The sequence below is a fragment of the Lygodium microphyllum genome, chromosome 19 (assembly GCF_053477565.2).
Source record: "Lygodium microphyllum isolate KBCC chromosome 19, Lygodium_microphyllum_v1.1.10, whole genome shotgun sequence".
Lineage (NCBI taxonomy): Eukaryota > Viridiplantae > Streptophyta > Polypodiopsida > Schizaeales > Lygodiaceae > Lygodium > Lygodium microphyllum.
The window spans coordinates 133,419,902-133,491,990 of record NC_141153.1 but is presented as its reverse complement, the minus strand read 5'-3'; the positions used below and the strand labels follow the sequence as shown (position 1 = coordinate 133,491,990).

The 72,089-nt window shown below is 40.5% G+C and overlaps 1 protein-coding gene across 5 annotated transcripts; it reads left to right on the top strand.

The window, feature by feature from the left end:
- The first annotated feature begins 31,585 nt into the window (after window positions 1-31,585).
- On the top strand, window positions 31,586-43,460 carry LOC148020403 (uncharacterized). 5 transcript variants are annotated; one of them, XM_087700699.1, is made up of 23 exons: window positions 31,586-32,297; window positions 32,451-32,607; window positions 32,701-33,269; window positions 35,979-36,241; window positions 36,457-36,546; window positions 37,217-37,351; window positions 37,457-37,575; window positions 37,675-37,947; window positions 38,206-38,293; window positions 38,388-38,493; window positions 38,586-38,699; window positions 38,984-39,147; window positions 39,229-39,346; window positions 39,462-39,686; window positions 40,657-40,847; window positions 40,959-41,126; window positions 41,481-41,586; window positions 41,661-41,798; window positions 41,871-42,035; window positions 42,127-42,333; window positions 42,429-42,623; window positions 42,716-42,787; window positions 42,866-43,460. In XM_087700699.1, exons 1-23 carry the CDS (start codon window positions 32,250-32,252, stop codon window positions 43,019-43,021), a joined length of 3,867 nt encoding a protein of 1,288 aa, XP_087556825.1. In that variant the 5' UTR covers window positions 31,586-32,249; the 3' UTR covers window positions 43,022-43,460. The 5 variants fall into 5 exon arrangements, with proteins under 5 accessions (XP_087556825.1, XP_087556823.1, XP_087556824.1 ...); XM_087700697.1 differs by having other exon boundaries at window positions 32,451-33,269; XM_087700698.1 differs by having other exon boundaries at window positions 32,451-33,269; window positions 38,987-39,147; window positions 42,866-43,459.
- Window positions 43,461-72,089: the final 28,629 nt, after the last annotated feature.

Below are 72,089 nucleotides of genomic sequence, written 5' to 3'. Positions count from 1 at the left end.
TTGATTAGGAAAGGATTATCAAAGGCATCAACGGTCTGCACCTGAACAGAGCCATTAGGATTGACAACAAGTACCTTGTATGGGCCCATCCACCGTTGTTGAAGCTTGCCAAGAAACTTGCCAAATCTCGAATCATAGGCGAGGACAAGATCACCTTCTTTGAGCTCCTTGTGCTTGATAAAACTGTCATGATAGGCCTTGTGTCGCGCTTGAGTGGTTTCCATGCATTGTAGGGCCATCCGTCGTATCTCATCCAAACATTCCAAGTGCAGGAGACAGTGTTGTAGTGACTCATCATCTCCCAAGTGTTCTTTAACTGCCACTCGTAAAGAGGGCAATTCCAGTTCAACAGGGAAGACGGCTTCTGTCCCATACACTAGCTAGAAAGGGGTCTGTCCTGTAGCTGCCTTATGGGAAGTTCTGTATACCCAGAGGGCCTTTGTAAGTCAATCATCCCAATTGCAACGATGTGCGGCAATCGTTCTTGTCAAGATCGAGCAGATGATGCGATTGGTGACTTCAACTTGGCCGTTGGCTCTAGGATAATAAGGAGTGGATTTGCGATGTGGATCTTATACAACTCTGTCAGCTCCTCCATGATTTTGTTAAGAAAATGAGTACCTCGATCACTTACCAACTCGAGGGGATTGCCAAAATGAGTGATAATGCTCTCGTACATGAATAGGGCTACGCTGTTACCATCGTCTCGCTTCGGGGCTTTAGCTTCACACCACTTTGTGACATAATCCGTACATACTAGGATGTATCTGTTCTACTTCCGTCTGGTAGGTGGATCAATGGGACCCACAAAATCAATCCCCCACTTCTCGAACGGCTTTAGGAGAAGAATGGGTTGTAGTGGCATGGCACTTGTTTTGGTGGGCTTCCCCATTCGCTGACAAGCATCACATCTCTTGCAGTAGTCATATGCATCCTTGTGGAGGGTCGGCCACCAATATCCTACTAACAGAGCCTTCCTAGCTGTCGCTTCTCCTGCGAAGTGTCCACCACATGGTTCGTCATGGCATGCTTTCAATACTATGCCGATTTCATCCCCTGCAACGCATCTTTGCAATACTTCATCTTTGCCTCTCTTATACAGTGCACCGTCTAGCAAAGTGTAGGGGGCTGATTCTAACAGAAGCTTCTTCTTCTCACGGCTTGAGATGCCAGGAGGATACTGTTGAGTTGCCAGGAGATTGGCTATGTCTGCATACCAGGGAGTATTTGTTTCAACTAGAAACAAGGAAGCATCAGGAAGGTCTAGATCATCCTGTTCCTCTACTTCTATTTGAGGGATCCTGACAGATGATTGGCTAGGACATGGGAACGACCAGGCTTAGTGACCACTTTAAAATTGAACTCCTAGAATAGGAGCAACCATCTCATCAATCATCCTTTAACATCTGCTTTGTTCATCAGGAAGGACAGGGCTTCATGATCCACCTAGAACTTGAAATGCGTTGATAATAGATAGTGTCGAAACTTCTCCAGTACAAACACCATTTCCAAGCACTCAAGCTCTGTCACTGTGTAGTTCCATTCCCTATCAATGACCTTTCGGCTTGCATAATAAATGGGTTGATCTAATTTAGAAGGGCCCTTTTGACATAGGACAGCACCTAGCCCTTCAACTGACGCATCTGTGTGCACATGGAACTTTTTCGTCCAGTCAGGAAGCTGCAAAATAGGTGCTTGGATAAGACACTGTTTTAGGGTATTAAAGGCCTCTTCACAGTCATCAGTCCAAAGGAAATCCGCATCTTTCCTTAGGAGCTTATGCAAAGGGGCTACCTTGGTTGCAAAATGTGCAATAAATCTTCTGTAGTAGGCCACATGGCCAAGAAATCCTCTCAATTACTTGAGGTTTGTTGGTGCTGTTAAGGCCGCAATCTTCTCAATCTTCACCAAGTCTGTTGCAATCCCTTGTGTGGAGACAATATGGCCCAAAAGAACTCCTGATGAGACACCAAAGACACATTTATCAGGGTTGAGAGAAACCTTATACTCTCGGCATCTGTCAAAACATTGCTCTAGGTGTCCCCAGTGCTCTCAGATCAAACTATAGACACAAAAGTCATCAAGATACACATTGGAAGGTAGCCATCATTACTCATTGGAAGGTAGCAGGAGCATTACAGAGCCCGAATGGCATCACTCTATAGGCATAGGTCCCCCATTCTGTGGTGAAGGTTGTTTTAGATTGGTCCTCTTCTGCAATTTGGACTTGGTTATATCCGCTGAATCCATCCAAGAGGGAATACAGCTCATGGCCTGCCATTGTGTCCAATAGTTAGTCTATAAAAGGTATAGGGAAATGATCATTCTTTGTCTTCGAATTGAGCTTTCAAAAGTCGACACAAATTCAAAGTTTCACGTTCTTCTTGGGTACTACCACAATGGGCGAAACCCATTCACTATTAGCCACGGAATAAATGAACTCTGCTTCAAGAAGTTTCAATAATTCAGCCTTCACCAGAGTAGAGTAATTAGGATTCATACGTCTTTGTCTTTGCCTTACAGGTTTGGCATCAGCCTCCAGGTCAATGTGATGCTGACATACTGTGAGATCAATCCCCTTTAGATCTTTATATAACCAAGCAAACACGTCTAAGTTCTCTTTGAGTAGGTCTCGCAGGACTACTAGTTCTTCTTCTGGAAGATTGAGACCCACTTTTAGGTGACATTCAGTATCGTCAGTATCTAGGAATGTTACTTGTCTTTCACCTTCCACTTCGCAGATAAATGTCCCACGGATTGCTTTTGGATAAATGTCTAACTCTTTCAAGGGAGTAGTATCCTCGTCTGATGTTTCGCTAGAACCAGTGTCCTCCTTCTGAACAGATGACTCATTTGTCGATTGAGGTTGTTGGAAGGGTATCAAAGCTTTGTTTGCTTCTGTGTGAGTGGTGACCTCTTCAGGACTCAAGGATTCATCTTCAGAGGATGTGTCCAGGAATGTCACATAGCACGGACCTTCTAGAAGCCGAGACTTTGATGGCTCTAGCTTCTGTTGGCAGGGGGCATCATCATCATCTTTTCTATGGGCTGAACAGTTAGGGCGATACAAGCCACTGGTGAACTTAATTTTTATACCTTTAATCCATTGCTTATACAAATTCTGCATACTTTATGGTCCATTGGCCAACCCAAATGGAACCATGGTCATTCTGTACAGCACCCTGAGATCTTCCTCTAAGGTCTCTGTAGAGACATCAACAAGATCATTCTCTATCAGAGGAAATTCCATTAACAGCCTCTTCATCTCCTGATGTACCATTTGTTACCTCATTGGAGGAGCCAGTTATGACTTCGATGGATGTGGATCCATTGCCTTTTTGCGATCCACACAACTTCAACACCACTTTGTTGGGTCCTCTGCCTAGGGTTAGGGTTCCTTTGAACCAGTCCGTCCTGGCTCTTGCTTCAAAAAGCCAAGGTCTTCCCAACAGCAGAGGGTATGAGCTCCCATAAGAATTTGGTTTGACCACCAGATATGTCAGCCAATGATCTCTTCCTGCAAGGGTTGTTTTTACGTATGGAAGGATGTCCAAAGGTTTAATTCTGCTTTGGTCTGCCAATTTGATAAGCCATTGTGTAGGTTGAATTCCTTGCAACCCTAAGACCTTCATTGTCACATCTGTCATTATGTTTACTGATGAGCCTTCATTAATCAATGCATCTGAAATAAAGCATCCTTCAATCCATACACTAATCTGCGGGGTTCTAGGATCTAGGAAGGCATTAGCCACATCTACTTCCTTTATAGGCTCTGGGGCCTTATTGATCTTGGTCGCTGTTGAACGAGCGATCCTTAGTCCATGTCTTCTTGTCAAGATGCTTTTAAATTTCTTTCGGCAGCTGGGAGATAGCATCAGCAATTGTCAGAATATTAAATTAGGTTTAAAAGTGTCTAAGTCTTTGACCAAGTCATAATCTTTGATAGGATCCACAGGCTTCTCCAACCGGTTGGGGAATGGGGCTACACCCATTTTCATCTTTCCTTTTTCTTCTAATAATTGCAGCATCGGCACTTCCTCTGTTTCTAGAGGTGCTTCTATATCATCTATTTCCTAGATCTCTGGTTCTGTTTCTGGGACTGTCTCTGTAACTCTCTATGGCACTACAGTGCTCTATACTGCTCTGTCCCTCTGTTGGCAAGTTGAACTTCACAGTCTTGGCAGGAGAATTATTTTTGTTCTGAACAATTGGTTCCTTCTTCTTGGTGCGCGTGACAGTGACAACTTCTAACTCTACCAAATTGGAGGCAGGCTCTTGTACCTTCTCTTGGCTATCAGTGCCATTGGCCTTTACAGGGGCTGGACTCGGACACTCCTTTGTAGTGTGGCCTTCTCCTTTGCATCGGCTGCATAAGGGCTTGTAATCCATAGATCGTCTAGTGTTTGGATAATCTGGGGAGATATGACCCTTTTCTCCACACCTGTAACATTCCACCTCTGATCTCTGACCACTGCCAAACTGTCGTCCTCTGTAACTTTGAGAGGGAAATCTCCTTGGATTGAAATTAGGACCAAACTCCCTAGGCTTTGGTCCAATATCATGTGTTGTCATTTTGGATTCCAGCAAGTTGAATCTTGCATTTTCATCCTTCTGTCTTTGTTCATGCATCTCTTTCAGAGAGCAAATATCCTCTGTATGGTTCTTTCACAAACAATATGAACAGAAGGCCCCAAGAATGGTTGGTTTTCATGTGCATTCAGTGGCTAAATGTCCCGCTTGATGACACTTTCCGCACCATGTATTAGAGTGCATCACATCTCTTTCAGCTCCCACAGGAGTGGATATATTGGCGGTATTCACCTTCAGCATCTGTAGCTGCTCTGTAATCACATCCAGAAGCTCTTTCTTGATACTTGCAACTGAGTTGGATAAGTGGTCCTTCAGATTTTCACCTCCTGAAGTACTTGTAGTAGGGTTTTGGGAAGCTTCTGTAATTACTGCATACACTGGTTGGGTTGATCTAGAAGGTCCTCTATTCTGGTTCTGATTCAGAGCTCCTGCTAAGACTTGGGGTTGTTGATTCCAGTTGTAGGGTTCCATTGTTGTTGAGTCGCCATTGGAGGAATTGTTTGAGGCCACTGTTATTGTGGTTGAACCATCATTTGAGGTACTGTCATCTGAGGCGACCACCGTAGATTAGATGTATTATGTTGCGGCATTGTTTGCATCTGGGGATAGGGGTAGGGAACTGTCACTGGGACTGCATTTTGTGGGTATACCATTCCTAGCATGGGAGGAGGTAAGACTCCTCTTCCTAGAGTCATAGGCAGCCTTGCTTCAACTTCGTCATACAATCTTGCACCTTCCACTGCAGCTTGCAGATTGACTGGTCTTCTCAATTCCATGAACTTGCGAACTTCTGGTTGTAGGCCTCTGAGAAACACTCCTTTCTAGATTCCTTCGTCCAAATGATGTTTAGTCCATCTCTTCAAGATGGATTCCATTTGTGAGACATAAGCTTCTACTCTTTCTCCAGAGGACTGACTTAGGTTCATGAACTCCTATCGCATCCGCTCTTCAAAACCTTCACGCCTGAATTTAGTGAGGAAGGCCAACTTCAGGTCGTCCCAGGTGCCAAAAGTTCGTGTTGCCCATCTCTCATACCACTGAAACGCTGCGCCCTTGAAAGTGGTGGGGAATATTGCTAACCAATGCTCAAGGGTTCTGGCATTGTTAGCCACACATACTACCATAAATTCTGTTGCATGAAGATCAGGGTCTTCATCGTACTCTCTCTTAAAAACTGACAATGGGACTACATTTGTTGGCCGGTCATCAATATTTCTAGGACGAATCTGACTAGGAAGGGGACCTTGAGTTGCCATGGGGACTTCTGTAAAGAGTGCTTTTAGGGCGTCAAAGGAGGCTTCTGCTGCAAGCTCGTTCTCAGCTTTGATTTTTGCCTTCTCTCTTCTCACGTACCTCTAGAACCATTCTAACGCTTGCCTCTTGATTGCGTCATTCATCAAGGGGTTGGCTCCAACCAATTGGTTTGTACTCAACAGGATAGTATCAGAGAGGGCTTCAGACTCTGAGGGATTCTCTGGCCAATATCTCTTCTACTTCCTTATTTTCAACATCTTTGAATTCGGCTTTCAAACCACTATAGAAGGGGAGATATTCTGTTCTGAAAGTATCAAAACTCATTCTTCTTAGGATTGTTGTTGTGTCATCATAATAATGCCAGCTTCTGAGGGTTTCAATAGTGTATGTTGTGAAAAACACTCTATCTACCAACTTCCAATGGGTTGCTAATTGGACAAACAGAAGATTGTCAGTGCACCAAGCATCTCATGTATCTTGCTATTAAGCATCCACAAACAAATTCCAACAAATTCCTTCTTGTTTTCATAAACCTCCACAGACCACGACTCCTGAAGCTTCTTTACGATCTCCCACTTAATGATGTCTGGAAACTTCTCAATGAATGCTAAATCTTCCATGGATAGTCATTCTCTCTGCTTTTGTTCTTCAGTTTGTTCCCAAACATTTTGCCACCAAGATGCAAGTTTCTGCTGCTTCAACAAGAAGAGGAAACAGTCCACCACATAGAGCATGCATCATGATAGTGATATGTTTCCGCCATCGTGGGATGAAATTCTTGTGGAAAGTGGCTTTGATAATGAAAATCTCTAACTTTTCAATGGAGGAAGGAACTTTGCAAGCATCCATTGAATTCTCCACTTCTTGACAATGCCATTTCCTTCATTTTCAGCCTCTTATGATGCTTGTTGATGGCAAGTTTCCGCGGCTACACACCAAAAACATGGAGCCCCAAAGGGAACACTAAGGAAAAGAGGATTCTAGTGCAAGAAAATATATCTTGTAACATCAACAAGCTTTTATTTCATTCTTTTCATGACCAAAACAAAGAAAACAGCAAATCTTCACGCAGCATCATAGTAGATATCTTCCACGGATTTGATAGAATCAACCATAATCTTCAACTTCTTCATAGAATCCTTCAATATAACAATGAACACAAAAGAATACACCATTTTTTAATGGAAATAAATCACATAGTATTCATCTTCAATGTCTTCATAGTTTTCTCTCTCAATCTCTCATATACAGTTACATTGTTTTGATACAATTGGCCATCTCTGGTGTGCAGATCGGATGCTGTATGCTCGCGTAGTGAATGCCGGAAGGTCCCCAAGAACAATAGAACTCTACTTTTTGCACAAATTACAAGGTAAAAAGCATAAACGACAAGAGCAAGAGACCAATTGGGTGCAATCTCCCCCCATGCCTTGTGTGAGAGCTCCACAAAGCATGTATTTTATGTATTAATCATCTTCAAGCTCAAATAATAGCCCAAATTACAAAATAGCAAGCTTTTAGCTTTTGAGTTTGCTTTAGCACAAAATAGAAATAAAGCTAATGGGCGGTGCCCAAAGAGTCAGGCGTACCCAATACAATGTCCAAGTACAAATAACATAATCGTGTGCCCATACGCATACAAAATAATAATAAATATCTGACACCTCAATAAATAGGCGTGACAAAATATAGGTGTGGCGCCTATCAAAATATAATCCATAAATCGAATACTCGCTATTCTCCAATGCTTTCCTCCACCACTGCTGCTATCTCTACACATCAACTGAAGCATTCACAATCGTTAGTAAAATAATACAATTAAACCGACAAAAGTGAATACCTAGCAGTCTTCAGCTACATAAATAAATCAACTGTTTAGAAATAAATCCTAACCTTAATTTATTACGAGTGTGCACTCTAAACTCATAAACGTTTATTAATTTAATATGCATTTTGCGGAATCACCCGCTATGGAATCACCCATGTACACACTAAATTAATGAAACGCCCGAAAAGGACAGGCGTCCCCATCAACTTCTCGCACAAAGAATCCACTTTGTGTATGAGCCCCGGTCATCAAAGTTTACGGAATCCACCGCGGCACGGAATCCACCGTGAAATATGCCTCCTGGCATCATACCCCCGGGGTGGGATAGCAATTGACCTCAATTGCTATTAGCTCAATGTGGAGCTAACAGAGTGGGGAAAGCATTTAAGTCTCTAGCGTGCATCCATTGTGCTTCCTCTACAGGATGGTTCTTAAATTTAACTAAATATCTAGAATATCTTCGGCCAGTTCTAATGGTCATAAAGTCAGTGTCTATGATAGCTTCTGGTTCAAGTATTTCAATCTCTTCCTCTAACAAAGGTGGGTTTTCATAAACAGGGTGTACAGGTAATTGGCCTCTAAATGGTCTTAGTAAATTAATGTGAAATGTGTTGTGAATTTTCCAATGAGGTGGTAATTCTAACTTGAATGCATTGTCGTTAATTTTATGAATGATCCTAAATGGTCCATAGAACCTAGGAGCTAATTTGACAACTGGGTGTCTATCTACACTTTGTAGTCTACGTTTTTCTATTCTCAACCAAACATAGTCATCAACTTTGAAATTCATTGCTTGTCTTTTCTTATTCGCTTGTTTGGTATATGATTGCTGGGCTTTAGCAATCATGTCTTTAACCTCATCAAAAATAGTATTATGCATAGTAGCAATATCATCAGCACTTTGAATTCTATTTGATAAAGATGCAACAGGTGTAGATAATCTATAACCATAAATCACTTCAAACAGTGCTTTCTTTGTGGATGTGTGTGGTGTATTGTTATATGCAAACTGTAATAAATGCAAATGTGTGTCCCATGTCTGAGGTTTAGAAATAGTATATGCACATAAGAGATCTAAAATAGTGCTATTAGTGGCTTCTATTTGTCCATTAGTTTCAAGATGAAATGCAGATGAGAAATCAATCTTTGTGCCTAGGTTAGCAAACAGAGTAATCCAAAAGTTGTTACAAAATCTAGAATCACGGTCTAAAATAATAACTTTTGGCAAACCATGGTTAGTGAAAACAGTTTTCAAAAACAATTGTGCTGCTTGTGATGCTGTTAAAGTTTTCTTACATGGAATTAAATATGCTTGTTTACTAAATCTATCTATGACTGTGCAAATCATATCATGGTTAGATTTAGTATTAGGTAAACCAGTAATGAAATCCATAAAAAATTGTTCCTAAGGTTTAGATGGAATAGACAAAGGCATAAATAATCCATACTATTTACCATGATGTCTCTTAACTCTTTGACAAATCAAACATTCAGAAACAAAGTTAGATACATCAGTGTCCATATGCGGCCAATAAAAATCTTCAGTTAATATGCGTAAAGTAGATATGATACCTCTATGACCTTGATATGGGAGACAATGAATCTCATTCAAAACAAAAGATCGGAATGGAATTGTAACACACAATCTCTTTTCATAAAACATAAATCCATCATTATATGACAATGAATCAATAGGAATGAAGTTATTTTGAACTAATTTATTCCAATCAGTATGAAAAGTAATATCCTGATGATAAGTATCTTTCATAGCAATCAAAGAATCAAAAGATATAACAGAAATATTATGAATGGCAAGTCTTCTACTTAATGCATCAGCCACTACATTTTCTTTTCCGGGTTGATATTGAATGATAGGATGAAAACTTTGAATAAAGGATGCCCATTTGATATGTCGTTCAGAGATTTGGGGTTGGCTAAGTAAATGTCTAATACTTTGCTGATCGGTCTTAATCATAAATTTTGAACCCATTAAGTAGTGTTTCCACTGTCTAAATGCTTGTACAACTGCTAATAGTTCTTTGTCATATGTGGAATATTTCAGTTCAGAGGGTTTCAGCTTACAACTAGAATAGGCTATGGGATGATTGTCTTGCATAAGTACAGCTCCTATTCCTGATCCACTAGCATGGGTCACTACTAGAAAGAATGGTCTATTAAAATCAGGCAACTGTAGGACAGGGGCATGGGTTAATGCATATTTCAATAAGTCAAAGGATTTCTGTTGATTTTCGGACCAATGATAGACAATACCTTTCTTGAGAAGTTTGGTTAATGGTAATGCAAGTAATGAAAAATTACGTACAAACTTCCTATAGAAACTAGCAAGACCAAGGAATGAGCGTAACTCATGCACGTTTTTAGGTACAGGCCAATTCAATATTGCATCTATTTTCTTAGGATCAACTTTAATTCCATCAGATGATACAATATGACCTAAATACTCAATTTCTGTTTTAAAGAATTCACTCTTTTCAGGGTTTGCATATAATTGATTATCTTTTAATAACTGAAAAACCAATGACAAATGCTCATAATGTTCCTTCTCATTTTGACTAAAGACCAAAATATCATCAAAGAAGACAATTACACAATACTGATATTTCAAAAATATACGATTAATCATTCTACTAAAGGTAGCATGTGCATTAGTCAATCCAAATGGCATTACTAAAAATTCGTAATGACCAAACTGTGTCCTAAATCCAGTCTTGAATATGTCAGACTTATCTAGTCTCACCTAATGATAACTAGACTTAAGGTCTATTTTACTAAATATAGCAGATCCTTGCAGTTTGTCCATAAGGTCATTAACTCTAGGAATGGGATACCTATTCTTTACAGTGATCTTATTTAAAGCTCGATAGTCAATGCACATACGATAGGTATTATTCTTTTTCTTAACTAACAGAACAGGTGCACCAAATGGAGAACTACTAGGTCTAATCAATCCTCTATTTAGTAATTCCTCAACTTAACTCTGAATTTCTTTTTGCTCTATCTGGTTATGCCTATACGGTGCTTTGCAAGGTGGTTGTGTACCAGGAATCAAATCTATCTTATGGTCTTCTGGACGTAAAGGAGGTAAACCAGGTGGTAGGTCTTTGGCAAAACAGTCCTTAAAATATGCAAGAAATTCTTTATGCCTAGGATGCATATGATTTTCTTTTACTTGCAGTTCATTCACCCAAATGAGATAGGATTTACTACTCTTGCGTAATGCACGTTTAGCTTGAGTATGCGAAAGCAGTGGAAAAACATTAGATGCATGCATACCATATAATGTAATAGATTTTTCTTGAAAATTAATATTCATTGAGTGTGTGGAATAATCTATATTTGGGTTATGCTGGTGACGCCAAGACATACCTAAAATAATGTCACTCGACTGTAATGGAATAACTAGGAAATTTCTTCTTTCAGTGTATTGACAAATTTGAATCTCTAAGTCATGCACTTCCTTGTTGAGATATCGAGCTCCGCTCGTGATATGCCAGGGTGACCGTTGTGCATTCATGTCACCGACTTGTCAGTTGTAGATGCGGTTGGTACACCGCCCATGAATAATAGCTAGATGACAGCTATCCTTATCTACTCTAGTTCGTGGCTCAGTTAGTATGCCACCTTAGTTAGTTGAGTTTGGTTTGAGACCCATATATAGGGTTCTTCTATTTCTTTGTAAGAGACTTCTTTTTGGCTTACACAACTAAGAAGAGGAAAACAGTTTTCAGCCTCCACCTTTGTGTGTATTCCCCCATTGTGCAACCAAGAAAGCTACAAGTGAGACTCCTTCCTTCTCTCCCACAATCTTGACATAGTATCAGAGCCTTGTTCGTGGTAAGGAGCTCAAGAAAGCAAGCCAAGCTCGCGGTGTTCTGGTAAGAGGAGCAGTGTTGCTTTTATTTTCTGTTTTGGGAGCAGATCTTTGCAGGTAGCACAGCCGGAAATTGCAAGAGTGCATTGTCTCAGGTTGAGACGCCCTTCGCGGTGAAGCAAGAGGGCAGTATATGCTGCGGGAGAGATCTTTAGCTCTTGGTGACCCTATTTTTTTGATTTGAGGCCATTTCGGGGCCTGTTTTGGAGGCGGAAGTTTTCTGCACGCACTCAAGAAAAGGCCCAGTTTTATGCTGTGCGACCATTGTTCTACAGGTCGGTGAAAAGTTACTGTAGAAATTGCATCATATGCTTGTTGAGATATCGAGCTCCACTCGTGATACGCCAGGGTGACCGTTGTGTATTTATGTCACCGACTTGTCAGTTGCAGATGCGGTTGGTACACCGCCCCTGAATAATAGCTACATGATAGCTATCCTTATCTACTCTAGTTCGTGGCTCAGTTAGTATGCCACCTTAGTTAGTTGAGTTTGGTTTGAGACCCATATCTAGGGTTCTTCTATTTCTTTGTACTTGAGTTCTTTTGGCTTACACAACTAAGAAGAGGAAAATTGTTTTCAGCCTCCACCCTTGTGTGTCTTCCCCCATTGTGCAAGCAAGAAAGCTTCAAGCGAGACTCCTTCCTTCTCTCCCACAATCTTGACATGGTATCAGAGCCTTGTTCGTGGTAAGGAGCTCAAGAAAGCAAGCCAAGCTCGCGGTGTTCTGGTAAGAGGAGCAGTGTTGCTTTCATTCTCTGTTTTGGGAGCAGATCTCTGCAGGTAGCACAGCCGAAAATTGCAAGAGTGCATTGTCTCAGGTTGAGACGCCCTTCGCGGTGAAGCAAGAGGGCAGTATATGCTGCGGGAGAGATCTTTAGCTCTTGGCGACCCTATTTTTTTTATTTGAGGCTATTTCGGGGCCTGTTTTGGAGGCGGAAGTTTTCTGCACGCACTCAGGAAAAAGCCCTGTTTTATGCTGTGCAGCCACTGTTCTACAGGTCGGTGAATAGTTACTGTAAAAATTGCATTGTATGCTTGTGCGCAGAGACATTGGGAGTTACAGAATCATCCCTGTTGCCTGTTGATGCAAAATCGTCACTAGGAAGTGACTGTGTGGTCAAATACCACTTTCGCCAGTTTTGCAGATTTTCCCTTGTGAGGGTGAAGCTGTGGTTTTTGCAGTGACAGAATTTTTTGCAGTCTTCTGTAATGGCATCTGATTCTCTTTCACAGATTGTCACTGAAAAGCTTGACAAGAACAACTTCCAAGCATGGAAGTTTAGAATGACGAATTTCCTTATGGGAAAAGGATATTGGGAATTTGTTGCAGGAAATGAAGAAGAACCAGTTCTTCCTGATGTTCCCAATCAACAGCAAATGCAGGCATTTAAAGAATGGCATGAGAGAGCCAGGAAAGTTATGTACTGGCTGTCTATCAGTATTTCAGACTCTATGATTGTGCATATTCAGGATGCAAGTACGCCAAAGGAGGCATGGGATACTTTGTCAAAAATGTATAGTACAAATACTCAAGCCAGGAAAATGCAGCTCAAGCAAGAGTTGCATAATGTGCAAAGAGAAAATATGAGCATCAATGACTACCACATGAAGGTGAAGAAGATTGCAGATGCACTTGCTTCCATTGGGTCGCCAGTGGAAGATGATGATTTAGTTTTTGTGACCTTGAATGGTCTAGGAAAGGATTATGCACAGTTTCGAACATCCATTTCTGTCCGTGAAAGATTTCCTGATTTTGAGTTGATTGCTCTTCTAATTTCTGAGGAGCAGAGAAATGGTGGTGCATCTTCTTCAGGAGGAACTTCAAAAGAAGCTGTCTTCTACTCAAATGCTGGAAGAGGTAGAGGCAGAGGTAGAGGAGGCCGATTTGGAGGCCGTGGTAGAAATCAGAATATGCAGCAAACTCAAGAAAACCAGTCCTATGGAGGAGGACGTGGTAACTCTAGAGGCAGGGGGAGCCAAAGAGGTCGTGGTGGATGGCAAAGAGGTCAAAATGCAAACAGTAATGTTGAATGCTACTACTGTGGTAAGATGGGTCATATGGCTAAAGACTGCTATAAAAAGCAGAATGACATCATGAATGGAAAACTGCAACAAGGAAATTATGCATCTTCTAGTAGACAAGGTGATGACAGAAATGAGCATTTGTTCAGGGTGCAGCACATGAACAATTCTGTGACAAGTGCAGAAGAAAGCAACAATGTATGGTATGTTGACTCAGGTGCATCAAACCACATGACAGGTCATGCAGAATGGATGGAGGATGCAAGGAAAATGGAAAAACCAGGATTTGTGGAGACTGGTGATGATACTGCACATCCGATTATGCAGATTGGAAAAATTCATTTGTCTATGCAGGATGGGAAAAAGAAATACCTGTCCGATGTATTTCATGTCCCGAATATCACCAAGAATCTGGTTTCTGTTGGTCAAATGGTTGAACAGGGCTTGCAGGTCAGATTTAATCCTCATGGATGCTTTGTTGAGGATATGAAAAATAAAGGTCGCTTGATAGCAAAAGGAAAGAAGAAGGGCAGAATGTTTACATTGGATGCAAACATGCCTGAATTGAGTACAGCAATGTTTGCACATGGGACCGGTGTAGTTGCAGATATTGATATCTGGCATAAACGCATTGGTCATGTTAATGTACAGCGACTTAAATCAATGCAGGCCCAAAACATTGTTGCAGGATTGCCTAAATTCAAGGTTGCAGAAATGCATAAGGTATGTGAAGCCTGTCAGTTTGGAAAACAGGCAAGGAAACCATTTCCTAGACATGTTCAAGAGAGTAAGAAGCCATTGGAATTAATCCACTCTGATGTGTGGACCACTAAAGCTGCATCTCTTGGAGGCTGTCATTATTTTGTCAGTTTTATTGATGACTATAGCAGAAAAGTTTGGGTGTATTTTATGAAAAAGAAAAGTGAAGTTTTTGGGCATTTCAAAACTCTTAAAGCGATGGTTGAAAAAGAAATAGGCCTGCAGATAAAATGCCTAAGGTCAGATGGAGGGGGAGAGTACCTCTCAAATGAGTTTGCAAGGTTCCTGCAGGAGCATGGCATAAAGCAGCAATATTCATGCAGTCATACCCCACAACAAAATGGAATTGCAGAAAGAAAAAACAGGCATATTGGAGAGGTATCTCGTGCCATGCTCAATGAAAAAGACTTGCCAGATTTTTATTGGGCTGAAGCAGTTGCTACAGCAGTCTACATAATGAACAGGACTCCCACTGCAGCAATACATGGAATGACTCCAGAGGAGAGGTATGCTGGTAGGAAACCAGATATTTCTCATTTGAAAATTTTTGGTTGCATTGCCTATGTACATGTGCCAGATGAGCTGAGATCCAAGTTGGATCCAAAAGCTGAGAAGTGCATCTTTATTGGTTACTCTCTGCAGCAAAAAGGGTATAGATGCTATAACCCTTCTACTCGTAAGTTTACAGTGAGCAGAGATGTTGTTTTTGATGAGATGAGTAGCTGGTATAAACCAATAAATGTGATTGATGATGTAGATGCACAAAATGGTAATGCTGCACAGAATTCACAGCAGCAGTCACAAAATATTAGTGGACCTGGAGCGTCCTCTAGCAGTGATTCACATTCTTCGCCATGGACAGGCAGATTGAGATCAGGAGAATCTTCTCAAAGCAATGCAGATAGTGGTATGCAGGTATCACGAAAAGGAAAAGAGAAGGTTGATCAGCCCATGTTTGATGTGAATGCAGGTCACTCTTATGTGGATGGTGAATCCAGTGGCTCAGAACAGAGCATTGATGATGAGTTGGGTATTCCTTCTATTGTTACACCTGGAGTAAGGAAGACAAGGGATGTTTTGAGAGCACCTGGGAGTGAACCTACTTTGCGCAGGTCTACGAGAGCTAGGTATCCTGTGGATAGACTAAAATATGATGGATTTACAGCCATTCACTATGCATATATGGTCAAAGTGATACAGGAACCAGAACCCACATCTTTTGAGCAAGCCATGGAAAAAGAAAAATGGGAGAAAGCCATGGATGAAGAAATGGATGCCTTGGAAGCAAATGCTACATGGGAGTTAGTACCTTTGCCTAAAGATAAGAATGCAATTGGCTGTAAGTGGGTTTATAAGGTGAAGCACAATGCAGATGGTTCTGTGAACAGATACAAGGCAAGATTAGTAGTCAAGGGGTATGCACAAACATATGGCATTGACTATGAAGAAACATTCAGTCCGGTTGCAAGGATGGCAACCGTAAGAGCAGTCATTGCTATGGCTGCATCAAAGGGATGGTCTTTACATCAGATGGATGTAAAGAATGCCTTCTTGCATGGTGATTTGCAAGAAGAGGTCTATATGGAGCAGCCACCAGGTTATGTGCATGCTGTTCATCCTGAGTTTGTTTGCAGGTTGAAGAAAGCCTTGTATGGCTTAAAGCAAGCACCTAGAGCATGGTCTGACAAGATAGGACAGTATCTTGTCACTATTGGCTTTCAGATTTCCAAGGCAGATTTCTCACTTTATGTGAGAAAAACAGAGAAATGTATTATGCTACTTGTCATTTATGTTGATGATTTGATTATGACAGGTGACAGTGATGACGATATCCTTCATGTGAAAATGCTATTGAAGCAGAAGTTTAAGATGAAGGATTTGGGAGAGCTGCGTTATTTCTTGGGCATTGAGGTGATTAGATCACCAAGTGGGATACAGCTCTTGCAGAGGCAGTATGGATTGGACATGCTGTCCAAATATGGGATGATAGGCTGTAAGCCTATTTCAGTTCCTTTGGAGCAGAATGTGAAGTTGAGCACAGATGCAGGTGAGCTTCTAGAAGACCCTACTAGGTACAGACGCATAGTAGGAAGTTTGATTTATATGACTATTACCAGGCCAGATTTGAGCTATGCTGTTGGATTGGTAAGTCAGTTTATGCAGGCTCCAAGGAAACCACATTTGGATGCGGCTAGACGCATACTCAGGTATGTGAAGTCCACATTGCAGTATGGACTATTTTATGAGACTGGGGTTCAGATACAGTTGCATGGATACACTGATGCTGATTGGGCTGGTAGTATTTCTGATAGACGATCTACCAGTGGATATGTGTTCTCTTTTGGGAGTGCTGCAGTCACTTGGAGCAGCAAGAAACAGCCTACAGTTGCCTTGTCGAGCACAGAGGCTGAGTACAGGGGTGCAGCAATGGCTGCATGTGAGGTAGCTTGGTTGCATAAGCTACTTTATGATATGCATCAGTCTACAGATGGGCTAGTTGTCATTTATTGTGACAACATGAGTAGTATACACTTGGCAAATAACCCAGTCTATCATGCTAGAACAAAGCACATTGAGGTGCATTATCACTATGTGCGGGAGAGGATTTTACTAGGTCTTATTGATCTAGTTTATGTCAGCACAGAGGATCAGGTAGCTGACATATTTACAAAGGCATTGGGCGTAGAGAAGCTGCGCAAGTTCAGAGACCTGCTTGGTGTGCAGGAATTGGGATTGAGCTCGAGGGGGAGTGTTGAGATATCGAGCTCCACTTGTGATACGCCTGGGTGACCGTTGTGTATTTATGTCACCGACTTGTCAGTTGCAGATGCGGTTGGTACACCGCCCCTGAATAATAGCTACATGATAGCTATCCTTATCTACTCTAGTTCGTGGCTCAGTTAGTATGCCACCTTAGTTAGTTGAGTTTGGTTTGAGACCCATATCTAGGGTTCTTCTATTTCTTTGTACTTGAGTTCTTTTGGCTTACACAACTAAGAAGAGGAAAACTGTTTTCAGCCTCCACCCTTGTGTGTCTTCCCCCATTGTGCAAGCAAGAAAGCTTCAAGCGAGACTCCTTCCTTCTCTCCCACAATCTTGACAATGCTTGCGTGCAGAGACATTGGGAGTTACAGAATCATCCTTGTTGCCTGTTGATGCAAAATCGTCACTAGGAAGTGACTGTGTGGTCAAATACCACTTTCGTCAGTTTTGCAGATTAGCCGGTGTGAGGCTGAAGCTGTGTTCTTTGCAGTGACAGAACTTTTTGCAGTGTTCTGTAATGGCGTCTGATTCTCTCTCACAGATTGTCATTGAAAAGCTTGACAAGAACAACTTCCAAGCATGGAAGTTTAGAATGACGAATTTCCTTATGGAAAAAGGATATTGGGAATTTGTTGCAGGAAATGAAGAAGAACCAGTTCTTCCTGATGTTCCCAATCAACAGCAAATGCAGGCATTTAAAGCATGGCATGAGAGAGCCAGGAAAGTTATGTACTCGCTGTCTATCAGTATTTCACACTCTATGATTGTGCATATTCAGGATGCAAGTATGCCAAAGGAGGCATGGGATACTTTGTCAAAAATGTATAGCACAAATACGCAAGCTAGGAAAATGCAGCTCAAGCAAGAGTTGCATAATGTGCAAAGAGAAAATATGGGCATCAATGACTACCACATGAAGGTGAAGAAGATTGCAGATGCACTTCCTTCCATTGGGTCGCCAGTGGAAGATGATGATTTAGTTTCTGTGACCTTGAATGGTCTAGGAAAGGATTATGCACAATTTCGGACATCCATTTCAATTCGTGAAAGATTTCCTGATTTTGAGGAGTTGATTGCTCTTCTAATTTCTGAGGAGCAGAGAAATGGTGGTGCATCTTCTTCAGGAGGAACTTCAAAAGAAGCTGTCTTCTACTCAAATGCTGGAAGAGGTAGAGGCAGAGGTAGAGGAGGCCGATTTGGAGGCTGTGGTAGAAATCAGAATATGCAGCAAACTCAAGAAAACCAGTCCTATGGAGGAGGACGTGGTAACTTAGGAGGCAGGGGGAGCCAAAGAGATCGTGGTGGATGGCAAAGATGTCATATGGCTAAAGACTGCTATAAAAAGCAGAATGACATCATGAATGGAAAACTGCAACAAGGAAATTATGCATCTTCTAGTAGACAAGGTGATGACAGAAATGAGCATTTGTTCAGGGTGCAGCACATGAACAATTCTGTGACAAGTGCAGAAGAAAGCAACAATGTATGGTATGTTGACTCAGGTGCATCAAACCACATGACAGGTCATGCAGAATGGATGGAGGATGCAAGGAAAATGGAAAAACCAGGATTTGTGGAGACTGGTGATGATACTGCACATCCGATTATGCAGATTGGAAAAATTCATTTGTCTATGCAGGATGGGAAAAAGAAATACCTGTCCGATGTATTTCATGTCCCGAATATCACCAAGAATCTGGTTTCTGTTGGTCAAATGGTTGAACAGGGCTTGCAGGTCAGATTTAATCCTCATGGATGCTTTGTTGAGGATATGAAAAATAAAGGTCGCTTGATAGCAAAAGGAAAGAAAAAGGGCAGAATGTTTACATTGGATGCAGACATGCCTGAATTGAGTGCAGCAATGTTTGCACATGGGACCGGTGTAGTTGCAGATATTGATATTTGGCATAAACGCATTGGTCATGTTAATGTACAGTGACTTAAATCAATACAGGCCCAAAACATTGTTGCAGGATTACCTAAATTCAAGGTTGCAGAAATGCATAAGGTATGTGAAGCCTGTCAGTTTGGAAAACAGGCAAGGAAACCATTTCCTAGACATGTTCAAGAGAGCAAGAAGCCATTGGAATTAATCCACTCTGATGTGTGGACCACTAAAGCTGCATCTCTTGGAGGCTGCCATTATTTTGTTACTTTTATTGATGACTATAGCAGAAAAGTTTGGGTGTATTTTATGAAAAAGAAAAGTGAGGTTTTTGGGCATTTCAAAACTCTTAAAGCTATGGTTGAAAAAGAAATAGGCCTGCAAATAAAATGCCTAAGGTCAGATGGAGGGGGAGAGTACCTCTCAAATGAGTTTGCAAGATTCTTGTAGGAGTATGGCATAAAGCAGCAATATTCATGCAGTCATACCCCACAACAAAATGGAATTGCAGAAAGAAAAAACAGGCATATTGGAGAGGTATCTCGTGCCATGCTCAATGAAAAAGACCTCCCAGATTTTTATTGGGCTGAAGCAGTTGCTACAGCAGTCTACATAATGAACAGGACTCCCACTGCAGCAATACATGGGATGACTCCAGAGGAGAGGTATACTGGTAGGAAACCAGATATTTCTCATTTGAAAATTTTTGGTTGCATTGCCTATGTACATGTGCCAGATGAGTTGAGATCCAAGTTGGATCCAAAAGCTGAGAAGTGCATCTTTATTGGTTACTCTCTGCAGCAGAAAGGGTATAGATGCTATAACCCTTCTACTCGTAAGTTTACAGTGAGCAGAGATGTTGTTTTTGACGAGATGAGTAGCTAGTATAAACCAGTAAATGTGATTGATGATGTAGATGCACAAAATGGTAATGCTACACAGAATTCACAGCAGCAGTCACAAAATATTAGTGGACCTGGAACGTCCTCTAGCAGTGGTTCACATTCTTCGCCATGGACAGGCAGATTGAGATCAGGGGAATCTTCTGAAGGTAGTGCAAATAGTGGTATGCAGGTATCACGAAAAGGAAAAGAGAAGGTAGATCAGCCCATGCTTAATGTAAATGCAGGTCACTCTTATGTGGATGGTGAATCCAGTGGCTCAGAACAGAGCATTGATGATGAGTTGGGTATTCCTTCTATTGTTACACCTGGAGTAAGGAAACCAGGGATGTTTTGAGAGCACCTGGGAGTGAACCTACTTTGCGCAGGTCTACGAGAGCTAGGTATCCTGTGGATAGGCTGAAATATGATGGATTTACAGCCATTCACTATGCATATATGGTCAAAGTGATACAGGAACTAGAACCCACTTCTTTTGAGCAAGCCATGGGAAAAGAAAAATGGGAGAAAGCCATGGATGAAGAAATAGATGCCTTGGAAGCAAATGCTACATGGGAATTGGTACCTTTGCCTAAAGGTAAGAATGCAATTGGCTGTAAGTGGGTTTATAAGGTGAAGCACAATGCAGATGGTTCTGTGAACAGATACAAGGCAAGATTAGTAGTCAAGGGGTATGCACAAACATATGGCATTGACTATGAAGAAACATTCAGTCCGGTTGCAAGGATGGCAACCGTAAGAGCAGTCATTGCTATGGCTGCATCAAAGGGATGGTCTTTACATCAGATGGATGTAAAGAATGCCTTCTTGCATGGTGATTTGCAAGAAGAGGTCTATATGGAGCAGCCACTAGGTTATGTGCATGCTGTTCATCCTGAGTTTGTTTGTAGGTTGAAGAAAGCCTTGTATGGATTGAAGCAATCACCTAGAGCATGGTCTGACAAGATAGGACAGTATCTTGTCACTATTGGCTTTCAGATTTCCAAGGCAGATTTCTCACTTTATGTGAGAAAAACAGAGAAAGGTATTATGCTACTTGTCATTTATGTTGATGATTTGATTATGACAGGTGACAGTGATGAAGATATCCTTCATGTGAAAATGCTATTGAAGCAAAAGTTTGATATGAAGGATTTGGGAGAGCTGCGTTATTTCTTGGGCATTGAGGTGATTAGATCACCAAGTGGGATATAGCTCTTGCAGAGGCAGTATGGATTGGACATGCTGTCCAAATATAGGATGACAGGCTGTAAGCCTATTTCAGTTCCTTTGGAGCAGAATGTAAAGCTGAGCGCAGATGCAGGTGAGCTTCTGGAAGACCCTACTATGTACAGACACATAGTAGGAAGCTTGATTTATATGACTATTACTAGGCCAGATCTGAGTATGCTGTTGGACTGGTAAGTCAGTTTATGCAGGCTCCAAGGAAACCGCATTTGGATGCGGCTAGACGCATACTCAGGTATGTGAAGTCCACATTGCAGTATGGACTATTTTATGAGACTGGGGTTCAGATACAGCTGAATGGATACAATGATGCTGCTTGGGCTGGTAGTATTTCTGATAGACGATCTACCAGTGGATATGTGTTCTCTTTTGGGAGTGCTGCAGTCACTTGGAGCAGCAAGAAACAACCTACAGTTGCCTTGTCGAGCACAGAGGCTGAGTACAAGGGTGCAGCAATGGCTGCATGTGAGGTAGCTTGGTTGCATAAGCTACTTTATGATATGCATCAGCCTACAGATGGGCCAGTTGTCATTTATTGTGACAACATGAGCAGTATACACTTGGCAAATAACCCAGTCTATCATGCTAGAACAAAGCACATTGAGGTGCATTATCACTATGTGCGAGAGAGGGTTTTACTAGGTCTTATTGATCTAGTTTATGTCAGCACAGAGGATCAGGTAGCTGACATATTTACAAAGGCATTGGGCGCAGAGAAGCTACACAAGTTCAGAGACCTGCTTGGTGTGCAGGAATTGGGATTGAGCTCGAGGGGGAGTGTTGAGATATCGAGCTCCACTCGTGATATGCCAGGGTGACCGTTGTGCATTCATGTCACCGACTTGTCAGTTGTAGATGTGGTTGGTACACCGCCCATGAATAATAGCTAGATGATAGCTATCCTTATCTACTCTAGTTCGTGGCTCAGTTAGTATGCCACCTTAGTTAGTTGAGTTTGGTTTGAGACCCATATATAGGGTTCTTCTATTTCTTTGTAAGAGACTTCTTTTTTGCTTACACAACTAAGAAGAGGAAAACAGTTTTCAGCCTCCACCTTTGTGTGTATTCCCCCATTGTGCAAGCAAGAAAGCTACAAGTGAGACTCCTTCCTTCTCTCCCACAATCTTGACATTCCTATGTACCATTATACCTAGTGCCTAAGAATGCTGCTTTGATGTGATAATGCATAGGTACAGTCTGTAACTTCAATTCTTTTACTAATTTTGCTGAAATAAAATCATGAGTACTACCGTCATCATGCAAAATAATCTTTTCCTTTCCATACACTAAACATTTCATAGTCAATAAAGAATGTGGAGTTCGCATACCTGGTAAAGTATCCGAAGGAGTAGGAATATCATCGTCATCTTCTGTGAAATCAGGCATATCTTCATGTTCGTCATCGTCCATTGCTCCAAGGTAGTTGATATGGGCAGGTGGCTTCTTCGAATGGCAATTTGCTGCTAGATGTCCAGGCTGGTAGCTTTTATAGCATACTATTGGCTTGGCTTTAGTTACATTGTTTGCAATGGCAGGAAGTCTAGGGACATTAGGGTTTGGTTGTGGAATAGGCTTAGGGTTTTGATTGACATTGGATGGTAATGCAGGTGGTTTTGCCCAATTTTTACAGAAAGATGATGAAGAGAAACGACCTGGATTAAATCTTCTAAAGTTGGAATTGAATTGCTTAGATCCATAGTTACCATTGGCTTGGAATTGCTATGGACGTCTGTCTCTACCTCGTAGCTTGTCTTCAGTGTCGTGAGCTAGTGAAATGGCGTCTTCAAGGGTAGCAGGCTTGAATATGTTAACTTCAGCGTAGTAATGCCCAAGGAGTCCAGACATATACTTGTGCTTGTGTGTCGCTTCAGGCACGTCTTCAAGCATACGTAGCTGGAGTAGTGCATTCCAAAAACGCTCTATATACTGAGGAATAGGCTCACGATCCCGTTGCTGAAGAAGATCCCATTGCTTAATAGCTTTCTCATGAAATTGTGGAGGAAGGAAATTCTGCATTAACTTCTTCTTAAAATTCTCCCAAGTAGCGGGACAATCTATACTCTTGCATACTACAGTCCACCAAAGAGATGCTCTGTCCACTAAATGATTAGTGACACACTTGATTTTATCTTTTTCTGCATAGGTTTCCTCATGGAAATAGTCGTCAAACTAACTATTGAATGCTAGAACAGTTTTTCCTTCTCGTATGCCATTGAAAGTGCGAAATTTGAAACTTCTTTTACTTATCTTTGATTCCTTGCAGATGGTTTGAGCTTCGAGAGTTGCGTCGATGGTACGTCGGATAAGATCTTCAGCTTGAGGTTCTTCTTTGTCGGTAGATGCTCTTTGTAAATTTGCCAGTTGAACTTGCAATGCTTGCCTAGCCCTTCGTTCTTCTTCCAATTGCATCATGATTAAGTCCAGCTTTTGCTCCATCGTAGGTTCAGGTAGGTCGCCTTCAGCCATAAGATCATCCATATGTGGTTCCGTCATCCTGCAAAACTCAAAAGACCTTTCTCACTCAAAATCAAGTTAGCGGGATGAGCGTAGCTCAAGTTCGGGAATACAAGGCTTATGTGTTTTTGGGTATAGCTTTCACAATCTTCGGAAAATCTACGTTTTATCCTTCTTCGTATGCTGAAAATGCTTCAACAAACCTGCATATGGGTAGAGTACCTTCCAATGAACAACTTTGCAGTTCGGAGTTTCTGCGCAGGAACAGCCCTTCTAGGAGTTTTAAACACAAGTTAGTTCTGACTCTAGTTGACTTGTCTGACTTGTAGAGTTGCAGACTTATGTGACTTGCAGAGTTGCAGAACTTAATCGATTTATCTGACTTGCAGAATTTAGACTTGAGAGACTTGCTGAATCTGAACTTTGCAGACTTGCAGTACTTGCTAAATCTGAGAGGCTTATATGACCTGTGACTTAGGTAACTAAGCTTTTAAGCTTAGTTAATAAAATCGTGAAATCGTAGGGGGGGCCGTTTTCTGACGCCGCCGAAAAATCCGTGACGTCCTTTGATATCTCGCGTGATGATTTTGAAGCTTTGAAGCTTCTTAAAGCTTATAAGCTTTAATACTAAGCTTATTAAATGGAAAAGCTTTTAAGCTTGTTAGCTATGGAGTTTATCTCACTAGTTTTTTTTTTACGACTTGTATGTGAGGATGTAGGAGTGGTCCTCCGCCTCTATAGACCGGTCCTTCGCGATCCAATGATGGAAATAGGGGTTCTTGATCGCCAGAAGTCTGCCTGTATCGACGGTTCGTGACGAGATTGACCATAGAGCCCGATCGTTCCAGGAGCTCCACCTTCGCACGAGATGGGTAGCGATTGGAAGCTCTTGATCTCAGCTTCGCTCTGATACCACTGGTGCGCAGATCGGATGCTGTACGCTCGCGTAGTGAATGCCGGAAGGTCCCCAAGAACAATAGAACTCTACTTTTTGCACAAATTATAAGGTAAAAAGCATGAACGACAAGAGCAAGAGACCAATTGGGTGCAATCTCCCCCCATGCCTTGTGTGAGTGCTCCACAAAGCATGTATTTTATGTATTAATCATCTTCAAGCTCAAATAATAGCCCAAATTACAAAATAGCAAGCTTTTAGCTTTTGAGTTTGCTTTAGCACAAAATAGAAATAAAGCTAACGGGCGGTGCCCAAAGAGTCAGGTGTACCCAATACAATGTCCAAGTACAAATAACATAATCGTGCGCCCATGCGCATACAAAATAATAATAAATATCCGATACCTCAATAAATAGGCGTGACAAAATATAAGCGTGGCGCCTATCAAAATATAATCCATAAATCGAATACTCGCTATCCTCCAATGCTTTCCTCCGCCACTACTACTATCTCTACACATCAACTGAAGCATTCACAATCGTTAGTAAAATAATACAATTAAACCGACAAAAGTGAATACCTAGCAGTCTTCAGCTACATAAATAAATCAACTGGTTAGAAATAAATCCTAACCTTAATTTATTACGAGTGCGCACTCTAAACTCATAAACGTTTATTAATTTAATATGCATTTTGCGGAATCACCCGCTATGGAATCACCCATGTACACACTAAATTAATGAAACGCCCGAAAAGGACAGGCGTCCCCATCAACTTCTCGCACAAAGAATCCACTTTGTGTATGAGCCCCGGTCATCAAAGTTTACGGAATCCACCGCGGCACGGAATCCACCGTAAAATATGCCTCCTGGCATCAATCTCTGGCTCTCTCTCTTTCTCTTTCTCTCTCTTTCTCTCTCAATAATACATCATCTCCTCACTACAATACTCTCATAATAACTTTCAATAATCCTTCTTAGGTCGTGGATGCACCTCCCAAGAGGTATGTCTAATATGAAGAGGCACTAGAGCCACTACAGTGTCTCTTCACAACTCACTACTATCACTGTCACTTCAGTCTTCTCTTCAGTCTTCAGCATCTACTTCTTCCATTTGTTTTAGCTCTTTTGAACTTAGATTCATCCTTTTCAAAATGTAGAAAATTTTCTCAAAGTCACACATACATTCTACAGAACACTTACAGAAGATCTACAGAACAGTACAGTACAATACTAGAACAATTACAGAGCAGATACAGAGCAGAGACAGAGTAGAGACAGAGGCTCTACAGAAGGTTTACAGAGGGTTACAGAAAGTCATCAAAACCTCATAACTCATACTCAAACCATTCCAAACTATCAAAAACTATTCAATAGGCTTCCAAAAGACCTCAATCTTCATCAATCATTAATCCATGCTTTATACAGAAGAAAATTAGAACAAAACAGAAGCTATACAGAAGGTATACATAACCAATTAGAACCTCAACATAACCTATCAGAACATCACAGAGCTTCATATCTCTACTGAGAATCATCATGAACTTCCAAAACATAATCAATATCATCCAAAACACTCTCAAACACTTCCATTATCAACCATACATCATTCTAAATCCATCAAAAATCAATCATTCAGTCCTCAAAAACAACAAAAATCAGTCAAAAATTTAGTCTTTTTCCACTCTCAACACTTAGATGCATAACCCAATGTCTGAGTTGTCAAAGGGTCAAGGCTAAAAGGGTCAAGCTCCTTGGTGAATTACACCCCCTTGATATTCCTCAAATAAAATGAGAATATATTAGCATGGGTTGTACAATAGACCTACCCAAAGTTCAAGAAGTGTGTAATTCCATCCTAGTAATTGTGGATATCCTTGCTAAGATAGCTCATACTATTCGATAGAATCAATCCATAAAGCTTCCAATATTACTAGAATCTTCATCAAGGAGATAATTCAACCACACGGGCTCCCAAAAACAATCATCATTAATCTTGACATTCTCTTTACCTCCAAAATTTGGACTAGTCTCTTTCAAGCCATCGGAACCCATTTCAACATAATATATCACCCTCCTATCGATGGACAGGCTAAAATAGTAAATCAAGTTTTGGAAGACATTTAAGAGCTTACTGTAGCAACGAACCAAAAAGATAAATTGAGTACCTCCCATTGGTAGAACACACCTATAATGCTTTATTCCAACAAAGTATTGGGATGACTCCATTCCACGCATTTTCAAGTAGAAATGCTTATCTTCCTTAAATTTCTTAGATCCTACGATAAAGGTCGAAGGCTCTAAAAGGATGTTACATGATATGCAAGAACATGTCAAGGCAATCCAACAAGACATAAATACATTGCAGGATCTGCAAAAAAGGCCTACATGGACCCAAAGAGGCTTGATTGAATCTTCAAAGAAGGAGACATGGTCTTTTTAAGGATTTGACTCAAGAAAAGTTCCTTATCTATTGGAAAATTCTAGAAGCTTAGTCCTAGGTATTGTGGACCCTACAAAAGCATAAAATACCTATGAACATATGCATATAAACTAGCCCTACCTTCTCATCTAAAGATCCACAATATATTCCATATAGGCTTGTTAAAATCTTGTGTTCCCAATCTGAAGAATATCCTCGACAATGAGTAGTTGGTAAGTTCCACAACATATTCCACATAAGCTTATTGAAATCTTATGTTCCAATATGGAATATATCCTTGATGATGAGCAAGTGGTAATACAAAACTAAGAGATCCTTGAAGTCCAACTTGAGATTAGAATCCTAGAAATTAGGAAAAAATCTTTGAGAAATTGTATCACATGAGAATACCTAATCTAATTGAAGAACTTCCCAGAAGAAGATACAACCTAGATTGAGAAATCCATTTCCCAAAAAGAACACATTGAGTTTCTCTTGAGATGAGGACATCTCAATTTCCATAAAGGGAAGAGAATATAATATACCTACTTTTCTCAATTAAGTATTTGCAATTTGGTCCTGACGGTATATCTATTTTTTCTCATAATAACTCAAACTAAGCAAATTAGTAGCTCACCCAAACTAAAATAAATTTTTACATTTTGACTATATTTTTATAAATTAAAATAATTTAATTAGTATTTTAAATATTTAGCTTAAAATTTTAAGGATCTAATATTAAAATTTTAAATTATTTTATTATCCATTGACTTTTTCAAATTATGATCAAGTTTTTAAGGATTATTCTCAACTTTTCTTAATTAATTTTTAGATTATTGAAAAACATTTCAAATTTCTTAATTTTCTACCAATAATCTCCCTTAACATTTCAAATATTATCATAATTAATTTTTAACTACAAAATTTCAACTTTTTTAACTTCAAAATATGAATCATTTATTTATATATATGTGCAAGCAGAATGAATTACATTAGCAAATGATACTACCTGATGGAATACCTAATTCTATTAGGATGAATATTTCTAATAGGGGCCCATTTGATAGGGCATGGTAATGTGCATAGTCTTGTAGTGGGCGATCCTATGCTCGGCGAGTTTCAGTAGGTCCTTCTCATGTTTATAGGAGAAAAGCTACTCAACGATCGATTTGGGATACCTATTAGTCTAGAAAATGATGGTTTGCTCTTTCTTACATGAGAAGTGATCCCCCCTCTCCCCTTTTAAGAAAAAAATTTATATACACTTATGTATGTAAATTGTAAACCTTAGAAAACTCCTCCCCTCTCCCTCTCCCCCTTCGCTTTTTTTAATTATAAAAAGACAAGCTTTCCCTCCTTTCTTTCTAATAAAAAGAAAAATTAAGAAAAGAAATTTACACTAAATTAATTGACATTTTTCTTTCTTCTAAAAGTGAACTAAAAAACAAAAACCCCTCTTTGATAATAAAACAAAAATAATATTCCACTACTAAATCCTCATAAAAAGACGAACCCTCCCTTCTCCCCGTAGAAACTATTTAAAGGAGTGCCCTCCCCTTCTCATTTTCAACTCATGACAATGAGAAGCCTATTCTTGAGAGAGAGAGAGAGAGAGAGAGAGAGAGAGAGAGAGAGTCAATGCAAATCTTCTTTTGAGAGTCGAGGGAATTTTAAAAATTTTAAAAAGGAGTTAGTGGCAGTTCACACATTAGCGCCATATTGAAATTCTTTTCTTTCCTATCACTCTTTCCATCCACTATGGCCCCATGTAAGTATATCAATGTAGTGGGACCATCAACTAGATATGATGTCAAGAACACAATCGACGGTCGTAAATATGGTTGAGGTATACTATTTTATTTTATGTTATTTTCATAAAAACTCTCTTAAATAATTAAAATAATACATATTGGATTTCTTTTAAACTTATAAATTAGAAGTATAATTGAAATAATATTGAAATTTTTAGAAGTTAATATACTAAAGATAAAAATATAGTAAATTAGCTTTTAAAAATTTTATAATTAATATTTAAATGTGGCTTAAAATTATTATATTTTATACTAATATTTATGTAAGAATTTATGATTAAAAACTTTATTAAAAATAAAAATATTTTTATATAAAAATATGACAAAATTCTAAAAAATCACATTAAACTTTCAAATAGTTTTTATTTATCTAATATAAAAAATAAGATAATCTTTTTATTGTAGCATAAAGAGTATATTTTGAATAGTGATATTAGTTGTAAATGATGATATTTATCTTTTTTTTAAAAAAGTAAAAAGAAAAAATGTGCAAAAATCATTCTTCGTAGTTCTTTTTGTAAGAATTTAACTTAATTTCATGTTACCCTATTTAAATGTATTCTGGTATGCAGAATACTAAAGTAAGTTTTTGTGTACAAAAATAGGATATTAGAGGGCATTCACAAGTATGAAATGTTAAAGCGCATTCATATGTGTGAAGTTAGAAACTTTGTTTTCAATTAGAATCATAGTGATAAATTGAAGAATCATATAAAAATTTCCATTAGACGATTTTGATTTATGAAAAATTTAAGTTAGTCTTTGCTTTGAAAGAAATGACTGATAGAAAATTATGAACTAATTATGGTTGCATTAAGTATGGAGAATAATATTAATTATGATCGTGGCTCTAGTAGCTGGACATAAATGAGATGTGATGCCATCCTTAGGGCTGCCTTAGATACTCTTTACTCGAGGTATATATATACTACTAAAGACAATCGACAGCCGCTTATGTACATTTGGTAGAAAGATTCTTCCTTGTTACAAATAAGAACTAACAAGGCTCTAGTTTGAGATTGTAATCTTGATCTCGATCTTGAGATAGGGAAGGAAACCTATACGAGCACAATGCGATTAAGCATTGGAAGGCTCGAGAGAACAAGACACATGTGGTAATTCCAAAATTTTTGGGGTTAGTTCACTCTTCGAAGTGGGTTGTATATATGAGAATAGATTTAAATAGCTATATTTTCAAAAAGAGGATTGCTTTGTGTCCAGGTTAAAAAGACGAACCAATTAACCTTGTGCAATACTACTTAAGGAAGTTGTTTTTATGTGTCATCAAAATATGGTAGCATGCTGGTTTAAATCACTAAAGTACGCCATGACATTTATGGGAAATGGATAGAAGGCCTCTTGATAAACTGTTCTACGAATGGGTGGACCTAGTTAGTCGGGTGGCTTTTCCCAAATTATAGAGAAGAGTCAATAAGTGTGACCTCCTAGGGTTAGAATGTTAAGTAAAGTTTTAGGGGGCTGATATGAGACTATGCCTTATAGGCAGAGGGGTTGATGCTCGGCTCCCCCTCATTTCTCATACCATAGAATCATGCAATAGAAATGATAAAAAATAATTTTATATTTATTTATTCATGAATTTTTATTATCTATTTGCTACATAATCATGACTTGTTACATATAAGCACTGTGTGTGACATTGGTCACATTGTGCTTAGTAGATATGATATTTAGTGTTATGATAAGTAAATTATTAGGTAAAATTAGGTAACTTGAAGAATTATTGAGTATAAATAATATTTAGGTGAATCTATATAGTAAATGTAATGTATAATAATATGTAGTTACATGATAATATGTATTACTAGAATTATTAATTTATTTGTAAATTATAAGTTTAAGCCTATTTAGTGATAATTTTAACTAAATCATTGATTTTTAAAAGTATTAATTTATTAATTTAAATAATATTAAAGTATTAGATTTGATATAAGCTTTTATTAAAATAAGCTTTCTTTATAGAATGCTTTGCTATTTTCTTTATGTGATTCACTTTTAGAAAGCTTTTCTAGCTTTCTATATAAAAGTAATGTGATCGTGTGCAAAACATGAGAACAAGGTAAAAACTTAGGCTTATTGTTTCTTCCTCATTTGGGATTGGAATTAAGGGTTTTTAGAGTTGTTTTGGGAGGTTTGGCATGGTCAGGATGTGATGATGTCAAAATATCATAATTCGACAGATAGAATTCTCTATAGTGATTGCAACAAGTTATAGGAAATCTCTTGACACACATAAGACTTTGTATTTTGATTTATTTTTGTATTTTTCTTTGCAACAAGATGTATGATATGTATGTAAATAACTGTACAAATTAATATTCCATAATGAAGAATGGCAACCATAACTTTTGTCACATAAGGGAGGTTAGCCCTATCCCATGTTTCTCTTTTTCTTTCTAAAAATTTTAGCTTATTCAATTTCTTTTATGTTTTAATAAAGTTCTCTATATTACTCATGACCCATCATATCATATCTTTAAAGCTTTTCTTACATGAAGCGTACCATGCTTGTCCTCTAATTTTGGGATTTCTATTTGTTGGCGCTTACCATTTCATCTACTACTTTTCCTCTTAAATAGCAGATGTGTTTGATTATATATAATGTGAATAAGGATGATATAAAGCAACTTGTAGAACTTATTAATACCACGAACTATTTATTGATATGCTTAATCCTTGCTTGTGTTGATCACACACACACATGCTCACTCTCTTGTATTGGAGAATGTGGTGGACCTGCATGATGTTATGCCAATTTGTTTGTCAGTGTGTGTACATGACTTTGATAATAGTCACATAATAGTCTCTTCACTCAGTATAAGACTTATCATCTCTCTTTTATTGTGAACATGCTGTGATTACATGGACTCTTGTTTGTTCTCTCGTGCTTGGCCTAAGCCTCAAGGGTTGATGCGATGCAAATAGTGAAGCGGATGTCACACCATGTGTGACCAACTTCCACAATGACACACTCACACGAGGCATCAAGTGACCGTTGGGACGAGGGCCACTGGAGGCTGGAGTTTAGATTGCCGTTACCCAGCGGTGTCCCGACTAAGGCGAGCCGTTGGATCTCGACGTCTGGACGGACACGATTGCGTGTGTTCCGCATGGCGTAGAGGGAAAGCCGCATGGTGTGTTCTGCAGAAACCAACAGGAAAGGGCCAACCGGGTTCAGCCGGTTAAACCCCCTCTCCCCCTCCCCGCTTCGTCTTCCGCACAAGCACTACCTAGTTCGAGAAGAACAAACGCAGGCACGCAGAAGCCACACACACACACACACACACACAGGTTTACTCCCTTGGAAGCTTAACGTGGCGCATTGGAACAGCCGAGCTCATTCGTGCTCTTCTGCTGCATCAAGCTTGGCCGCACACGAAGCCAGTCAGCGTCCATTGTTTGTCACCTGTACCAAGCTTTCCATAAGGCGACTTTTTCTCCCTTCATAGTACTCAGACTTAACCATACCTTTTACATTTCTCTCCATTTTAGTGTAAAGCGGCGGTTCTAGAGTTGTACACATCATGTTTACCGACGGCCTCGATCCATCTGCTGTCGAGTGGGTTAAACGGGTAAGCTCCTTTTTCAGAGCAGTATATTTTCCTGGTTAGACGCAAGAAGCTTGCAAGTTACAGCACTATTCTCTGTAACTGGCAATATGCTTCTTCTATTGTGCTTGCGCACAATGTTCAAAGTAGAGTGACTGTAGGCGTGATTCTCTGCAGGACTTTAAGAAGGATAGTGCTGTATCTCCTGTCCTTGTCCCCTCTATTGATGTTCCGACTCCAGTTTTTCCAAGGGAAAGTGTTCTTTCAGCACGGCTGGCAGGCAAAGGATGGGGCCTCCCCCCTACACAACTTCACAGTTCTCATTTTCATTCAGGTTTACTTCATGCACAATTTCCTGCTGCCGTTGATGACTTGTATGAAAGCGTTGGTTCTATTTCTGGTGATGGTCACAATCTGGACTCATCAGATTCCGACTGCTCAGTTGATTCATCCCCGAAGGCAACAGTTTACAACACAGACTATGAGCGATTTGACAGCATAAAGGATGCTCCTGTTCTCAGGCTGAATGGGATGCACGCTGAAGCGGCTAAAGTTGATGTATTCTATTATGCATATGATCAAAGGCTTCTCACTTCCAGGCTAAATTCCAAGTCCAATTCAAGGTGCAACTCTCAGAGGGAAAGCTTTGGATGCAAGGAAAGCCATCCATCTAACCATGGAGGTCTAATGGACAAAGCAAGAGCAGAGTACTATGAGGATTCAGAGGAGCTTGTACCGTCACATCCAAACATTCAACAACATTCTGAAAGTCAGTTGACGTTTCCCCTAGCCTGCAATAGAAATAAGTACTTTGATGGAGACTTTCGAGATGATGGCAGCCTTGATGAACATTATGGAGAGCTGGAGGAAACTTTGGCTGGCAAGAACTTGGGAAATCACATGGCAGGTCTTATGCATAATGTAGACTCAGAGAGCCATGCGCATACACCTGCAAGTGTGCAGAGTTGTGACGTGCATCATAACACTACTTTTGAGGTTTCAACTTGCACCATCTTTCAATCCAAGTGATATTGATTTCAACTTTCTCTCTTTAGACATGTGCATCTGATATTTGCATGGCCTGCTATTGTTCAGAAGTATGTTCTTCTAGAGATTGCTTGAGGGCTTAGGCAAGCACATCCAGTTGGTTCATTCTAAGTTTTCTGGCGTCAAGCTGATGTAATTAATATATTTAGTTCTTTAGACATGTGCTAAGTGCTAAGTTCTTTCTTTAGAGTGCTAAGGGCTAAGTGCTTTATTTATAGGTAGGTGGATGGCCTTACTGAAGTACACCTATCCGTTTCGTTGGTTAAGCAGATGGTCTGGGAATGCAAAACTCTTTTTCAGATACTGATTAGTGTAGCTCCTCTACTCAACCCTGCTTATACTAATTTCCTGCAGATGTCTGATGCCTAAATGTGATCCGTTTGGCCAAAGCTATTTTGAGGCAGCAATGCCAAAAGCAGTTTGTGAACATTAGTTTCTTGTGATGATGTCCCAGCGATACACTGCCCTTTTGACCACAGCAAGGCCATTATTTTCATACCCTGATTTAGATTGTTACCTAGGTTACTTGCTGGACATATCAGAAGTGCTCTAGTTGTTTGACCTATGACTAGGTGAGCTTCCATTGTTTTGTGCACGAGGTTCTAGTTATACATCAGCCTTAAGGCAGTTATCCTCTTCCTGTTTATGTATCCACTTGGACTCTGTATCCTTCTTATATGCAATACTGTAAGATATTGAGTGTAATTTATGATTCCAATGTCTGTCTACTGAAGATATGACAAGCCTGATCCTGTCCTTCATTTTGACAACAGCAAGGCATTATTTTCATATTCTATTTCAGATTGCTTCCTAGATTACTTGCTGGATGTATCAGCACCGCTCTCGTTGTTTGACTGAAGACTAGGTGAGCTTCCTTTATTTTGTGCATGTGTTCTAGTGTTTGCTCTAGTTATTTGACCTATGACTAGGCGAGCTTGTATTGTTTTGTGCACGAGGGAATGATCCTCTTCCTGTTTATGTAGCAGCCGCTTCGATTCTGTGTCCTTCTAGTATGCAATACTGTAAGATATTGAATGTAATTTATGATTCCATCTGTCTGTGGAAGATATGACGAGCCTGATCTGTCCTTCATTTTGACCCATATTCTATTTTGGATTGCTTCCTAGATTACTAGCTGGATGTATCAGTAGTGCTCTACTTGCTTGATCGCAGATGAGGTGAGCTTCCTTGATTACTTGCTGGATGTATCAGCAGTGCTCTAGTTGCTTGACCGAAGATTAGGTGAACTCCCATTATTTTGTGCATGTGTTCTAGTGTTATATCAGCCTTAAGACAATTATGCTCTTCCTGTTTATGTAGCCCCTTGAATCCTGTGTCCTTCTGGTATGCAATACTGTACTATATTTAGTGTAAATATGATTCCAATATCTGTCTGCTGAAGGTACGATGAACCTCACCCTGTCCTTCCTATTTTTTGTAGATGGTCTTTAAATTTTGCAACAGGATTACTTGCTACACAGGTTTGTTGAGTTAGGCAAGCTGGTTCTATGTGACTTCTCCTTGTGTGTTTTTATAACAGTATGGCAATTACACTCTTCCTGTTTATGTAGCATCTTGAATTCTCTACCTTTCTGGTATGCAATTCTGCAATATATTGAGTATAAATATGTTTCCATGTCTGCGTGCTGAAGATATGAGAAGCCACACCCTATCCTTCCTACATAGATGGCACTTTAAAAAATGCAACTAGAATGCTTGCTACACAGGTTTGTGAAGTTTAGCAAGTTCGTTTTATGTGCCTTCTCCTCATGTGTTTTCAGAATAGTAGTGCATTTAGTGTCGTTTCTGCCTATGCTTTCGGTTGTGTCTTAACGAGACAAAGAAAAAAGCTGGGACCTCACTGACAGGTTCTTTGATTACTCATATATTGTTTTCTGTGAGTTCTGTTTCTTTTGCTGGAGTTTGGAAGTTAAGTAACACATTAGCGTTGTTCCCCTGTCCAGTTGGAGTTTACGTCACTGTAGAATGCCTCTTTTTGTTTGGAGACAAATATGGGTTCTGCAACTGCTCTTATCTTGTTTTCTCTGTTAAATTCTCTTTCTTTTGGGGAAGGTTTGAACAATACTAGACCCTTTTTACCGACCAGTTGGCATCACTGGAGTAAGGGGTCCTTTACCATCAATTCCTCTTTGTTTTGTTTGGTTCTAAGTAACACATTAGCCTTGTTGCTTTTGCAAGTTGGTTCTGTTTTTCTGCTCCCACGTTTTGTTTTGCATCACCTTTGAATACTGTTTCTTTTTCTGGACCCTTCAGCAGCACATAACCCCTGTTGTTTTCAGCAAATCAATGCAATATTCTTCTCAGCTTATGTTACCATAGTACAGTCATTGCTCAGATGCTGTTGTAAGAATTCTGTTGAACTTCTTTGCATGTACTGTTGCAATATCCATTCCCTGGTTTGGGAAAGAATCATGAAAAACAAGAAATGTACCCATGTCCCAAACTGCGAAGATACAAGGGCTCTTTTCATAGGGCTTTTTGGCATGTCCTTGATTTCCAGTTAATTATGCCATATGAGTGTAGTGATGAAAAACCGTGTTTGCAACAATGTAGAATTGGGCATTTTCAAAGAAGCTAAAGTTAGGAAATACATATACATAGACTGGTATAAATGGATTAACAGTGCTTTGAATGCAGGATCAATGTATCGAAGGTTGTAATGAAGCTTGTTCAGGAAACATTGGGGCCTCACCCAGTGCACCACCAATGATGGGCTCAGTCAGTATTGAAGCAAGTGCAGATGTTGTTGTTGACAGTGCACCCTCTATTTCAGAATCTGGTTGCCAAACATACAGTGAGAATTCAGACAAATCATTACAAGCTGAAGCAAGGACAATGTTTACCGTTGAATTAGAGCAAAGTCAGCGAGGGGATATTTCTTTCTCTGAACAAATCTCAAGGTATGCTTGTATATAAAGACAGTGCTATAGCTGAGGATTCTGACTTGTTTCTTAGGTGGTTTGATAGATTCACATTTCTACATGTCAAAATATGCTTGTAAGCACTGTTAGGAAGTCACTCTCATCTGCCGCTCTAGGTTATATACCTGAGGATTGCGACTTATTTCTTAGGTGGTTTGCTAGGTTTACATTTCTAATCTCAAAACTTGAAACAGGCCTGCCTTTATGAACGTTGGAGAAGAGACAGATTGTGCAGCCAGACAGATGTCTGCGTCAACAAGTCAGCATCTTGGTCTTCATTTCAGGTTTAAAGTGTGATCCTAAGACTGTTGAGGAGTAGAAGCCTTTGTTTTCTGCTTTTCATACTGCATATATGCCTGACATCAGAACATGCTCATGTACAACCGTGAATACTTATTTGTTCCCTCACTTCTACAGCTAATAACAGTGTCATCATCTTTAGCGGAATCCTTGTTTAAATGTTTACGGGGGATCATTTTCTGCACAAGCATGTTGCATAAACACGTGTCATACATGAGATGGCATATACATATATGGTCACAGATACAGTTTTCTTTTTATATGGTTTTTATCTTTCGGTTTATATGTTTTCTATTTTTTCCTTCTGTCATATTCTGTATTCTGAAAATTCACATTGCAGTGTGCCAGTTGTGCACAGTAAAGTATGATTACATACTTCAAGCAGCCCCATTTCCAGGGACACTGTTGCACTGGAACACTGTTTATTGATTGACGTGTTTCTATTGTTGCCTTCTGTCATATTCTGTGTTCTTGAAGTCTCATATTGCAGTGTGCCAGGTGAGCACAGTAAAGTATGATTAAACAGACTTTTCAAGCAGCACCATTTCCAGGGACAATGCTGCACTGGAACACTGTGTATTGATTGATGTGTTATGCTGCACTCGGACACTGTTTATTGATTCATGTGTAGTCTAAACTTCAACCACTTTGCAGTGGGCATGGAGCATGGCAATCACTGATAGCTTATGATGCCTGTGTTCGCCTATGCTTGCGAGCCTGGGCAAGGGGGTGTATAGAGGCTCCTGAGTTCTTACTCGATGAGTGTTCAGTACTCCAGAATGCCTTTGGGTATGCATGCTTGCAATTCACCTCTATTTTGTGTTTCTGGTATTCATGGTTAGCGTGTCCATCCCACTCATGTTATCTGATTCTTCATGCTATTGTTTTGTCCAGACTTCAGCAAATACTGTTGCAACCACAAGATAACCTCTTGAAAAACCGTGCTCCCGAGGAGATGGAAGTAGCTGCTGCAGCCAAACCCAAAACTTATGCAGGGAAACTAAAAGTTCAAGGTAGAACTATCACACCACAGTGAAGCCTACCTGGGAACCCACATTTGTCTTAAAAAAGTCACTGACCTGCACTGCACTTTTGTGCTGGGCTGGGAACAGTGCGTAAAGTGAGGATCCTGTTGAGCAAGACACAAACTTGCAGTTTTCCATCTGAGAGTATGCAATTTGGTTCTAACATAAGGTCCACTCTTTTGGCGGGATGGGCCACAGTGAGAAAGGTTCGAATTTTTCCTCGTCAAGTTCTGCAAAGTATTTCCTCACAGCGAGGAGCTGCATATATGCAAGCTGGAACTCAATACATGAAACAAGTGTCTGGCCTACTGAAAGCAGGTGTCAAAACTTTCAGGAACACAGCAATAATGGAAACTCAAGGTAGAATTTGTGACCCACCTTGTTGCAAGATGTATGAAATATTAGATCCAGCATTATTTTTAGTAGCTTGAGAGACATGCCCTTGTTCCTCAGCCTTAACAGTTAATGTTCTCAGACCTTTTGCATTGTTGAGTCCACATATGTTTTCAATGCATTTGTATGCATGGTTAAATGCTGTTTCACAATCAGCAGTTGCCAAAAGCATCAATTTCAGACAAAACATACAGATCAGTCATATTTCTGATGTTCCTTCAACAGAATCATACCCTTGCCACTTAAGGCTAAAAAGTACAGCAGCAGAGGAGGCTGAACAAATGCAGCCTGGAGGTGCTGAGATGCATGTCTTGTAAGTCATCGAGTGGCAATGTCTGAACAGCTTTCTTAGTGTTTGCTGCACAACATGGCTAAAAAGCTTTGTTATCAATTTTCCTGATTGGCAGCCATCCTCAGTCTCCTGGTGATGACTTGTTTGTGGAGGTGCATGATTGTGAAGGGACTGTGCTGGGTTGTGCGGTTGTGCTGCTTTCTTCAATAAGTGATGATCTGGTTTGTATGCAGCAGATAAATGCATGGTTTTTTCAAACTGCTAAATATGCACTGTTTGGATTCTGAATCTCATGTGGCAGAATTGGTTACAGGTTGAGCAAGTGCGTTGGTGGCCTGTTTACAATGAACTTGATCATGAATGTGTTGGAAAGGTTCAGCTTTTCATAAGCTATTCTCTCTATTCAAGTGACTCATGCTCCAACAAGGTGTGTATAGCTTGGTTTGGGGCATGTATGCTGTGTTGCAGCACAATGTGTTATTGGAAAAATGGCTATTTGCTGCGATTTTAAAACTGCCTACTCATGTTAAAGAGGTTTTGGGGCAGGGGAGTAAGAAGGTAGTAATGTTTATCCTCTGGGTAGCAGTTGTGCCTTGAAACTAGACATTTTTGGTTCATCTAAAAATCAACATTGATTAAAAAGTTAATCATATTGACTAGTGATGAGTATCCTATTGGTTGTGATCCTTGTTTGTCGGTCAATTTTAACAGCAGAGTTATGTCAGTGAGACAGTGGCATATGATACTGTCTTAGAAGCTGCATTGCGAGCACAGAACTTTCAGCAGAGGAACCTGAGATTGCATGGACCTTGGAAATGGCTTCTGACTGAGTTTGGCATTGTGTATGGAGTGTCTGATGTATATTCGAATTTGAGGTGATTCATAGATGCACTCAACTGCTGATTGCTCTTGTAGTTTTACTTTTACATTAGTCTAACATCTCTAATCAATTTCAGATACCTGTCATGTGTTATGGAAATTGCTACTCCTACAGAGGATTGCCTTATGCTTATTCATGATCTACTGTGCCCAATTCTCAAAGCTAAGGTGGAAACATCATTGAATCGTCAGGAAGTATGTGAATCAGCTGCAGATCCTCTCTACATATAATATTCTGTTGTTGCTGTTGGATTCAGGTTGAAGATGCTCTCAAACATTTTGTTTTAAAGTGGTTCATTTTGAACTGCAGAAAAGGATGCTTGCTGAGGTTGAAGATCGAGTAGAGCAGTTGATATCGACAGTTTTTGAAAATTACAAGTGTCTGGATGAGTCATCACCATCTGGTATGAGAGAAGTTCTTGCTCCTGTGAGTGGTAAAGCAGCTCCAGTTCTTGCACCCGCTGTGAAAATATTCACCCTTTTACATGACATCCTTGCGGGAGAGTCTCAAAGGAAACTCTGTACATACTTTCAGGTATTGCCATTGAGATTTGTGGTTAGCGATGTTAGAATGCACCTTAATTTCAAGGAAAACGTGTTGTATTGCAATTTAGTTTTGTCTGTTCATCCAGTTATGCATAGTGTGCAAGTTTATTGTTTTGTTTGCATTTATGCATATTCTAGCAAAATGTATTAAAGGCTGCAGTGCTATTGCATTGGTTTGCAAGAGCACATCACATCGCATTTACGCAACTCTGTACATACTTTCAGGTATTGCCATTGAGATTTGTGGTTAGTGACGTTAGAATGCACCTAATAGTTGTGTCTGTTCATTGAGTTATGCATAGTGTGCAAGTTTATTGTTTTGTTCGTATTTATGCATATTCAAGCAAAATGTATTAAAGGCTGCAGTGCTATTGGATTGGTTTGCAAGAGCACATCACATCACATTTACATAACTCTGTACATACTTTCAGGTATTGCCATTGAGATTTGTGGTTAGTGACGTTAGAATGCACCTTAATTTCAAGGAAAACATGTTGAATTGCAAATTAGTTGTCTGTTCATTGAGTTATGCATAGTGTGCAAGTTTATTGTTTTGTTCGTAGTGACGTTAGAATGCACCTTAATTTCAAGGAAAACATGTTGAATTGCAAATTAGTTGTGTCTGTTCAGCGAGTTATGCATTGTGTGCAAGTTTATTGTTTTGTTTGTATTTATGCATATTCAAGCAAAATGTATTAAATGCTGCAGTGCTATTGCATTGGTTTGCAAGAGCACATCACATCAAATTTGCATAACTGGTTGGCTGTTTTTAGCATTAGCTTATTTGTGCTTATTGATTCGGAGTCCTGCCTGAAGAGCAGGTAATGGTTTTTGGTAACTTTGCTGTTTTTGTAAAACGGATACATTTTGCAGGTCATTGCACTCTTTAACTACAAAGATGATGGGCTTGTTGTGATGTGTTCTTATGATATTTAATCGGGTTATTTTCAACTTTCCAGAGAGCGGCAAAGAAGAGATGTAGGTGTTACATGAAAGAAACCGATGATTTTGTTACAAGCAATGTTGAAGGTTTCTTAATGGATCCTATTACCATGTCAACGGCTTATGCCAAGATGAAAACCCTGTGTGCTAATCTGAGCAATGAAGTGCGGACTGATATAGAGATGCACCATCAGCACATTCTACCAAGGCAAGTCCAAAACAAACAGCCAAATTGCAGCAGATCTAATAGCTGTCTGTCTGGTGGATTTGATTTCCTCTTATTATGTTAGTCCCATTAAAAAGATTTTTGTTTGTGCAGCTCAATAGACTTGCCAAACATCACAGCTGAGATCTACAGCACAGAGCTTTCCAACCGGTTAAAGGCATTCCTGATAGCTTGTCCTCCACCGGGCCCAACGTCCCCAGTTCTGGATCTTCTAGTAGCTACTGCAGACTTTCAGCAGGACCTTACATCCTGGAAAATCATGTAAGTTTGTGACTGTGCCAACTTATGTAAGACTAAGGTGATTTGGTCTTGCGGCAATGCAAAACCTTTCATCAGAGTGTAGGCCTCAAGCACTAAGAACAAAAACTGAAACTTCATATGATTATTATGACATGGGTTTTATGATGAAATATTGCTCCACAGCATTAGCAAACAGATGCATTATTATTATTTGACTGGATTCACTTGCAAATGAATCAATGAACCATAGCTGGTCAAAAACTTAGCCACAAAAGAGGAATTACTATGAGTTTAAGTGTTTAGCTCACAGCAGAGGTATTAGCTTGAGAGTAGTTATTACAAATATTGATGTCTGTATGTTTCTTGCCTGGGCAGTCCATCAAAAGGGCGTGTAAATGCAAAGGAGCTGTTCCATCTCTATATAGATCTCTGGATTCAGGATAAACGGCTCAGTTTGTTGGAGTATTGTAAACTTGATAAGGTTTCATCTAATTATTTTCATATTCTACATGTTGCAATATATGTAGGTAGCGAACTAATATTGGTGTTCGACAGGTTCGGTGGACAGGAATCACTACCTCAAATGGAACATCCCCTTTTGTAGATGAAATGTACGAGCGCATCAAGGAAATGCTGAATGAATACGATGTGTTGTTGAATCGCTGGCCAGAATACACTATCATGTTAGAAACTGTAAGCCAATGGAATAATGCAGCAGTATGTGTCTTTTTCGATTGTGCCACTCCTCATCCAGATATTTTACAGGCTGTTGCAGATGTTGAAAGCGCAGTTATTGCTGCCTTAGAGAAGCAATATGGTGATGTTTTAATGCCTTTGAAAGATGTCATGGCAACGAAAAAGTTTAGCCTCCAGTATGTCCAAAAATTGACTAGGCGACGATTACTTTCATTGTACAGTGTCCCAAATCAGGTTTGTTTACTTGAAGGTTCAAAAGTGAGTTCCAATCGTTAATATTTGCAAATGATGTAAGGCTGATGATGCGGAAAATAAGTGTTTTCAGCTTGGAGTTTTTTTGAACACAATCAAGAGGTTGCTCGACACATTGAGGCCCAAGATGGAAGCTCAAATGAAGTCCTGGGTATCTTGTGTGCCTCTTGAAAGTGGAAGGAAGTCTTGCTTTGGAGACAGATTAAATGAGGTTACTGTACTTTTACGTGCGAAGTATAAAAATTTCATACAAGCTATTGTGGAGAAGCTGGTGGATAATGTAAGGTTCTTTCTTACCAACACCTGCACCTCATTGGAGCGATGATTGTGATTACGATCATGCATAAGTAACACTGGGCAAATTGTGACATCCAGGCGCGGGTGCAGGCGACTACAAAATTGAAGAGAGTACTTCAGGATACCAGGGAAGCAGGCGGAGAATCTGAAATACGTGAGCGAATGCAACCACTCAACACTCAAGTGTTAGATACTATAAGCCATCTTCATGACGTATTTTCATCAAGAGTCTTTGTTGCTATCTGTCGCGGTTATTGGGACAGGCTAGGTCAGGTACAAACTTCAATGACTTTTGTTCTTGACGTGGCCTGCCTGAATTGACAGGTGTTGTTGATCCGATATTTAACAATGATCTCTGGTCACAGGATGTATTACACTTTCTAGAGAACCGGAAAGAGAACAGATCATGGTACAAGGGTTCTTATTTTGCATTACAGGTATAAACATCTCGACTGCTCTAAATTTAGTCCCCTTTATAACATGCTATTGACTGACTGTTCCAAGCGTTTCCATAGATGTTGGATGACACTTTCGCATCACAAATGCAAAAGCTACAAGGCCATACCTTGCGAGAGAAAGATTTAGATCCTCCTCGATCTGTCCTCGAAGCACGGTCCATGCTCTCAAAAGATGTCCCCAACGGCCTGGATTCCAACTATTTCTATTTTTGAAGGAAAGCCCTTACCTACCACCCCTTGTCAAATGTACAGCACCCATCGTAAAAGGATTCCTGCATTCTTTGACATCAAACTAATAAATCAAGCTCCACCTAATCTTGGAAAGGAAGAGGCTGATAAAAGAATTATCTTGCCACGTGTTCGTTGGAGAGGGCTACCACGCTTTTTTTTTCGTGGTCCTGACCATTTCTGGCAGGTACATTAGTATCAATAAAAGGCCAGCCCCATCAGGTGGTGTAACATCACATAACAAACTTCGGTGGCACCAGTTGCCATATCCTGTATCCTTGCACAATCTGACAAATAAATTGTCATTTTACCCTATGAGTGTCTTCCTATATTTTGGCAGAAACTAAATCCACCGTTACTTTTGTGCACCTAGAGATTATTCATTTAGTTCTGTATTACTACCCTAAATCCACCGTCACTTTTAGTTCTATAGTTTTACCCGACTAAATCTACCATCACTTTTGTGCACCTGGAGATAGCGGAATTAGTGCCCCTGGAGATTAGATTATTCAGTTATTTCTTTAGTAGTAGCCAATTAAATCTACCGTCACTTTTTATGCACCTGGAGACTGCGGACTTGAGCTTGCTAGAGGAAAGTGTTAAATATTTGCACGTAAGTATTAGTTCTCTCTTCTCTCTGTTTCTGCATACAATTGCACACCATCCTTTCTCCTTTGATGCAGGAGAAATGAAATGTCACTAGCAAATCCTGGTACAGTTGCAAGGCTGGACTGCTAACTGGTACGATTTTGTTGAGGTCAAAGAATGCCCTATACCGAGGCCCGAGTCCCGACCACCAGTAACGGTAGTAACAGTAACTGTGTTTACAAACCCCCCTTTTAAAGAGATGAAGTTGAGTAGAGAGATGAAGAAATTGATTGAGCTATACTGTTGTGAGTCGTGACTTGTCGCAATCCTTTTGAAAGATGAAGACATTGAGCTCAGAGAAATGAAGAAATTGAGCTTTACTGTTGTGATGTGAGTCGTGACTTGTCGTAATCCTTTTGAGAAGCCGTATTAAAGAGATGAAGAGCATCGAAGACGTTGATCCTTTTTTAAGCGTGAGAGTGTACTGTGTGGGACAAGAAAAGATCAAAGTGGGACAGGAAAAGATCAAGTTCACTTAGGATTGGTTAGACTAGACGAGTGTTCGTGAAAAACATTTTTGATAGCAAATACAAAAACCTTTGACTCAAAATCGAGGGACTTTAAAACCAAATTACATATATTTGTAATTTTTACAACTAATATTTTTTAAAAGCTAAGGTTTTAAACATTCTTATTTAACTTTTAAAGGTTTTTTTGAAAATTTATAATTCATTTTACATTAAAAGTTGGTTTATCGTAAATGATGGTTCAAACATGCCTAGACATGCTCTATGTAGGTGGATGCGCATGCGAACATGTCAATAAGACATGCTCTATGTAGGTGGATGTGCATGAGAACATGTTAATAAGACATGCATTATTGATAGTTTGTTTGTTCACCCTTCATCTCTCAAAAGTGCATTGTTGTGCCAAGGCTGCCCAAAGTGTGACATCATGAATATGGAGTGTGCTTTTGTGCCTTGAGCTATGCATGCTTTGTACAACAAGAATGTTGTTGGCTATAAAAGCTCTAAGGGGGGTGTGGTCACAATAACATAACATATATCCCCCCTCATATTGTATATATACATATGTATGTGTTATATATCACTATAACAAAGTATATATGTACACACTCTAGGTATGTATGTATGTATGCATGTATGTTGCATTTTGATGTTAGGGCCCAAAGTGTGACATTACGAAAGTGGAGCGTGCTTCGTGCCTTGAACCATACTTCACACAACAAGAGTGTTGTTGGCTATAAAAACTCTAGGAGATGTGGTGACAATATACATTCCCTTAACTCATTATATATATACAGCTATAAAACTCTAGGAGCATCAGTCACAATAACAAAATATATATCTTGCTCTCCTTCAATGTGCATTATACATCACAATAACAAAAAATATATCCCCCCTTCCCCATATTGCGCACATGCGCGCGTGCACACACACACACACCCCCCCCCCCCCTCCCCCCCCCACCCAGGAGATGTGGTGACAATATACATTCCCCTAACTCGCATTATATATATAGAGCTATAAAACTCTAGGAGCATGAGTCACAATAACAAAATATATATCTTGCTCTCTTCAATGTGTATTATATATCACAATAACAAAAAATATATCCCCCCTTCCTCATAACACACACACACACACACACACACACATACATGTGTAAATTTATATGTATGTGTATGCATCTGTGTGTGTGTGTGTGTGTGTGTGTGTATGTATATATGCATGTATGTGGGTGCATGCATTTTGATGTTAGGGTCCACCATTATGACCAAAATAGTGCCTCTTCCATCAAAACAGTGCCTCTCTGTGTATATGTATGCATCTCTCTCTCTCTCTCTCTCTCTCTCTCTCTCTCTCTCTCTCTCTCTCTCTCTCTCTCTCTCTCTCTCTCTCTCTCTCTCTCTCTGTGTATGTATGCATGTATGTGGGTGCATGCATTTTGATGTTAGGGTCCACCATTATGACCAAAATAGTGCCTCTTCCATCAAAATAGAGGCTTTAGCATGAGAGTGGAAGGATGTATGTTTGTGTAGCACACAAACACCATCGTGCCATATGCACACATAGTTGATGGCATAAGCAAGATTTGTGAGAAAGGATCCATACACAATGATCATGCTCAAAGCCACATGTCCTTTTGAACCTTCATCTATTGTGGCATGCATTAGGGCCTCTTGCTTTTTCGTAAGCTTCAACATTGGCCTCAAAGGCAATAAGATAAGGGGTTGTAAAAGCTTTGTGTGCTTGATAGTTGATGCCATTTTGTGCATCAATACAAAATGCAGGCATGGACGTGGTTTCATGGCTTGACAAAGAGAACAAAGTTACCTTTTGCTTCTCTATCTCCTTCTATTTCAATGCATGTAGCGTCATAAGACCGTTTCTTGGTTGTCTGAGAGGGCTGTAAAAGCTTTGTGTGCTTGATAGTTGAAGTCACTTTGTGCATCAATACAAAATGTAGACCGGAACGTGGTTTCATAGCTTGACAAAGAGAACAAAGTTACCTTTTGCTTATCTATCTCCTTCTATTTCAATGCATGTAGCATCATAGGACCGTTTCTTGGTTGTCTGAGAGGGCCTACCAAGCTTAACAACCCTATCCTCCATCATTATCTATTCCACTTCAATGATGAATTGAAATGGAAATGCAAATAACTTTTACATGTTTGGATGAGATGGTGAGCAATGCAAGAAAAGCTCTTCTCGGAATGAAGGCATGTAATGGACCATGTATCACTTTGAAGAAGAAAAAGAAGAATGACAATGGAGGTGGCATGTTGTGCCATCAATCACTTTTAAGATTGTGGGAAGTTTGGCCATTGTTTCTCTTTCAACACCACGTAGGTTTATGAATCATTTCCTTACTTAGAGTCACTAAGGTAAAGCTGTGATTTATAAATTGATAAGAGTTGCAACTATGCACCTACCTTTAAAACCCATTTCCTGCCAAAGCTGGGACTACTTGTTCATGTGTTGGCATTCCCTTAGAACTATGATGGTAACTTATTTGTTTAGGCTTGTAATATGTGACTAAATCCTACATTCAATATTCACATTTCCTTAAAGCATGAACTATTGCAATACTTAATTTCTATTCCATATCTAGTTTAGTGAAGGCTGATCTCCTCTTATTGCATGGTACATCGAGAGGAGGTATGTTAGTAGCTAGTGGGAAGATGTGGCTAGTACTATCACATGAGATGAGATAATTGCTTAAATGTTTAGTGGAGGAGGATGTACCTTTCGAAAGATTGAATTTTGGATTTCATGGGAATGCTAAAAAAAGTTGATGATCCCTATGCTAGAGTTTCTAGTTCCTTGTCTTAGTTGCCCTCTCATGTTGACCAATGTTGATTGCACTTGCAAATCCCTTGCTATAAGAAAGCACATGAACATAGATTGGCTGGAAGATTCTAGATGCACGCTTGCTCAAAATACAAGTTGGCTATGCCTATGCTCATACAAGCTTTCTGTTTTGTCTAAGAAGGGGAAGTCGAAGAAGAGGAGGAAATAGACGTTCAACTCCTTGTCTAAGCTTGAGTTTAGATACACTTTAACCTTAGCCATAAAGATCCTTTTGGTTATTGTCACACTGCTATTGTTCTTCTTGTTCTCCCTCCCTTTTGTGGGTAGACATGGCCAATACTATTGCATGAGATGATGTCATTGTGGTTAATGGTGAAGGAGGTAGTTTTCAAGGGTTGAATTTTTGGTTTTATGGGAGTGCTCAAAGAAGTCAACGATTCCCATGCTAGAGCTTCAAGGGTTGAATTTTTTATTTTATGGGAGTGCTCAAAGAAGTCAATGATTCCCATGCTAGAGCTTATGTTTCATTGCCTTAGTTGTCCTCTTATGTTGATTGATATTAGTTACACTTGAAAATCCCTTGCTATAAGAAAGCACATAAACATAGATTGAGTTGAAGTTTCTAGATGTATACTTGCTCAAAATATTGGTTGGTTGTATGCCTATGCTCATATAACCTTTTCGTTTGGTATGAGGAGGAGAGTTGGAAGAAGAGGAGTAATTGCAACTTACCTTGAACCCCTTATCTAAGCTTGAGTTTAGATTACACTTTGACCTTAGCCATGGAGGTTATTCTTCTTCTTGTTCTTCTTTCGCTTCTTGTCCTCCCTTTGTTTTGATCATTAGCTTATGTTGTTTAGAGAGAGAGAGAGAGAGAGAGAGAGAGAGAGAGAGAGAGAGAGAGAGAGAGAGAGAGAGAGAGAGAGAGAGAGAGAGAGAGAGAGAGAGAGAGAGAGAGAGAGAGAGAGAGAGAGAGAGAGAGAGAGAGAGAGAGAGAGAGAGAGAGAGAGAGAGAGAGAGAGAGAGAGAGAGAGAGAGAGAGAGAGAGAGAGAGAGAGAGATTATAATGCTATTAACTATACCAATTAAGATCAATACCATAATAAATAATACAATAGTAACATCTCAAATCTAATACCATTAGAAACTATTAATATTAATATTGTATTAATACTAATCCTTATTGTAAAAGTGAACATCAATAATTAAGGATACTAACATAGTGATATTACTTATAACATATTAACATAAGGTATTCATATTACTAACCACATATAAATGGGTATATATATGCTAATTATATCATTGATACATATTTACTTATATACAATATTAGCACATTGATATATATCGATGCTATAACTTGTAGATATGTTATATATACATATGAATGTGTATATACATATACACACTTATCCATTTTCATGTTTTTATAAATGGGATGTTTTATTATGTTTTTGATCCCTTTGGCTACTTTCTCTTTTCCTCCTTCAACCACTTGCGGGTTAGATGGACTGGCATGTGCTCTTTGGTGCATTTGGTCTTAGGTGGTCATGGTATTTATGGGTCACTCTCAGAGCTTACTTTCGACTCGGAGTTAAACTCACAACCTTCACTAGAAGAGGGAGTTTCTGCTGATGGTTGCAACTTTGAGGCCAATTTTGTTCTAAGGAGCGGTGTGGTACTGGGTTGAACTAATCCAGATTGCTTGTAGTCTATCAATCCTAGGTGGTCCAACCAAGTACGATCGCATTCCCTTTCAATCTTAAGGACATTGACTTTCCACTATGTCAATATTTTTAATACATCATATAACCACATTTTATTACACATGTAGATAAGATCCTTTTTTGACTAGGAATTATGTGGTTTTTTCCATTTGTAAAAGTTGAAATTAATATTGTGAGATTAAATATGAAGCTTAAACCAAAAAAGATATTCTAATAAAAGCATGTTGTTTACATTTTTGGGGGTTTTAAAAAAAGGAAAAAAAAGAGAAGAGGGGGACTTTCATCTCTTGGGCAAGGGTATGGAGGGAGAGGAAAATGGGTGGCAAGAAAGGCTCAATGCACAGGGCAAGGGGTGATTGTGGAGAAAGAAGAAGATGAAGGTGAAGGTGACTGAGGTGGCGAGGTTATATGCCATCAGTTGCTATCTTTGAGCACTGACAACATAATGAGGGTGTTAATGGTGGTAATGGACTTGGGGGACAACTTGGTAGAGGTGGGGAGGTCATCAACCATTTGCACAAATGATGAGGAGGTCAATTAGGTGTGGTAGCATATTTCATCAAGGGGGGGGGGGGGGGGGGGGGGAGACTCTCTCTTGTGTAGGGGTTGGTGGTAGATGCTTAGCAGGTCGTGGTAGGTAGGGTGGGGAGGCACGCAGTGGTGTTTATCCTCCAAAAACTTTGTTGTTCCCTCACAACATAGTTCTTAATGTGTAATTTGTTGGGGCTAAAAACAATTATTTTAGGATTAAAGGTTATGGCATGCAAGTATATTGATGTTTAGGCTAGTTTCTATGGTCTAATAAAAGGTTTTTCAATAAGATGGTTTTAACTTTGACCAACTATTCACGTAAGGCCTTCTTGTTCGTCATACTATACAACTTGTAGCTCCCTATCCATTTTGTTATTGTATTACACTACAAGGGAATAAGGCGATAGCAATGGCAATTTGCGATGCAAAATAGACGCAAACAGTGACACTAATTACAACACAAATAGCGGTGCCGATATGAGAAAAAAAGCATCGAAAATCCGAGTGTGGCATTTGCCACAAATATTTTCGAGAGAGAGTTAGAGAGATCTCTGCCTTGAGAGGGAGAGGGAGAGAAAGAGGGAAAGAGAGAGAAGAAGAGCTCCTCATTGTCGTCATTACCGCCGTCGTCGTATGTGAAGAAGAGGGAGAAGTGCGCAAGGGAGAAGAAGGGATGCTGCAAAGAGGAGGCATATAATAATTTATCTTTCAGTCTTTGAGGTAGGTACATTGCCTCTTGTTTTTGCGTTTTTTTCTTTTCTTTTTTTGTTTTTCTTTGTAATGAGATGCATTGGAAGAGAGGGAAAAAGAGAGGAAAGGAGAGAGGGAGAAGAAGGAACGACGAGGAAGAGAGAATGAGAGAGAGAAAGGGGGAAAAGTAACAAAGAAAGAGAGGAAGAGAGAAACAAGATATGAAGGAAGGGAGAGGAAGAGAGAGAGAAAGGGGGGAATGGTAACAAAGAGAGAGAGGAAGAGAGAAAGGAGATGTGAAGGAAGGGAGAGAGGAGAATGAGTAAGAGAAACAAGGAGGGGGGAAAGAAACAAAGAGAGAGGCAACAAAGAAAGAGAAAGAGAGGAATAAAGAGAGGGGGGAGAGAAAGAGAGATGAAGAAATCACTGCTAAAACTGGCTGCAAGGGTGGATTTCACCAAGAGAAGCACATGTCCACCAAATATGACCAAGATAACATCAAATAGTAAGCATTACCCTCATAGAAGTGCTCAAAATCTACAGATTTCAGCTTATTGTAATAAATGACAGCATTATGTAAAACTGTCCCAAAATGAAGCAATCACTGATATATATGTCACTACAACTTCCAGGTAGCAAGATACATCCAACAATGAGTGTCCAGTGGCAAGTAGATACCAAGAACTGTCAAACCAATCACCTGTCAGGCAAGAGACATCTCATAGGTCTAGAAGTCATGCATGTAATGGGTCTCGGGGTAAGAGAAGAGATCAAGCACAAGCACAACTGATAGAGCAAGAAGCTCAATACATAACCATTCAATATGCATACAAAACTGACAAAGCTGTGACAGAGATAGGTGTCTACCCCAATAGGTGTATCAAATCAGCCCACTACAGACTAACTGCAGACATAAAGCTCTCAAGAGAGCAAATGCATGTAACCGTCCCATAAGCTCAAGCTCAATTGTAAAAAAGACTCTGTATACATTCGAATATACCAAGAGGCTCCCACTAGAAATAAAGTCTGTTACCGTGTTTCCCGCAGCACAGAGGAGTGGAAAATGGAAAAAATGGAAATAGCAAAAAAGGCGACGGATAAAAGCAGAAAAAGGCGCCTTGATCGGTAACCAGTCCCTGAAAAATTTAAATGTTTGGGCACGACCCTCAGAAAGCCTCGGTGTTGGCCCGAGACAACAAAAGAGAAAAAGGGCGCACCATTAAAATGTGGGAGCGCCCCCGAATCTTTGTAAAAGAGTGCCAGGATTGCTCCTGTACAAAGTGTACGCATTATTTGGGAATAGGATAAATTAGAATGGTGGGAAATGGGAAAAAGGGCCTAGGCTACGGCTGGCCATGTAAAAGAGGAAAAAGGGGATGACTGCCCAAAAAGGATTTAGGGCTTTGTATATAAAGTTGAAAAGTGAATGAGAAGCTCATTCTTTGGTGTGTGGCAAAAAGAGCCTTCTTCTTCCTCTCTTCTTCTCTCCTTCTTGCTTGTGTGTGCTCTTGAGAGAGGGAGTGTGAGAGTGTGAGGGAGTGAGTGTGTGTGAGAGTGAGGGATCAAGAGGGTGAAGCTCTTCACCATCTCCTCTTCTCTTCTTCTCTTCTCTTCTCTTGCGCGCGCGGCTATGGAGGATGGAGCTTGGAGATGGAGGAGGCTTGAGGATGCTTGAGCTAGCATCAAGAATCGTGGAGCTACCGGAGTGCAAGAGAGAGGAGGGTACTTGATCGAGCATCAAGGTAAGCTCACTACACTCGTAGGATCGACGGCGCGTCGGCTAGGTGAGAGATAGCCATTAGAGCTCGCTTGGAACTCTTGAAACAATAAGCGGTTCGTGGGTCTTGGTGGTCGAGCGAAAGCTCCCACATTTTGGTTCTGTTGCCGAGACCAACGGATTCAAGCTTGAGCATTTGCGCGCCTCATATCGAGCATTGAAGTAAGGTATTCTTCCCCAAAACAGAGCTTGAGATAGGTAGGAATTTGGGAGTTTTTGATCTTCAAAATAGGTAAGTATTTTGGGATATTCTGGTTGTTTGATGATTGGAAAACATGGAGAAATTAGTTCAGTATTTTGCTTTCGATTTGTGTTGTGTTCAGAGTAGGTTAACGGTAGGAAATCACACCCGAGAGGCATATCGTTTGCTGCTGTAAAACAGGGAGAAAATCGAGGAAAACAGGGGAAAAATGGAGGAAATGCGCATTTGAATGTGTAGGAATCGCTAGGAGAGCGATCTGTAGCATCCGGGGAATGACCAACAGGGTTATAAGTTCTGAAAGGGCAAGGAAATCCTCATTTGCAACTAGCTGAGAGAGGGAGAGAGAGAGAGAGAGAGAGAGAGAGAGAGAGAGAGAGAGAGAGAGAGAGAGAGAGAGAGAGAGAGAGAGAGAGAGAGAGAGAGAGAGAGAGAGAGAGAGAGAGAGAGAGCTTGGGCGACCATTCGATCGATCAAGGTACGTAGTGACGTTGCTATTGGTGATCCCCAGATATATAGATCTCTCCCCCATCACTCCAACATCACTCTTGGTGAATTTGGTAGTCTATAATCATCGATGTCTTGAGATTTTGGACAAATTTGTGCTCGAAAGTGCGTTGGGCCGGCGGAATCGGACACCCGATTCAGTGTCCAATTTTCAAAATCGGACGCTCGGATGCTCGGACCAACCTGTCCAACTCGGACACTCGGACGCTCGGACTCGGATGCTCGGACTGCCGTCCGATCGGACCAACCCGTCCGACTCGGACACTCGGACCAACCTCGTCCGATCGGACGAATTAGGACACGTCAGTCAGACCACCCTGTCCGGTCCAATTCCCAGAATCGGACCAGTCCACCAGTCCATAATCGGACCACCTAGAATTGGACACTCAGACCAACCACGCCCGATCGGACCACTTGTCCAATTTTCAAAAATCGGACACCTAACCCCCATCCAATTCTGAGACTCGGACTGCTCAAACTCGGACCCACCTGGTCCGATTCCTAGAATCGGACCACTGGTAAATTGGACGTCCGATTCCCAGAGTCAGACACACCCTTAAAAAAAAGAGAGGAAAAAACATCAAAACTTGACCCCCACGAGCGACTGGAAGCGCAACCCGCTCCAGGACAACATGGCGAACGCCTTGTAGGCAGTTCCCGACGTAGGAGTCAAGACCAAGGGACAGAGGGACAGTGCTGGAGCACTCCCCAGCGACCTACCCCCTAGTGAACGATAAGAAGCAACACAGACCCTAGAACCCACTAGAACGGCCAGGACTTGAGCAACAAAGCCTATCAGGCCCGAAACGAGCGACAGTGAGTAAGACGCCGAGGAATTGCTTGCGGCACTCACATTGAATTTCCGCACTTGAAGTACACTTAAGAAAGCTGAAAGCCTGATTGGGCACAAGTGCACGAGAAACGACACATTCACCGAGTGACCATGAATTGAGGTTTGTATTCAATAATCAAAGGAACTCACTCAGATAAATCACTCAAGGAACCCACCAATAGGAGAGGACCCAAGACATAGACAAACAATTGAAGCGCAGGGTAGGACCAACCAAGGAGCGCCAACGACGAGGATCTGTCAAGACTATTCAACCTGATCGATAGCGCAGTGGGGCGCAAGAATTCGACCATGACGGAAGAAAGCTCAGACCATCGGTCTAATGAGGAGCTCGATTTGAGTGTATTCCCAGATGCTATACAGTAGATGGTGAGCAGTTATGACGCGCACGCCCGGTACGAGCACTGCGGCAGGACAATAGACGCAATCATTGCAGACCTAGAGGAGGAGAGAATGCTAGCCTGCAAGGCATTGCAGGGCATAGCTGATTATAATAGGGATCAACAGGCTAGGAGCCAAAGGCAAAGCATGGAGCTTCATGAGATACAGGGAGTGCTGAATTTGGCTGGCCGAAACCGAACAGACCATGAGAGAGCGCTAGAAGGAGACCTGACATTGAGCGAGCTCCTCATGAAACGGCTGCTCGATAACACCGCAGTAGAGCAGAGTGCCACCGCACTAGCGACATCTCTGCTTACAGGATTAGGGGTAAACGAGGGCTCAAAGACATTTTCCCTGGCATACAGCTTTGTTGAGCAGTTTGAGCAAGTCTACGAAGCCAACGGCCTCAACGACCAGACTCAACGTTCACAAGCATTCGGGCTTTGCTTAGGCGACAAGGGTAGGACGTGGTATACAAGCTTGGATGCCGTGGAACGAGCCAACTTCAATAATCTCAAGGATCTCTTCGTCAAGAGGTTCGCCGAGCCCGGATACTCCGATAACCTGCTAGTACACTTGATGAATATCAAGCAGAAAGAGAAGGAGGACATCCGCGACTACGTGACCCATGTGAGAAGTCTCTTTAAGAGAATCCCTCTAGGCGAGTGACCGACTGATAGAGCAGTTTCAACTGTATTCATCGGCGGAATTCGAGACGAGGAGTTATATAAGGCATTGGCAGGCAACTCAAGCTTGCAGCGGGACATGGTGGCTAGAGTTTTTGAGGAAGACATCAGAGTCGATGACCAGCTGAAAGAGTGGATCTCTAGGAGCTCAAATCTAGAAGAGACCAACTCGCGAAACTCAGAGAGAACGTCAGCCTCTGGTGAGCAGTCAATCCCATCATCCCAAGATAAGGGGAAGGCCGCCGAGACAGACCAAGGCTTGGCTGAGGTCAAGATGGAATTAGCCAAGATACAAGACATGTTGAGACGACCAACACGCCCGCACATCCAATGCGTGTACTGTGGCGGAAACCACTTGCCGGCCGAGTGTCAAGACCCTAGGTCAAGACCTTGCGCTAACTGCGGTAGGTTCGGCCAGGATATCGCACATTGCAGACTACCAAGAAGACTTCCATACTCGCAACCCTATGGCCAGCCTTATCTAGCTAACAGGCCACAGCCATTCTTTGGAAGGGGAGCCCCATTGGCTCTACCCGCGCCTAACGATATGAAACTAGCCGTCCCTAGAGTGGACATAAATCCTACAGGCATTCCTAGACCGCCTGGTCCTTATGTGACCCATCCACCGAGTGACGCTCCAGTACACTACATGGAGGAGCCGAATGATGAAGAGACCTACATATACCCTTACGTCTCGCATGATGACGAGGGCAACGCGGTCCTCATGGATTATCGACTCGTGCCGGTGATGGCGTTAGGACGAGAACGGGGTAGAGGCCTAGAAGGGCAGCCACAGGATCCAGTCACTTGTTGGACTTGCGGACACCCCAGTCATGTCTCATCATGCTGCCCTGAAAGAGAGCAGCAAAACAGGGACAAGGCTGACCAAAGGTGCGCAGAGTGCGGAATCACCCATCTCTTCATAGACTGCCCAAAGCGGAAGCCATCCTCTAGCTCAGCAAATTTGCCATCCGTCCCATTGGGGCTGTTTGGTGTCGAAAACCCCGATGGGAAGGCCACACCTATTCCCTTGCGAGTTATGACCCGAGCCCAAACAAAGCAGGCCGGCATCTCTCTGCCAGGACCTAGCAATCTTGACGCAACCTCTATAGGAAAGAAAAGCCGCAGGTGGAAAAAGAAGAGATCGGAAGCTAAGGTTGCATTAAAGACTGAGAGTGCTACGACTCTACCTACTGGGAAGAAAGTCTCAGACACGGAGGCAGAGACTTCAGCCCTTAAGACAACCGAAAAGGGAAGCGCTAAGATAGGGGAATACCCGCATCCAAAGCGACAATTAGAGGCCATAGAAAAGGTCAAGGAATGGGTGAGGGAGGCTCAATAGCATCTCAAAGATGCTAAACCCATCATAGAGGACGAGATCGATGATCTCTCCAGCATACAAAACTTCTCGGTGTGTCCGGTCCTTTTGCAGAAGTCATAGAAGAGCTGATCCTTCTTGCCTTTGTACCTGTTGCCAACATATAATGCATGCTCATCTCTAGAGGTACTTGGTTCTTCCTTAGATTTTAGCTTCTTTTCCTCCTCTAACAGTGATGCCAGGATATCAACAAGTTCAGGATTTGGCATGTTGATTAAAGTTATTGATACATTATTATATTCAGGAGGCAAACTCTTAAGTAGAACACCGATGCAAACATCTTCTTCCATTTTAATGTTGATTCTTGCAAATTGGGTTAGAAGCCCTTCCATGTAATTTAGATGTGTGGCAAGTGATGTGTTGGACTTCATTTCAAGCCTAAAAAACTCAATTAGGAGACCATACTTTGATGATTTAGACTGTGCACCGAACAAGGTGTCAAGTTTCTTCCATGTATCCTGTGAGGTTTCACAGTTATCCACATGGTGGATATAGCTGTCATCTAGCTCCAGTTTAATAATGGCCTGAGCCTTATCATTGTTCTTTTGCCAAGTGACAGCAAGATCCGCATCACGAGGTTTCTTTTCTTTTCCAGTGGTAATGGCCCAGAGGCCCTTCTTCATCAGGATCAATTTGATGTGGGTCTGGCAAGTATGAAACCCGACTCCTTTGAAACGGGCAGTTGGAGAATATTTGCCCATGTTCGACTTGAGATACCATCAAAAAATTAGCTTCAAATGACTAAGAATAACCAGGAATGAGTTGATCTTTGTATGTGTCAAAAGACATAAGCAATGGCAGTGAAGTATCAAAAGATACTAGTTTGAAATTTGATGTTGTTGCTTGAGTTTGACTTGATGATCTTCAAAAACTCTTCATAGCTTTCCCTCCTTGCTGATTTGATGGTTGAATACTTGTTGAAAACTTCAGATTAGAGTGGCCTTGGCTTGGTATAAGTAGCAGGAGAGAGAAAATGAAGGAAAAATGAGCTTAAAGGTAAGTGGCTATGGGTGTCCTGTCAAAACAGGGACCAACAATTGGTAAATGAGCTCCCACGCACTCCATAGGTTGAATCTACTCAAACCCTTTGAGATGGAGGACCCTAACTAATGGGTCTAACTCCCCCTAAGAGGGTTTATGCTCGAGTTGAGAGATCTAAGCCTTCAAAGTGGTCGCTGTCAAAACTGCACCTAGATTTGGGAAAATGCAAATGCCGGGCATGGTGTGTATCAATCTCCTTGATTTTTGTGCCAACAAGTTGCGCCTTGACTTGAAGAACAACTCTCGAGAAGAAAGATTGAAGAGACATGGCCTGGTTGATGAGATATGGCTACTCCAATAGAGATAGGTAGGTGCTATCCACAGACACAGTTATGGCAGCAACTCTAAAAAGAGGCAATGCTGAAGCTATAGTTGCCCAATCTCAATGATTGAGGTGCCAAGAAGGAGCTTTGGAAGTAGATAAACACTCCTCAAGAAGGAAGTTCAGAGAGATTTGGCCTATGGAGAGAGATATGAAAGCTTCAAACTGACAGGGTGCTGCTGTCTATGGTTGCCATGGAAGCTTCATTGAACGTAGGAATGCAAATGAAGTTGGAGATAGGGTCCAGTACTTAAAGTGAGCTGAGAAGAGATGGAAAGGAGCTAAGAGGAGTGAAAGGAGAGTTTCTACCTAGATGCATTCTTAGACACATGTTGCATGGCAAACAACCTGTCACCTTGATTATCATGAACACCGCTAGAAAATGCATAGTGCCCATGTTGTTTTCCCTTTGCCTTCATATGTCCCTGCTTCTTGTAATAGTCCTTTGCAATGTGTCCATATTTGTTGCAGTAATTACACTCCTTATCTTTCTTTGACTGATCATTTGACTGCCATGAGCCAAATCCACAACCTCTACCATGGGGTGATCTCCCCCTTCCTCTAAAGCTGCCGCCGGATCCATGCTGGCCATGTGTATTTGTACCATGCTAGGCATTTTGCTGATGTTGTCCGTAAGTGTCTCGAGTGTCTCCTCAACCTCAAAAAGAGCCATGGCCTCTATCGCCTCTACCACGCTGGCTAGAGTAAAGAACAATGTCTCTGCTTTGAGACATACTAGAACCTGTATTCAACCCAAGCTTAACTTCCTCATGCAGCAACAAATCAATTAGCTCATTACAATTAGGGGATTCAACTCTCATAGAAATAGACATATCAAATGCTTTATACTCTTTGCCAAGTCCATTCAATGTCACTACAATCATATCATCCTTAGACACTGAAGATCCAATGGTGGCAAGCTGATCCACTATGTTCTTGATCTCTGTAGTGTAGGCCTAAATGCTTCTGTCATTCCTAGACATGTTATTGAACTGTTGCTTTAGCTGAATCTTTCTTGCATGTATTACGTTTTCATAATTCTTCATGAGTATGTCCCATGCATCCTTTGGGGACTTGCATCTAGTAATCTGTATGACCATAGCATCTGATATACATAAGGAAAACCAATGTACCACCTTGCATGCTCTTTGAGTCCATAGCTTATGAGCCCTTTTCTGATCATTTGTCAGATTCCTTTCATGCATTTCAAGTTTAGCCTCATCTTCTGTACATAAGTCCCAATAACCTCTACCAACCAAAAAATTCTTCATACGGAACTTCCATAAAGAAAATTTTTTGTTGTCTCTCTTTTCTCCACCCAATAATCTTGACCGTTTTGACGTTGTCTACAACTTTGCAGATGAAAGTTTTTTCAAATTCCTCATAGATTTTGAGATATTCAACACAACTTGTGTAGACTGGCTGTTTACTACAGTAAATAGTAGGTGATTCTAGGGCACTGGTGGCTTTCATCCTAACAATGTATATGTCCTTATTATCATGCATTTGAGCATGATATTGGAGTGTTAAATCCTCAATTTTGGAGCTTATTTGCAGGTTGGAAACAGTGAACCGGTTGCTGTCTTGAATTTGGAAACAATATATCTATAGGGTTGAAGTATCTGTGATGCTTATTTGCTAGTAACAAATGCTTGGATCATACCACTTGAGTGGTACATGCTTTTTGGGATATTGTGAGTGCTGAAAGTTCAAAGTTTGGACTGATTTTTTGCTAGTTATACCAGTGTATTGATTGGTTATTGTTTGCAGGAAGTATACCTATCATCTTCACTTGACATACATGCAATATATTGTGACCGGGGTTGGACATGTATCAACTCTTGCATAGAGTGGAAATTGAATAAGATATTTTGGGATTATTTTGAGGTCTCAAAACTCTTGTTTTAATAGATAAAATACTACTAGTTATAGCAGTGGGCTGGTTGTATTTGGTATGGCTACTTGCATATAGTACAAACATTGACACTTGTATGGACATAGTTTGTTGCTGGGATGTTTTGCCACTACCATAGAATGTTTTGAACTGATTTGAGCTTGGTTTATGCTCAGTTGACTATGTTTTTTCATTGTTGGAATATAGTTTACAACAAACAGGTTGTCAGGAAAACTGTCCTAAATTGTAGGAAACTATCATGAATAGCAGGAAACTGGTCTTGAACTATAGGAACAGGAGTCAGACACTTACAGGTTGTATACATCACTAAATACCTAAGCTGCAACTATGAAAAATGCTCAAGGCACTGACAATATCACTCAAATTGTGGGAGAAAAGAGAGACAAAAATTTTTTTCTTTATGGAAGTTCCGTATGAAGAATTTTTAGGTTGGCAGAGGTTATTGGGACTTATGTATAGAAGATGAGGCTAAACTTGAAATGCATGAAAGGAATCCGACAAATGATCAGAAAAGGGCTCATAAGCTATGGACTCAGAGAGCATGCAAGGTGGTACATTGGTTTTCCTTATGTATATCAGATGCTATGGTCATACAGATTACTAGATGCAAGTCCCCAAAGGATGCATGGGACATACTCATGAAGAATTATGAAAATGTAATACATGCAAGAAAGATTCAGCTAAAGCAACAGTTCAATAACAAGTCTAGGAATGGAAGAAGCATTTAGGCCTACACTACAGAGATCAAGAACATAGCGGATCAGCTTGCCACCATTGGATCTTCAGTGTTTGAGGATGATACGATTGTAGTAACATTCAATGGACTTGGCAAAGAGTATAAAGCATTTGATACGTCTATTTCTGTGAGAGTTGAATCCCCTGATTGGGATGAGCTGATTGCTTTGTTGCTACATGAGGAAGCTAAGCTTGGGCTGAATACAAGTTCTAGTATGTCTCAAAGGAGAGACACTGTGCTTTACTCTAGCCAGCTTGGTAGAGGCGACAGATGCTGTGGCTCTTTTCAAGGTCGAGGAGACACTCGAAATGCTTATGGAAAGCATCAGTAGAATGCCTGGCATGGCACAAATACACAGGGCCAGTGTGGATTTTGCGGCTTTAGAGGCAGGGGGAGATTACCCCATGGTAGAGGTGGTGGATTTGGTTCATGGCAGTCAAATGATCAGTCAAACAGAGATAAGGATTGTCATTACCTGCGGCAGATATAAACACATTGCAAATGATTGTTACAAGAAGCAGGGAGATATGAGGGCAAAGGGAAAACAACATGGGCACTATGCATCTTCTAGCGGTGCTCATGATGAGCAGGTTGACAGATTGTTTGCCATGCAACATGTGTCTAAGAATACATCTAGGCAGAACAGAGATGAGAGATAGTACATTGATTCGGGGGACTTCAAATCATATGACACCCCATGGAGAATGGTTTGATGAGATGGTTGCAGGTTCACATGGTTATGTGTGTATTGGGGATGACACCCGTCATACTATTCAGCATAAAGGAGTTGTACATTGTTGATGCCTGATGGCAAGAAAAAGAGCATGCATAATGTACTACATGTACCTACAATAACCAAGAATCTTTTGTCAGTTGGACAGATGGCAGAACAAGAATTTGCAGGTGAGATTTAATAGAGATGGATGCTTTGTTGAAGAATATGGTAATGGCTGCAAATTGATTGCTAGAGGCCGAAGAGATGGCACAATGTTTACTCTTGATGCGTCATTTCCAGAATTGAAAGCAGCCATGTTTGCACATGATGATGGTGCTATATGGGATGTTGAGATGTGGTATAAGAGGATTGGCCATGTGAATTTACAAAAGTTGAAATCTATGCAACAAATGGAGATTGTACTTGGGCTGCCTAAGTTTAGGTATCATGACTTTGGACATGTATGTGATGCATGTCAGCTTGGAAAGAAAGCACGATTTCCATTTATGAGACATATACGGAATAGCTCACGACTCTTACAGTTGGTACATTTAGAGGTATGGGGTCCATCTCATAATGCTTCTTTTGGTGGTGCTCGTTACTATGTATCCTTCATTGATGATTTTAGCAGGTACACCTGGCTTTACATCCTGAAACATAAGGATGATGTGTTTGATGCATTCAAGGATTTCAAGAAGCATGCTGAAAATGAGTTGAGAGGTAAAATTTCATGTCTTAGATTAGATGGAGGTGGAGAATATGTCTCTAATTACTTTGACATGTACCTTGCTAAACATGGGGTCAGAAGACAATTAACTTGCAGCTATACACCACAACAAAATTGTGTAGCAAAAAGGAAAAATAGGGTAGTGATGGAATTGGCTAGAGCTATGCTGAATGAGAAGAGTTTGCCAAATGGTTATTGGGATGAAGCAGTAGTGACTGCTCTCTATGTGTTGAATAGAACTCCTACAGCAGGGATTCATGATGTAACTCCATATGAGACGTTGTATGGTCATAAGCCTAACATTTCACACTTGAAGGTATTTGGAGCATTGCATATGTGGATGTTCATGATGAAAAGAGGAAGAAATTGGATCCTAAAGCTATCAAGAGTGTGTTCCTTGGTTATGCACAAGACCGGAAAGCTTACAAGTGTTATGTACCATCTACACATGAAAATTGATTAGCAGAGATGTTGTTTTTGATGAGCTGGTATCGTTGTATGATAATCCTATTGCAGTGGCTATTGATGGATTAGCCAACACTAGTAATGCTAAGAATGCACCTACAGTGAGTACATCTATAAGTGGTCCTACAGGTGATGGGTCACCTACAATAAGTCCTTGGTCAGGATGCTTGCGGAGTCGTACTCCTACGTCTACTGACACGGATATGTCAGTGAGGGGGAGATTGGATAAGGGAAAAGAAAAGATGCTTGAGGATGTGACAACTCCACTTACAGCAAGTTATGAGCCATGTAATAGCGACATTTTGGATAGTGAGTTGGGCATTCCGTCTATTATGACATGTGGAGCAAGGTAGAGTCATTATGTACCGCCTCATGGAGGCAAGCTCAGAGTGAGCCACAGTTACGAAGATCTGGGAGAGTCAAAAAACCAGTTGATAGGTTTACATACACTGGTTATTCAGCCCGCCATTATGCATATATGGCTAGTGTAACAGGTTACAAAGAACCTACAAAGTTTGATGATGCAGTTACATATGATAATTGGTGTGTTGCCATGGATGAGGAGTATGCAGCCCTAGCTGAAAATGAGACAAGGAAATTGGCTGAGTTCCCTGAAGGCAAAGTCCCCATTGGCTGCAAATGGGTATACAAGGTTAAGTGTAAGTTAGATGGTTCGTTAAAATGCTATAAGGCCAGGCTGGTTGCAAAAGGGTATGCACAACAATATTGCCTTGACTATGAGGAGACTTTTAGTCTGGTAGCTAAAATGGCAACAGTCAGAACTGTCATTGCTTTGGCAGCATGCAAAGGCTGGAAATTATGGCAAATGGACTTCAAGAATGCTTTCTTGAATGGTGATTTGGTTGAGGAAGTATATATGGAGTAGCTTGAAGGTTATGTTCACTCCGACTTTCCTACACATGTATGTAAGTTGAAAAAGGCTTTACATGGACTAAAACATGCACCTAGAGCATGGAATGGTTGGATTAGTAGTTATTTACAGCAACATGGAGTTAGATTGGGTGATGCAGATCACATTCTATTCACAAAGAAGACAGATCATGGATATGTGTTTCTAGTGGTTTATGTAGATGATCTTAAAATCATTGGAGATGATGAAGAGGGCATTGCTGAAACTAAATCATGTTTACAGGTTGAATTCAGAGTCAAAGACCTTGGTGAACTAAAGTATTTTCTTGGGATTAAGGTAGTCTCTATGCCTCAAGGTATATGGCTGCTATAGAAGCAGTGTGCTCATGATATGTTACAGAAGTATGGTATGGCTAAATGCAAGCGTATGGAGACACCTGATCAGAATGTCAAGCTATAGATTGATGTTGGGAATGACGTAGAGAATGTGACGATGTATTGATAGATGGTGGGCAGCTTGATATACTTGACTATTATTTATCCAGACTTATGTTATTCAGTGAGGCTGATTAGTCAGTTCATGCAGAAGCCTTACAAACCACATTTAGATGCAGTCAGGAGGATCATGAGATATGTAAAGGGTACTATAGATTATGGAAAGTTTTATGCATATGGAAAATCCCTTGTCTTGATAGGGTTTATTGATGTTGATTGGGCTGGTTGTGCCTATGATAGGAGGTCAACTAGTGGTTATGCATTTGGATTGGGCAACAGTATGATCAGTTGGCAGAGTAAGAAACAACCTACTATTGCATTGTCCAGTACAAAAGCTGAGTACAAAGGAGCTACCTTAGTGGCTTGCGAAGCAGTTTGGTTAATGAAATTGCTGAAAGACTTGGGAATACAACTGGAAGCAGAGTGAGATTGCATTATGATAACCTCAACAGTGTTATGTTGGCTAGAAATCCTGTCTACCATGCTAGGTCCAAACATATTGAAGTTCACTACCATGTCATCAGAGAAATGGTTCTTATAGGGTAGATTGACTTGATTCATGTGAAGACTGAAGAAGAGGTAGGATACATATTTACCAAGTCACTTGGTAAAGAAAAGTTCATATACTTTAGACAGCTACTTGGAGTTTATCAGATGGTTTGAGCTTGAGGGGGAGTGTTAGAATATCAAGCTCTTGTTACTCTTCAGTCAGTCTATCTTTATGTGTGTGACCGACATTAGCTGGATACAGCTATACATGTGTGTGACATTCAATAAGTCGGTGTAGTCAGTGACTTAACCACAGTTAGTCTTGGTTAGTTAGACCTATGTGTGTAAGTCTCTTTTAGTTAATATGAAGGAAGAATAATGGAAGAAGAAGAACAATGAGCTAAGGCTCATCTTCTGCTCCACTCAGTCTCTCTCCCTCTCTTCCAACAAGTAGAAGTCAGGACCTGAAATGCTCTCCTTTGGCTTCCCTAGGTCCTCCAAAGTCAGGGGGTCAAGGTTTGGCTATGGAGGTAAGAAGAAAAATATGAAGATGATGAGAAATCATGTGCAGTTAGTGAAGTTGAGGATAGAGGAAGCTGAAAGGATTAGAGGAGGCTATGATAGCATGTTGAAAATCAAAGTTTGCAGTAAGAAGAATGTATACAAGAGGGAGAAGAGAGCTCAAAGTACAATAACAAAATCTTGCTTTACTAAGTTGCTTAGAGTACAACTTGGGTATACACACACACACTCTCTTGATAGTGACCCATAGGATATTTATATAGCCTCTGCCAAGCTAGGGTTAGGGTTTTCCTTGTCCATTAAGGCCATTCACATCCATCTGCCCTCATAGACCCTTGCTTAGGGTGAATTCCCATGCCTATATTCTAACATGATATTGAATAGGTAATCTTCTATTCAAATCCTCAAGAAACTCGATGGTGGTATGTTGTGCTATCAACACCTTGAAGTGCGTGAGTGTATGATGAAATCATTGTCCCCAGTGTAGACGAGGAGAGTATGCAGGTGGAGGGGTTGATATTGTGAAGAGGGTAGAGAGGGTGAAGAGGGCTTGGAGGTGCAGAGGAGACATGCACAGGTAATGTAGATGAAGAGACATGAGGCGATGATTTTTTTGAGAATAAAGTGGATTTCTCTTTCTGTGGTAACCTATTTATAGACCTTTCAGTGTGTATGCCGACTTGGAGAGCAAGATGGGTTGAGGGATATGATTGATGAGGAGCTGCAAGAGATATTCACATGTATGTCTTCGGATTAGATGGCCTGCTTTAGAGATATGGTGGACGAAGAGCTGTTATGGACATCATTAGAGCATTTGGAGTCAAAAGTCTACCATGGGGGTAAAAGACAGTAGGGTGAAGGGAGATTCAAGAAGAGGAGTAGATGAAAGAGATGGGGTTTAAAGAAATAGGAGATGCAAAAGAAAATTGATAGAGATGAATCCAATCAATTTATTTCAGCATCCTGTTTGCTGTTGTACATGGAAGACATCAGCTCATAATCATAGCTCATAACCAAATACATCTAAAGGAGGGTCGAAGCCCAAGACACACTAAGACATTAGCTCAGCTCATTCACAAATACATAACATAACCCATGATCCATGCTGCTGCCATCCATTGATTGCTATAGATATTTGCCTCAAAATTACACGTAAACTTCAATCTAGTGGTAGTAGCCTTTACAATTAAGACACATATCAAATACTTCTGTTAAATCCTTGTTAAAGCTAAAGAAGCACTTTAGCCCTATCAGTAACAGTGTATTCTATACCTCAATCAAAGCTCCAAAATGCATACAAATCCAGTCATAAGACTCTCTAATGAATGCCCAAGGTTTCCCGACTGTTTAGGGAACCCCTTTTTTAGCCTTGTTTTCAGCATTAATTGGTGCAAAAATTTCAGCCCCACTGTATCAACATCAACCAGTCCTGAAATAAAATAGCCTTGAAATACCTTCATTTGCAACCATTAAACCATGTCTTCAGCTCTTTTTTAGTCCAACCTGCATATTTCTTTTCAGTCTTGCATATGGCTGAAATATTCTTAAAACTGCTAAGACTACATGCTATCTAGACATAAACATAGTTTCCCCCTTTCTTGGAGGCATAATTATCTTCCTAGAGGCATTGCGATAGCCTCCACTTACAGCAATGCTATCTAAAAACCCCTAAACTCTCATGCATTAGGTGGCATGGGATTATCCCGCAAAGCCTATCTTGATTGTGGGGATGATTCACATAAACAGTGAGAAATTGTATGGCCTTTGTATTGTCTTTACTCCATACCTGAGCATATAAAGAGCCAACATCCAAGACTTTTTTTTCCAGCTTTTATTATGAAATATAGAGCTAGCCCAAAATCACCGGATAACTACATGAATCTTGTATAAAAAAATGATATTAATCCCTAACATCTCCAATAGTCATGGGTACATTCGAACAAGTTGCATAAAGATTCCTTGACGAGTTGTTTGCTACCCGCATGCACCATCTCCAATCTACATCAATCGGCCAACCTCCATTCTCATATAAGCTGTGTGTGCCATAACTGATTTTGGATCCATGATCCAAGAGAGCTATGCAAGGCGTCTCTCTTTCTCCCACTTTAACAATTATCTCTATTGTAGGACAGCCCAATGCATTCGTGAATAATAACTGCTTGGAATAAAATGAGCATCTTCTTCTTCATGTACTTGTTGATGGATATCCCCATTAAAAATAGCCTTCTCTCTATGCTTACTGCTATCCACAATACCATTTTTAGTCATAAGGTTGTTGTCTACACTCTCATTCAGCCCATTTTCAACATCCACTTGTTTTAAAATAGCATTGCATGCATCATCATACTCCCTTTGGAGTTGTTTCTCTATGTCTTTATCAACATGCATGAATGCTTGCAAAACTTCTCCATCAAATTGTCTTTTTAATAAGACTGATTTCAGCCACAAGCTTGTTGTCTACACTCCCATTTAACCCATTTTCAACATCAATGTGCTCCAAATAAGCATTACATGCATCATCATATTCCCTCTAAAGTTGTTTCTCTATGTCTTTGTCAACCTGCATTAATGCTTGCAAAACTTTACCATCAAACTGTCTTCTTCGTTTCAGCATATCAATGATTGCATCATAAAATTCATGCTTCGCAATTCCAAGAACTTCGCCAAGTGTGAATTCCACTCTACCGCCAAGTATGCAATCTTCCAAGACCTTTTTAAGGTTTGTGGCAGTCTCAAGATCCAATTGTAACTTGTAATTAGGCTGCTTGCCCCTTTTCTTCTGTTCGTGTTTCTTCTCTTGAGATGCATTCTCCATAACCTACTCAGGTATGGCTTTTTCAACCTCTTTCTACTGCTCCATTTTCATTTGTGTTATGCATTTAGAGGGGCCTGAAGAGGAAGGACCAATATTGTCCTCATCTCTTCTTCTCTTTCTTCCACAAGAGCTTCTTGATTATGAACCTCATCCAAATAAGAATAGGCTGAAAATGAATCCACTGGTGCACTCCATCATGTTCTCCCTCGTATACTCTGACTTGCATAAGCCAATTCAGCCTTTGTTGTTTTGCCCTTTTCCATGCAATCTAATGCTTGCATCCAAACATGAGTTTTTTCTTCAGCCATGCATCCTTTACGAGATTCATCAGCCCTTTTAATTCTCAAACCATATGTGGCTACATCTATGGCTACAAATGCTGTCATTACAACCATCTCTTCCAACCTCTTCTGCATACCACAATTTTCAAAATTTGGCTTTATTGGAAGCCCAGTTTTTGTTATTTTTGTTGCATATATTTTTCCATCTTTCCAAAAGATTAGCCTTTTTTCTTCCACTTCATGGTAGGATGTACTTTCATGATTCAATAAAGGCCATGTTCTTATCAGTCACCTTGCTTAAGAGTTGGGCCACTTCTAAGATTGCCATTAGTAACTCTGCACATGTAGGTGGTCTTACGAGTGCTAATGTTAATAGTAGTTTTGTCATTGAGGATGTGAATAGAAAGAATAATGTAGGGTCAAAGAACTCCATTGCAGGTATGGTGAGAGGAAGGTCAAATGCTAGAGGAAACTCTCATGAGAGGCACAAGTCAAAAAGCAAGTTCCATAATAAAAGTGATATAGAATGATTCTTTTGTAACAAGAAGAAATACATAAAATCTAAAACAAAGGGGCAACACATTGTTTTTGCAAGACTCACTTGTGCTTCAATTATCAAAACGTGGTGTTCCACTATAACTCATGTTATGGCTTGGTAGAGATCAACATGGGGCAGCTTGAAGGACACTTAAGTATCTAATGGAGCATTCCCTAGTCGATGCTGCTATTGTACGAGCTAAAGAACACAATACTACAATATATAAGAGAATAATTCAAGTGAAGATGAAGAAGATATTGTAGCAAGTCTGCAGGATTTGTGGTGTATTAGATTTGTAGGCTCCCAACACTGCAACGATGGAGCTCCCCAACAATTCCCTCAAGGTTTGATGCCCTTTAGCTCTGGATAGGAGCATAGCTAAAGAGAATATTTGAGTACTATATGTCCCAATTTGGTCATAAGAATCTATCCCTTCACTGTCCAAAAGCATCTTTCCCTTGTTGCATCATCTCTGACTCATGCTCTTTGCTTAGGATGTGGCCCACTCGCTCAACCTTTGTTGCATTGCTATTGCTAGAGTTTCGCTTCTGGTTGGACCAAGTCTAGCCATCTTGGTTGTTGATGGGAGTGGCCATGGCGGAAAGGAGGCGGCCTTACTATCTATGACACGGAAAGTGCACACCCAACTTTCCCCATCTTTTGAATAAATGCAACTCTCACAAACAAGAGCACGTAGTCTAGAATGCACTTTAGCTCTTGGTGGCATTTCATGTAGATCATCTCCATCTTCCCCTATCACACCATCCCTAATGACATGGTCAAGTATCTCTACTGTGTCTGCTAGTCTTGTTGGAATATATTGTAACACATTGCCTTGTACGTCGTATTGGGTAAAAGAGCCACTCCACTGACCAAGGTTCAACTATATGAACTCCTCCAGAATTTTGATTCCAATCTTGGCCATGGCTCTTGTGAAAACTCCAAGGCTACCAACACCTTGTGGTACTCCATTAAAGCTTCTTACAATTCATGTCCTTGTTGTACCTATGTGATTATGTTTTTTTTTTGGTAAAATCTAATTGGATATGAGAAAAGAGAAGGAAGAAGAGAATAAAGACTGATGCTTTGATGTGGACTGTAATGAAGGAGACCTAGGAGAGAGAAGGAGAGATTGTAGAGAGGAGAGAGAAAGATAAAGAAGATGAGAGAAAAAGACTAGTAGAAGAGAGAGAAAGATAAGAAAAGATAGAGAAAGAGAAGGGAATCCATGAAAGCTGAGAGGAATGGTAAAGAGAGACTTGATTATTGACACTCATTGCTCTAATTGGGTCTCTCAACACCTTAAATACCTTGTCAGTATAACTGGGTATTCCCATGTGCTAACTCGTGTCCTATCCATCTATCCCTTCTCTTTAACAATGTCATCCTGACAAGGAGTAGATCCATAGAACTCATGTCCTACCCATCTATCCCTTCTCTTTAACAATGTCATCCTGACAAGGAGTAGATCCATAGAACTCAGAGAAGTATGGGCAATGCAACAATAGTAGGGAGAAGTGAATGATGATAGAGAAGGAGCACGGGGATTTGGCACCATTGGATGAAGAACAAATTACAAATTATACAGAGGACAATGAAGATGTTGGTACCTCTGTAGGTACCACTATACTGTATCATTTCCCTGCTACACCCATAGAATCTCCTACAACTTCTCCTATTCCTTCAAATATTCCAAGTTTTTCAGAATGAGGAAGAAAAAGTATTTCTTTCGCAAGATCAAGCTACCCCTCTTAAGTAGGCAGTTGAAAGATTATAACATTTAGTATTTGGGAGGGCAATGCTATTGTGGAGTATAACAATAGTAGCAAATAAGTCCTTGAATTTTAAAACCTTACTGGCATTAAAGAATAAATTGAATCCTAATTAGGCTATCAATCCTAAGGTCAGATCTTGCAAATTCTATGTTAGGAAGAAAGAAGACTCAAATTGTTGTGCTGCTCAATTTGAGACACAATGGATTACATGTGGTTTTGATACAATGTATGGGGATCAAGTTAAGTGTAAGGTGCCCGCCCATCGGCTGTCCAGGCACACTTTTAGCGGTCTATTGAGAAATGAATCTAAGCGTTGCTACCCGGCACTCCCATGGAATGTTTCGAGTTTTGTCGCCTAGGGTTTCCCGAATCCGCCTCGCAATGGAATGTTCACCGCCGAAACCCACTAGGATCGACTTGAAATTTGGGCTCCTAGTGGCCAAGGTCTCCTATCAGCATTCTAGTGTCAGATCTTGGACATCCTACTTTATGCAGAGATATCCAAGCCGAAGCAGACCCATGCCGCACTTGGTTCAAAGAGAATGGGAAATGAGACGGATGCACTGCTCGACCTCTCTACCCGTAGGGCATAGTTCTATTCCGGTCCCCTAAAATGGCATGAACCGGGATTCTATCCTAACAATCTCTAAGGTCAAAGACGGTAAAACCTTGCGAGAAGCCTCCCAGTTCTCTGGGACCACCCTGCTGTAGGACCGGACTTGTCGGGGTTTCCGCCCACCCGCTTCCCTTAGTAGCTTTAGTTTTCTAATTAGGCCCTACCACATTTATGTGTGACATTTAAAATCAGCTTCATTAATTAAGCCTTTAAGGAAATGGGTTTCATTCGCATAACTTATAGCACAGACACAAAAACAGAGCAAGCAATCTATTGACAAACAAGTTCAAACAAGTTCCTTAACTTATCTTCAAGTTAATCTTTGTCTCTTGCCCATACATGAGAAATTATGTATCCCTTTTGTCCAACAAAAGTATCCTTTCTGCCCTGCAGAAGTAACTGGTCCAAATCACATGGCACCACAAACTCAATCCTTTATCTAGAGTAGGATCTCCCAACATGCCCAGACGTTGGGGGCCATAGAGGTCTTCAACTCCATTCTAGACCTAGCAAGGGGTGTCCAGAGCTCCAACTAACCCGCAAGCTATCTAGGAGGGAAACATCATTCCCGTGGTTGGCCTTTTCACCACTTGACCTTCGGCCCATGAATTGAGCAGTGCCCTCTTTGGGTTAATCCATGCTGCGATCATGGAGGTGATCCACCTGTGCAAAATATCATTCCTTAATTAAATCCTTTAAGAATCAAGCATAAACAAGGCATTCAACCCTAATATCATTTCTAGGAAAACATTCCTTTATCCCCATGGCAACTTGTCATCACAGACCCTTGCCATGCATTAAGCATAAATCACAAGCACTTGGAACAATCATCCAAACAAAAAACTAATAACCAGTTGAATGTAAAAGCATTTAGGATGTTGTTCAATCAACTAACACAACAATGGTGTTCTTTTCCAAGCATTGCAAGAATAGACACGATAACATTTTCATTGTATATTTGCTCTCCCCCTTGGGATCTAAGAGCAATACTATGCAAAAATGTTTCTTAACACTTCCTTCCTTCGACTAGGACATATGTTAAGGGTTCAAACACTATTCATGATGTAAGTTCCATAGGTCACTTACCTTGATTGATAACCCAACCCTGAATTTGGATGGGAAAAAGTCATTGTTATCTGACGGATCTCAAGACATCTTAGTTTTAACCCTTATGATTAATTTCTTGTACTAGCTCTTAGTCAAGTCATGAGGCAAATAGGAAATTATCCTCATATATCAAAATATGTTATAGATATAACGTGTAAATACTTGATAAGATAAGTGCGAGATTATCTCAAGTAATTAGACTCCAACAGGCCTTGCCTTGAGCTAGAATCTAGTTCTTCTTAATATTTGGGCTCTTAGGCTAAGTACTTTTGAAGTATCTAAACTAGTACTTTCTATTCATGATTCTTAATGTCATATTCTTTTAGCAATTATGCTATTGATAACCCTTGACTATGCTTTAACCTAGCACTTGTATGCACAATCTTTTAATGTCGTTCTTTTAATGACTATATTCTTCATAACCCTTGACTAATTCTTCTTTGTAATTGCTCTATCAACGAATAAGCCATATGCAATTAACTTTCCTTGATATATGCACTTCGCAAGCTCCATCTTATGAATATGTGAGATGAAATGATCTATACTTGTGCATCATAGTATGGGCCTAACGTATCTCATACGAGAATCAAAACAAGTATCTATCAATTTGGAAATACATTATTTACGATTGGTACCACAATTTGGATTGACGGTGATGCCTTTGTCTGAAGCTTCATCGTTGGTTATGGGATTGCCATCCGCACGTGACATTCTTTGCTTGGGGGCCATCATCTGCAAGTAGACTCAAGAGATTAAGAAGGTGGAATAGATTTGAGATAGGAGAGTGTAAGAGAAGATGTCTAAGTTGAGGATCGAGATAGAGGGAATTATGCAGCCTCTCAGGGTAACTATTCTCTCCCTCTCTCTCTTTTTAACTCTCTCTTTCAAGCTCTCTCTCACGATCTCTTGGAGGGTATCCTTCTATCTACCCCTCTCTCGCAACCTCTCGGGGTCTCCTTATGCTTCTTGTGC

Bases quoted from the DNA above. Each gene is read 5' to 3' on its own strand.
- LOC148020403 (XM_087700697.1), top strand. From the start codon at position 32,250: ATGTTTACCGACGGCCTCGATCCATCTGCTGTCGAGTGGGTTAAACGG. The intron at 33,270-35,978 runs GTTTCAACTTGC...CTTTGAATGCAG, and splicing joins ATCATAACACTACTTTTGAG to GATCAATGTATCGAAGGTTG. The intron at 42,788-42,865 runs GTATAAACATCT...GCGTTTCCATAG, and splicing joins GTTCTTATTTTGCATTACAG to ATGTTGGATGACACTTTCGC.